This window comes from Vanellus vanellus, assembly GCF_965231255.1.
Source record: "Vanellus vanellus genome assembly, chromosome: 4".
NCBI lineage: Eukaryota > Metazoa > Chordata > Aves > Charadriiformes > Charadriidae > Vanellus > Vanellus vanellus.
The window spans coordinates 21,218,351-21,272,412 of NC_138909.1; the positions used below are offsets into that span (position 1 = coordinate 21,218,351).

The 54,062-nt window shown below is 48.0% G+C and overlaps 1 protein-coding gene across 1 annotated transcript; it reads left to right on the forward strand.

Annotated features, from left to right (window-relative positions):
* Window positions 1–924: 924 nt before the first annotated feature.
* Window positions 925–34,093, forward strand: SCD5 (stearoyl-CoA desaturase 5). Its single transcript, XM_082482228.1, has 5 exons — window positions 925–1,178; window positions 24,104–24,234; window positions 29,782–29,987; window positions 31,633–31,865; window positions 32,410–34,093. The coding sequence occupies exons 1-5, from the start codon at window positions 1,019–1,021 to the stop codon at window positions 32,598–32,600; spliced, it is 921 nt and encodes a 306-aa protein (XP_082338354.1). The 5' UTR covers window positions 925–1,018; the 3' UTR covers window positions 32,601–34,093.
* The last annotated feature ends 19,969 nt before the right edge of the window (window positions 34,094–54,062 follow it).

Genomic DNA, 54,062 nt, shown 5'->3' on the forward strand with positions numbered 1-54,062 from the left:
CCTACTTGTGCAAGGTGTTCCCTGCTCCGCAGCAGGTGAAGCGCCTCGCTAGTAACAGTGAACTACTTTCTGCCGCTGCTCCTCCACGTATCTGGGTCATCCTTCTGACACGGGTCAACCCACCATTAGCCCTGCCATCCCAAGCAGCGTGGGGTCCTTCCTGCAGCTTGCAGCGGGAGGCCACGGCAGCACCGGGGGCACAGCATCCCCAGGAAACTGCATCTGAACACTACAATACTCCATCCGGGGTGGGACAGAGTAAACAAAAAGTGTGCCACGCTCCTCATTTGAGTATGCACTGCTGATTAAAAGCTTGATGACTTCTTTTATTTTTTGGATGCCACTGGCCACCTTGTTTCTCCCCAGTCAGATAAACTTCATTAACTTGCTCTTGAATATCTGTTCCTCCCTTGCGCCAGTGGCATCTTTTACTCCGGTTTCACGGGCTTCCAGAATCAAACGTCTTTGAAATCCGCCTCCCTCGAGCAGCGTTTGCCCCCTCACACCCTCTCGGGCAGCCGGCAGGAGAGGTGCCTGCCATTCTTCGAGGGCAGCCGCTTAAGAAGGCGCAGGGAGGGCGGACGGAGGCCTGCACCTCTCCGCCATCCCGCGCGGAGCCTCGGCTGCGGCTCGCCAGCACCGCCGCTCTCCCTTCGGCGGGTCGGCACCGGTCCCGCGGGGGCCGGTTGGAGAGGGCCGCGCGCGCGCTGGAGGACGGGCAGCCGTTGGGTTACAGGGCCGCGAGCGACGGCGCGGGCCCTTCGGGCGGCCCCGCGGCTGTGCTGGTGCTGGTGCCGGGGGCGGGGGCGGGGCGGACCGCGGCCGCCATTGGCTGTCGCTATGCAGGGCCGGCGGCCGCCGCCCCCTTCCCCCCTCTCCCTGCCCGTCCCCCACCGGCGCGGGAGCTCCATGGAGGCGGCGGCAGCAACAGATGCGGCGGCGCGGCCCGGTCGTCCCTAGCTGCTGCCCGGCCGCGCTGCGCGGGGGCCGCTGCCGTCCCTAGCGCCCCGCCGGCGAGATGGCCGGGTCCCGGCGGGCGGCGAGCGGCGAGGCGGCCACGGCAGGCTGCGGGCAGGCCATCGTCTGGCGCAACGTGGTGCTGATGGGGCTGCTGCACCTAGGCGCCGTCTACGCGCTCAGCCTGGTGCCGCGGGCGCAGCTCCTCACTCTCCTCTGGGGTGAGTGTGGGGCCGGCGCGGGGCTGCGCCGACCCCCGCCACAGGTGGGGCGGGGGGACAAGGGACGGCTTGCCGGCGGCCGGGGCCCCGGCGCAGACCCCGCCCGGCGAGGGGCGGAAGGTTTCGCCGGCGGGTCCTGCGGGGCTGGCGGTGGGGGGAGCAAAGCCGCATCTTGCTTTCTACCTATTTATCCCCTGTTCATTTGTGCAGTCGCTTCGCCGCGTTTGGCGTCCGCGGGCTGGCGTGGGCCGGGCGCCCCGCTGAGCGCCGAGGAGGGGGCCGGACACCCCCGCGCTGCCCGGCAGCCTCCGCCGCTTTTGTTCCCGTGCTCCCCCGGCCGCTCCCGGGATGCCATTGCCGGCGCCGCGCCGGGCCCTCGGTTGCTGTAGAAACAGGAGGCGTTCTGCCTCCGGTTACAGTGGTCAGGCTGGCTTTCTAATTAAAAAAAAAAAAAAAGAAAAAAAAAAGGAATCAAGCAGCTGGTATTTCTGTTCAAAAGTCTGATAGAGAACGTGTTCGCCTTCCCTTTGCTGCTTCCCCTTGTTACTTTATGAACGCCCATGTCTTTCTGCTCTGGTTGGGAGTAGAAAATCACCCCGTCCTTTGTCTCTTGGGGAAGGCAAGAGACATCTTCTCATTAGGGAAGATTTAAAAGTCGAGGAAGAGCTGTAAGATGCTGGCAAGGAGAAAATAAGCCCAGCTGTGCTTTCTGTTGTGATGTGGCTTGCTATGTCTGTCTTCTTGCTGGCCGTGAAAAGCTAAGGATTTGGTTTGGGAAAGAGAACGTGAAATATAGCATTGTTACTTCCATCCTATGGTGAGATCCTCTTTTCTCTGCAAAAGAACGGTGGTGGGAGAAGAGCTACATAGAAGTACTGCAGTATCGTGCAAGGTTTCTCAGGGTTTGTGAGACCAGTAGATGGTGGGTGTCAGCATCATCCTTCACTGGGCAGAATTGTGCATCGAGTCATGTAAATGTGGGTGGCCAAGAGGATAAAAACTTGAATGCTGCTTTGCAGCTGGTGCAATTTCTTGGGTAAAAGACCTGCTTTGGGGAGCTTGTGAATGAATAGAGAATGTAATGGCCTGGGACTCCGTTACATAAATAGAAGAAAGAAGGGTCTCTGCTACAGGCAACTCAGGGAATTTGGGTTGTTAGGCTGCCACCAGTAGTGTTGAGGTGACTCTCAAAAAGCCCCAGTCAAATGCTTTAGAAATCAGGTTTATTTCTTATGTTTGAGGAATTCCTAAATCTGTTGTTCAGCTTTTGATATTCAGTCTGTCTTGAACTCTTAGAAATAGCCACCATTGCTGTTTGCAGTTGGGAAATGAACCCTTCTGTCAATTGGTAATTCTCCTGAGAAGTTCTTAATTGGGAAACTGTTTTTGGATCCCTGGTGGGGACCTGGCCTTTGACTGGCTGCCTGGTTTGCACAAACCATTACCTGGCTCACTCATGACCAGAAAAGGTTTAGGGGGTGGTTGTGTTTTGCTTAGTTTCCTTCTGTGAGTGTTGCTCTTCTCTCCTGGTTATGTTCAGGCTGATTTCATAGTTTACCTTGGCTGTAGCTTAATGGTTGGGGAGACCAGGAGAGCCTGCAGGACCTCTATGGCCAGAACACACAGCCTGTGGTCTGCTTTCAACCCTTTTAGGTCCTGTAGTGTGTGGGCAGGTGGGCTTTCTTTTTATCTCTTTTTGCCTTTCCAAGAAGACAAGTTGAAATCATCCTTGATTTCACTGTGTCTTAATTACAGAACTCCCTAAGGCTGGAGCTGAAGGATTGAATTACCAATTTCAGCCCCCCATCCTCCAAAGTATTTTTTCCTAGTTGAAATTAAACAGATGCTAAATAATAAACAGGTCTCAACAACTTTGCAACTTAATGCCTTTCTTTCTGAGAGCAAGAGCCTCCCATTTTCCAACATTGTTATTTTTAACAGCTGCCCTAAAGAAGACCACAAAATTTTTATGGGAGTTTGGCGGATGGTTTTTACAGGGGCTCAGCAGCAGGGAGTGAATGCATTGGCTCCAGCTGTCCTGGCCAGCTGGACACTCCATGCTGCTTTTGCAGCTGGCTGCGGGGTCTGCCCCCCTCAGAGGTGATGGGCAAGGTGAAAACACAGGATCTCCTGCAGAATATGTCAGACAAAAGTAGCTTGCTGTCACGCTGGAGACATGTGTCCAAGGTCTCTCTGAGAGACTTTCGTGGAGTAGATGAAAGCAGTGTTGCTGTTGCTTAAGGTAACAAACCCGCCTTGCTTCACTCTGGAAGGAGCCAACCAGTATAATTGCGTCAAAAGGAAGAAGAGTCGATCAGATATGTCCCTTGCCCTTACCAGTTTCCACATCTCCTTCTCTGTGCAGACCAGCTGTGAGCCTGCCTTTTTGTGGGTTTTGGCTGCCAGCCAGACTTTGGAGCAGTGCTGGCACAGCAGAGAAGTTGGGTGGTCAGTAAGGTTGTAGTGTCAGGTAAGGCAGAGATGTGTGTACACTGAAGGGTGCACATGGAGGAGCTGCAGCCCTCATTGCATTCATCTATGTTTTTTTTTTTTCTCCAAGCTTGCCTGGAACTTGGGAAGCTTCCCAGTGATCTTATGCAAGCCGTTGCATTGCTCTGTCCCATGCTCCCTGCTACTGCTCCCCTGTGGGTAAGCTGCAGGAGCAAGTGTGCGGAGAGTGGCTCACCAGTGCTGGCTGTGACCTCTGTGGTCCCTGGCAGGAAGCGGGCAGCTTCCCATGACTCACCACGGCTTGCTTGGCTTTTTACTTTCTCCTCCCCCAAGACATCCACCTCTTGGTGGGCTCTCAGCTGGGGTGGACCCAGATGCTTTCCTCCTTCCCACCTTTGAAGGCAGTTGGTAATCCCCGATTCACCACTGCTTGCTAAGCAGAGCTGAAATGCCACTGTGCTACCTAGAAAACAGCTGTTCAATCCAAACTGCCTGCTCAGCAGGGCTTATTTCCATTGGTAATTTATTGACATTTGTCCAGCTGTATGTAATAGACAATGGAAAAACACCGCCAAATGAAGGCTCAGCTGGTTGTTTACTCAGGATTATCTGTGCTTGCCTGTTCCCATCACCTCCTGCACTAACACCTTGAGGCCCATGTTACAGCTTCTGGCACCCCACATGGAGCCAGGGTTGCACAAGGGATCACAAACAGCGTTCTGGGTGGTGTGGCCACCTCGCCCAGGGCGCACCCAAAAATTGGGTTATCTTCCAAGGGATGTGTAGCTAAACTGGTTAAAACATAGGCTTTTGGGCATCCCACTGCCTCTATGGAATTTGGTTTCAGTCCAAGCTGAAGAAAACCAATAAAATTACTCACATCAAAATTTTCTATGAGCTGGGAACTGTCTTGACATGAGAGGCAGCAGATGATATGTGCGAGGCATTGAGCAGCCCTGGGCTGTGCCCATGGGACAACCGTGTAGCTATCCTGGCAGATCCTGCCGGGACTGTGCCTTTGAAATGACCCCCACTCTGCCAGCCCAGCTGTGCTCACTGGGAGCCCTTTTGCCTTGCTCTTCTCCAGCTTCACTTGTGGTTTGGTACAGAGGTGCCTGGAGAAGACCCTGTTGCCTTCCCCTTTTCCTCCTGATCCAGAGCCGGGCAGCTTGCGATACATGGTCCCTCCTTCCTCTTGGTGCTTTGCTGTCCCTGTCCGTGCTGTTTTGTACCTGACAGCTGCTGCTTTGGGGCATCCCTGCACTCTGGGTTCCCAGCCTTGGATAGGGGTGGGAACTGTTGAGAAAACGTGCCTCGAGTCTTGTCTGCCCCCAGTCCCACCAATATGTTTGCTGGGCATGGCCGGCAGGTTTGGCAGGGTTCACCAGCCATCCTGCAAAGCCCAAAGCATGGTGCAGCCCAGGCCCCAGGGAGCTGGCACATGGATGTTCTCCTTCAGGTTTCTCTTTGTCCACCTGCTTTTGCAGGTCTTTGGGCTCCTGGTGCTTAGCACCCCCAGTACAGAGGTCTGAAGGAGAGGGATCACCTTTCTCTGCAGACTTGCACGGGGAACCAAAGCAGGGTGGGAGCAGCTTGCTGTCAGTGGGGCCAGAAACCAGGGACTGGTGTGATGGGGTCTGTCAGCTGGACCAGGCATGCACATTCCCCAAGAATGAACTTAGGCAGAGGGATCCTTGTGGGCAGCTGGGGCTGTGGATGTGGCTGTGATTCGCCGATGGCCTCTTTTGAGCTGGATGTGCTACACCTCCTTCCACAGGCCACTTAGTAGGAAACTCCATGCGCAGCTCATCCCCTAAGTTTGTAATGTGCCATTAAATGATGCTTCTTAACCAGGAACCTCTTTGCTCAAGCCAGCTCTGTTGCAGTCCCAGTGAGGTTATCTGTTTGGGTTGGGAAAGCAAAGCAAAATAATTGAAGTCCCTGTACAGAGAAAACTATCAGCATGTTTCACTGCAGGACCCAATGTTTCCACTGCTAGCAGAGTTTTTTTTGATGGGCTCATGATAGCTTCTTTTTCTTAAAGACTCCATTCTGGGGAGTCATGTGATTTGTAAAGGTCTCATATTTTGTTTGGAAAAAGGTGCTTTTTAGCCTTCACAGGAGGCTTGTGAGGAAGCGCTTAAAGTAGCCAAATGCATTATAGGAAACAAAAACCCCACAAAAGATTAAGCTGTTTACCTGCTTTGAAGCCTTTTCTTTCAGGCTGCTGAGTAAAGTTGTGCTAACAACTTTAAAAACTGGCACGGGCATGGCCATCCAGAAACCTTGTGTCATCTGTATGTGTTTTGCAGAGCTGCCTGATAGCCAAGCGAATGTTGGTTCACACGCTGATATGCCTTGCCAGGGAGGATCAGGGAGGAGGATGGCCTTGCTCTAATGGTGCTCACGTGGGAGGGCAGTCTTGTTGGTGTTATTTTAGCAGTGTTTAGGAGATGTTTTAGTGCTCTTGAGAATGCCAGATTGATCGTGTTCTGCCATGGTGGGCCCCGTGCCATGCTTACCCACAGCTTTCCCCTGCGCTCGCTGTCTGAGAGCACAGACGGAGCGGTGGTGCTGCCCAGCTGCATCCCTGCCAAAACGCAAGCTGCTCCCAGGCATGAATCTAGATCCAAATCCTGCTGCTTGTCTCCCTTTGATAAGAGAGACTAAAGCAATTGTGGTCCTAGCTCTTTGGGATGCTGTGGTGCCTGAAGGGCACCACCAAAATCATCACTTCTTTCTCAGCCTTTCTGGTAGCATGTCTATGTAATGAGGCACATGTTGCTGTTGTGCACTGCAGATGCAAGTTTTATTGGTCTTGCACATTTCAGAAGTCTTGCATATTCTTGAGTGCCATCTACTGGCTTTTTGGTTATTAACTGGTTTTAGTTATTAACCATTTCTACACACGGTGTTAGAAACTCCTAGCTCCAAGGAAGTGCCACTCGATACCTCTGAGACCTCTGCAGATGAAGGAGAGTGGAAATATTGTCTCCATTTCACAATTATGAAATGAAGATGTTTGATTAAAAACTTCTCTTACTGACACTCCTGCTGTGGCTCTGGCAGGAGCACCCTCCTGCCAGGAAAGTCCTGAAAAGTGGTTATGCTCAGGTGATTTCTGTAGGCACCTTGGTGGGAGGGGATTAATGAACAGAAGGACCTTACCTCACCTTACTCCCAGGAGAGATCTTCTGTCTGCTGGCTCACAAAACGGTCCCAGCTGCAAGCAGTGAGCAGCTCTGGGAGGTTTCTGTGGCATACAGGAGAACAGCCTTGTTGTCCATCAGCCCCTAGCTCTGCCATGCTTTCAGCAGTTCAAGACAGCAGCTGGTCCACTAGTTGAGTCAAGAAGAGGTTGACCTGCGGAATCAGAATTGCAACTCTGGGGTGCACATCAACACAGGGGGATAGCCCTGCTTACCTCCAGAGTGGGTTTGGACTGTCTTTTCCTCCCCTGCCCCATTTGAAAGTGTTTTTTTACAGCTGCCTCTCCTAATAGTCAAGTTCTTGGTTTGTTCCTTCCTCACTAGCATCACAAGCTAAACTCCCATCATCTCTGACAGAAACAGAGTCTTTTCTCAAACAGTATTTCTGTCCTCAAAAATGACAAGTACCCTGGAGCTGGGAGTGGCTTTAACATGCTGTTCCCTAGCGTTTTGCATCTGGGAATGGTCTGAGTTCTGTGTCCACTGTAGAGCTGGGACACGCATCTTCCATCTAGCAATGCACAGACATGAAAGTGGGCCTGGACCTGTTCCAGATCCCATTCTGAGATGCTCTACTGTAGAGGACTCTCCTGCCCGTCAGATGTTTTCCCTTCCCCAGCATTCACTCATCTCTTATTTTAACTATTGCTGGAGATGATTCCTTAAGGTCTTGCCTGTGAACTTCATGGTGTTCAACTCTAAGTACGTATTTTTGTTTCCCATCCCTGGTGCATTGGTGGTGCTCTGTTTTGTGTGCTGCCTGTCCCATGATCACCATGAACGTGATAAAGGAACGGAGAAAAAAAATCTAGTGTCTGTGTGGGCACAAAGTGTATGCGTGCTGAGCCCTGTATGCATGTGACCACCCTCTGGTCTTGTTGTTCTCAGAAGGTGGTTTCAAGGCACTCCTAACGAGTGACTAGTGAAGCTGTTCTTGTTTAGAAACCAGGATGTTCACCTGGCATAAAGCACTGCTAGGCCCTTGGCTGCTCTGTTTGTCTTCGTTACATGTGGAGGTGGGGGTGGCAGTATACAGGCTCCGAGGAGTTTCCGTGGATGAGTTGGGATGGACTTTCATCCAAGCGGAGGGAATACATCAGTCAGAGTTGTGTTGACACTGGAGGAAGTCAAGGGGCTGCAAGCAGATCAAATGCCTCTTCTCCAGGAGATGCCACCAGGCAGAGCAATGGGAGCCACACAGACCTGCTTGTCTGGGGTTGCTGCCACTGCTGTCAAGGAGGCAAAAGCGTTGCTCTATCCCCTGGGAGGGCTGGACTGGAAAATGTCAGCTCACCCACCAGAACTTAGTATGCATCCTCATCACTGCCACTTCACCTTCCCTCCCTGCAATTACAGTTGCACTTGTAATTAACGCTGATGTTATAATTGAAGCCAAGCAATTTTTTGCAATCAGATTTTATTTTTACCATGTAGGCTAACAATAAAATGTGCTGCCCCACTGGAAAGCTGAAACATTTATTGTGCTAAGTAAAGCAAGGCTGATATGAAAGAGAGGGAGGGGAGGGCTGTTTCTCAGATGGTGGCATCAGGAATCCTGCGTGCCATCCCTCTTGTGCAGGGACCTCAGCACAAGGAGGATGGAGATTTCTGGAGGGAGACTGAAATGAGGGTCTTTCTCAACCTGTTTCTGGCCACTAGCTTCTCAGATGATGTTCTGAGCGGCTCAGAATAAAATAATCGCACATGGGCAAATGGGGGAGCTTTTCTTGACTGGACTTTGTCCTTGCCTGGCTTGTTGGCTCTGTGCTTTCGCTGACTTTGTATTTTTGAGTGTTTCATATCGTCCCCAGCCCAGCCTCACTGTAACACCTTCTGTGCCCATGCGATTCTGCTTTGTCAGTGGAAGGGATTGCAGTGCTTGACTACTCCTATGCTGCCCTCTGCATCTGGGGTAGTTCACAAGATGTCTTCTATCATGACCACACAGCTGGATCTGTGAAAGGACTTCTGCCCAGGCCCTTAGGTGGCATTTCAGAAGGCGGCACCTGGAAGGGGTTTGCACTGCTCTAACCAGCAGTTGCTGCTGTCCAGGGCGCTGGAGCAGACGTATAAGCTTGCTGTGCCCTCCTGGCCACCCAAAAGCTTGGAGAGAATCTGGAGGCCAGGATGAGATCAGGTGTTTCTGAGGCTTATTTCATGTTCTTCATAAATGGAGAGAGAGGAGTAGGGATGCAGAAGAGCTGCAGCTTATGTAGAGAAGTGCTTGGGCAGAGCAGCAAAAGCAGGTCCTGATTGGAAAGACTGGAAATAAGTTCTCTGAGCCCTTGCAGCACGTGGGGTGGAGGGAGAGCAGTCCTGGGCTCCTGCTTTGTGCCTGTTGCTCTCTTTGGGTGATCCTTCAGGTAGGGCCACTACCAGGACAATGGAGAAGGGAAATGTATGGGGGTTGGGTAACAGCACAAGTTGGAAATGGCAGCATGTCTTACAAAAATGTCAAAAGCTCCGTATTTTATAGGGGATTGAGAGTATAAAAAGGGGTGGGGTTTTTAAATTTTTTTTGGCCAGCACCATGACATTATAACTTCTTTCCAGAGTGCATTTGGCTGTAGGTGTGGAAAATAGGACCTTTATAATTAACTGAAGCAGTCAGTTGTAATGTTGGTCATAGATGATCATTTTCATCCTGAGCAGCTCCTTCCACTGCTGCAGTCAGCTGGACTTGGCTGCAGTGAGGCAGGCATGCAAATGTGGCCAGACCTCCTCGCAGGAGCCATAGCAAGGCTGCTCTTGTTTTCTGTTGGCTTTGGCTCCTAGTTTTCATATAGAGGGATAGAATTCTGTGCTTGAGCTGCCTGAAAACTGGCTGCTATTTAGCAGGTATGTGAAGGCTGGCTTCCTTATGCAGTGTATACACAAGTGGCCATGGGGAAGTGAAGGGGAAAAATATGAAAAACATTTTGCTGGGTGGGTGGAAGCAGAGACCTGATGTGTGGCCATTCTCCCTGTGCCAGAGCTCACTGTGAGAGCAGAGCTGGGCTGAGCTAGGGCTGTTTGGGCAGGAGGGAGGCTGTGAGTAGTCATTCATGGAGCATGGTGAGCGATCATCAGGTGAGTGCACCCAGAGAGTGGACAGCATCAGCCTGCTGCTGATGCCACAGCGCTGGAGACAAAGGTGTCCTCCTCTATCCTGGCACCACCCTCTAACCTGATGGTTCTGGGTAACTGACCTGCCTGCTGCACGTTTGGCTGGATGCAAGAGGCTTGTGCCTTCTAATTTTAATGAGGCGTAGCGCTTGCAGCCTAACTCTGAGGTTCAAACTGCCAGAAGGACAAAAAATGGCCTCTCCCAGTTTTCTCTAACAGGTTTTTCTCTGATGTTGGTTTTGGAAAGGGGAGGAAAAGGTATAGGAGCTGACAGCATACAAGTAAAGCAGACAGAAAGCATCTGGGCAAGATGCAGTGATACAGAGGGACGGTGACATTGTCCAGAGTCTGAAGTCCTTGAGAAGTCAAAACCACTGCTTCAGCAGCTGGTGACTGGCCTGGGAGGGCACTGGGTCAGAGCAGGGTCTGTCCTGTGCAACGGATCCTGTTCAGCAGTGAACTGGAACAAAGGTGTTGCTGCCTCCCCAGGGAATCATGTCTAGAAGCCCAGCAGTTCAGAAGGGGATCGTTCCCTGCTGAGCCCTGGTCCTTTCTTGTGCCCCGTGCCTGGAAATTGTAAAAGGCAGAAGCTTTCAGTCTGCCCAGATCACAAGTATGTAGCATGTCATGTCTTTGTTTTTAATAGCTAAGAAGCTGCTGTTTCCTGGCTCTGTGCTTTGGGTGGTCTTGCCAGCATTCACAGCATGAGTGGCTGGATAAAACTATTACCTGCCATGTACCCAGCTGCATACAGGGCAAGCTTTGGCTGGTGATGGGCAGGGGTGCTAAATAACTAATCCTTCTTCCTTGAGGCAGAGCTGCCTGCTGAATACAGGGCCCTGGGGTGCTGTGCTTAACCATGCTTTTTCTTTGCTCTGTCCTTGAAAAAAAAGAGACAAAATTGGCATTAATTCTTTCTTGGCATTTATAGAGCACTTAAAAACCACCGGAGCCCTAGCTGGCGTGTGGATTGAGGACAGCAGTGAGGTCACTGGCAGAGAAGTGAAATCTGCCCATGGTTTTGTGATGATGCAGGATTCAGCTGAGCTGAGAGAGGCTACACATAAGCATCAAAAATTTCAGTGAAACCAGAGCATTCTCTTTTGATCTAAAAATATATATAAACTGTTTGTCATCTTAAGGCAATCTTCAGTTGCTGGTGAGTTCAGGGAATCTGTATTTGCTTCCTAGGGGAATTTTAGCATTTGGTGGAATACTTGCTGTCAGCCGCGATTTCCATGGCTCTGTTGGCTTCATTTATGTCACATTGGCTGCAGTTGTCAATGTGAACATTTCTGCTATTCCAACCAGAATAAAGTCTTTCGTATACTCAGCCAAAAGGGCTGGCTCTGGGGAATGTTCTTGAAAATGCATGCACAGGCACGTGCATCCAGGCAGAGACAGCCTGGATTTCATGAGCTGGTGATGGCAAGGCCAAGAAGATGCGACAGATGGCTTCTCCTGGAGCCTCCTCCACTGCAGTACAAAGGGGCAGGAAAGGGGCCTCATCTGAACTCATCTTCTCTGCAGCTCTAAAACTCAGCTTCCCCTTTGCCTTTGATGTGCTTCCTCTTATCTCTTTCTCTCTTGGTTCAATTTAGAGTATCTCAGAGCATGTGTAGATTTCATTTTAGATGACCTCGCTTCTGGCCTGAGATTTCACGTTTCGTCTTCACAGGAATGCACAGCTCCCTGCGAGAGCTGGCATGCACTGTATGGGGGGTGGCTCAGGGAATTGGTGATGCTGCAAACTGCTTTTTAGTTCTCAGTTGCTAGTTTGAATCCAGCCCAAGGTGCTCTTGATGCCAGCCTTTGACAGTTAGCAGGGCTCAGCGTACAGTGGGTTGGCCAATTGACTCTGTCTACCAGCAGAGGAGTGTGTCCTTCCAAGAAAACCCAGGGCCAGAGCACTAATTCAACATTTCTTCTTGGCAACAGTTTAGGGACTAAGGTGGAAAATTTCTCCCTCCTTAGTAAATGTAGTTCCAGGTCAGGAAATCATGCTTTTTGGTAGGATGATATGGATAAAGTGCTGTGTTACTGCTCCTCATGTCTCTCTGCTGTGGAGGAAGAGATCTCCAAGGTTGCCTTGGAAGGTGACAGAAGTAGAGATGTGTACTGGAGACTTGATATCTAATCTAGACCTAATAATGCTGCATGTTGGCCCTGACCCTCCCACCAATGCAGTGTGTGACATCAACCAGTGTTTTTAAATGAGGTGTTGGATAGACCAAGTGTTGATCTAATTTGACATAGTGTTGATCTATTTTGGCTTTCCTTTCTGGGGGCAGACACCACATTTTAAGAAAATGTATCCCAAAACTTGGTGTTAATCTAATGAAATAACAAAAAAGTGTTGTGGTTCCAGGCACCATGAAATTATTTGGTGCATTTGTGGTCTGAGCCCTGACGTTGAATCAGGAGAGAATCTTCTACTCCTGTCTGTCTGCGTAGTAAAGTGGAGGATCTTTGAGATGTTCAGAAGAGGCTAAGCATGGTACAGCTACTGAAATAGATGGCAGTACTGCCCTGAATTTCAGTGGGAATGGAGTTAGGCACCACTCAACACTACTGGAAGTGCTTCCCCTGGTTTGGTCAGATTAGCTGATTATTCCTAAATCTGCCACTGAATAACAGCAGAAGCCCACAAGTGAGGAAGAGAAGGCAGGTGCAGGGTAGAAAGGAAAAAATCCTAATCGTAAGATACAGAAGTATTACATACTTATGGTGATCAGTTAGTTTTGTGATGCTCATTGTGTGCTTGAGAAACTCGCTGTTTGTATTTCTGATGCAGTTCTCGTAGCCTGATGGAAGACCTTGGATTTTATGCATTTGGTTATTAAAATTCTTTAGCAAACAATTTTGATTTGGCTGAATAAGCAGAGGTAAAATGCTGGTGTGGAAACGGACAGATGTTGCAAGTCCATCCCTGTTATTTTTAATCCTCAAATAATTATTTATACAAGCAAGTCGTCATATCCCTTTATATACAGGGATGAAAAATAAATGGCCTGTGCTGAGATGAAAATTTCTTGTCAGGCTTTCACACAGAGGTTTGCCTGAGACTTTGCTGGCTACTCCAGCCGTGGAGAGCGTTTCCACTGAACGATGTCATGCCACAAGATGCCTTCATCATGCAACAGCATTTTTAAGGTCAGTTGTTTTCAGCTGCCCTCCTGTTGAAGAGGTAACGGATGTCTACAGGTGAAGCACAGCCCTCGTGTTTGTTAATTTTTCTTCCCCAAGCAAAAGATGTGCTTTATTGGCCATTAGTGCCATTAGAATTCACATTGTGAGAAACGCGCTCACTGTATTGAATTTTAGTCCGGGGCAAATTCGGTGGAGCAAAGAATATTTATTGCAGCGCTGGGAGTTACACAGGGGATTTCTCCTCCTGTGTCTCATTTTTCCCTTTACAACCGCTTGTTTTTATTTCGTATTCCTTATAATTATTCATGTTTCTTCTTGGAACATAGTTTGCATAATCAATGAGTTTTTGGAACGTGACCCACCCCCAAATACATAATCAATGAGTTCTGGGAATGCAACATGCCCCCCTCCCAGGCAGTATGCTCCCTCAGGGGTCTTCCTGATAGTCCATGGAGGGAGGGCCAAAGTCTTTATCACCATGTCCTTCTTGTGGCTTCTTCATTCTTTACACTTCTGTGGCCATCCCAGCCAACTACACCACCCTTTGTTCTGCAAATTTTCGGTAGTTCTAACTGTTGCTTTCGTCTGATATCCTATTTAAAACTATCCCTTTTCCAAACACATAGCAAGCACACACCCATCTTAGCTGAAGCCATAGCGAGCACACATTCATTTTAGCTGAAGCAAAATTTTTGCCAAATTACTTATTACAACATCTTCTTAAGAAATTACTCCCTCCCGTATCCATGGGATCTTGCCTTCTGATCCTTGAAATACTAGAGACTGTGTGTGCAAAAATGTATAAGCCTTTGCTGAATGTAACTTCAAGCACTCCCCCCTGGGGCTGGGAACACATCAGATCTTGTAGGCTAAACAGTGTTGGTAGTGTCATTGGCCAGCAGTGAGACCTCTAGCAGAACCAAGGTGCTGTATGCTTCTGAAGCTGTCCTCAAAATGATGACAGTAGGAGAGCTAAGCGATATTTTCCACGATAGCAACTGAAAGTCAAGGACGCCGCTTGAGGAACAGCTTCCTGAGCACATATAAAACAACACTGCAGGTTGGTTGTGAGCGGGGCTTTGCATCAGGGGGCTGGAAGGAAGTGGCTGTGGGCAGACACAAAGCTTGGGAGAAAGACAAGCGCAAACCTCTTGTTCAAACAAGAGGTTCAAACAGGCTGTGGTTTTGTCGCTGGAGGATCCAGATTTCTTCTGCTCTGTTTCTCACCACATTGAGTACACTGGGTGTTTTTCTGGTCTGTGTTTCATTGTTGGTGCTCCTGGCTTTCTTTGCTGGCTTGTGATCTTTCCGTCTGCCAGACCCCTGCTGAGTGGGATGCCGTGGGGAGACAGAGGAAGTGCTCAGCAGTCTGAAGAGGGGTCTGGCAGCCCCAGCTTGGGGGGGTCCCCTATCTGCTGACTTGATACCATGGGAATAGCAGCTGCCAAAATCTGTGTTAGGGCTATAGCTGTCAGTGATAGTGGCCAGTCCTAGAAGAGAGTGATGCTCGTGCAGCTTGTTCTGAGCTCTCTACACTGGGCTTTGCACCAGCCCCATAGTAAATGGGGCTGACGTCCTCAGAACGAGACATAAAACTAAGGCCCTGACATTTAGTGGCTGTCTTGATCCAAGATCTGTCACCCTAGTGGTAAAGAGCAAGTGAGATAACAATCTGGGACAGCCTCCGGCCTTGGTAATTACTTTCCACATACACTGTGCAAAACACCACATCTTGAAGTCCACCAGTGTGCAGGCATTTCTAGTGCAACAGTAACTGGGCTGTGTTGTCTTTTTTTCCCCTTTTTATTTTTTTTCCTTTTTTTTTTTTTTTTTCTTTTGTCTCCTCTGAATTGCAAGTCCTCTTACCCCTGTTGAAAAAAAGTATTGGGCTAGGTGAGCCACTGTTCTGATCTCATAAGGCATGTCATCTGTCTTGTTTGGAGTGGCCAGCTCCTTCCCCCATGTGTTTTTCCCCATTGTTGGTACTGGCAAGACAGAGGTGATTTTGGAGTTCCTGCCCTGCTTCTGGCACTGGACGCAGTACATCCCCATGCTGGCTGACCTAAGATTTGTAATCAGTTGACTTAAAACTGAGTCAGTGATTTGCTGCATCAGACCAGAAAAATGTTTGTTGCATTTTGTAACATGCAGAAAAGCTCAAATGTCCACAAAACTTGTCAGCTCCCAAAGTCTGTTTGGAAAATGGGGCTGTAGTGGGATCTGTGTTTGGTACTACTTGCCTAGACCAAACTGAGGATGATGGCTCTCCAGGCTTGTGTCAGGTTCAGCTTAATCACCTTGCTATGGTTGAATGTCGTGTCTAAATCCCTTAATTCTGCAAGGGACTGTGAGATTTTTAGCCATGTATGAAAGAGATGCCAGCAGTGGGACTGGCAAGGACTGACTCCCTTCCCTGCTCCTGGCGCTGCTATCCCTCCTCTCCTCACCACCCCTGTGCAGGAAGGGATTGCAGGCACTGGGTGTGAGTTGGTGCCAGGTTGTGCGTGTCACCACCCCATAGGAACGGTCACGTGACATTATTCTGTATTTTAAAGATGTTTCATATACTGACAGTAGCACCATTGTTAATGTGCAATTGATTTTGTTTCTCCGCTACTATTTTTATGTCTGGCATTTTGTCCCTCAGAGATAATTGCAATTTGCTCCATGTAACTAGGTTATATTTGACAGTGGTAACATGCAGATAGTTGGTATCCGACACAGTGTCTTCTTGTAATCTATGCCTAGGAATGTCCAGTCATCTCATCGCTTTCAGGAGCCAGCATTGTCTGTTCAGATGTGCAGAGTGAATGCAGTGCTTGTTGAGCTTGTTTTGGTTGATTTGGTTTTTTTACGACCATATAAAAGTCAAAAGCAATCTGGAATCTGCTGGATTTACAAACAGTAAATACATACCATGTTTCTAATGTGGTCCCAGGTTTCAGAAACAGAAGAGGTTCTAATTTTGATATTCGGCATACAAAGAGTTGACATTTTTGGGGGGAGGGATCTGCTCTAATTTAAACAACCACTTAGAGCAGAGGAGGATTTCCTGATGCCTGTGAAGTAGCTACAGACTCTGGCAATACCTCCCTATATCTTTATCAAGAGGTCAGTCCCCTGGACATACAGGTTTTCAGAAGAGTTTGGCGCTGGGAGTAGTAAAGGTTTTCTGGAAATCCAGCCATGGGGATAATGAGCTGTTTTGAAAAAGATGGCTCAAATGTTTTATGCTGTTGATCTCCCATCCCATGCATTTTTAAACGATTTGCCTGGTATAGTTTTCATTGCTTCTCTCCAACAGTGAGATGATACCTCTGTGCCTGCTGTTCAAAATCACACTGATGTCTTGCTGCCTTATCATATTGCACACTGAGAATATTTTACGAGCTGTTGGTGATCCTCCTTGCAGGCTCCCGCTTCCCCAAGCATCTCATCCTCCTTGCAGATCCCTGTCTGCAGTTATCGCCCTCTGAACTACGTTACTTTGCTTTTTCTATCCAGACAGATCTTTATTTTGTGCCTTACTTTCCCTGTTTCTGCATGGATCCTTTTGTGTTTCTTAGCTCTCTCACTGCTGCTCCAAATTTAGCATCATCTGCTGTTGTAATTAATATGCTGTTTGCCTTTGTTTCAGGTCATTAATAAGGATGTTTAATAAAAATATTCTGCCTATTGATTCTGGCATGTTCCCATAAATAGCATCTGTGCACAGGCACAGTGTACTTGGAAGCCTAGCAACCCGCCAGCTCCCTCTTTGCATGGTAGTTTAACCTCATCTATCTTGTCTCTCTTGCATCCTCTCTCTGTCCCTGTGCACTGGTTCTCTCATTTGTCCTTTTGCAACAGACTTACTTATTGTTTTCTCTTCCCTCTCTTTGTCTTTGTTCCCTCTCTTAAAATGCCTCTCCCATTGTTCCAGTTCAGAAGCATTTTGCTTACCCTGTGCTCTATCAAGTGAACTCACAGTTGGAAATGCTCCTGTCAGACCCTTATGCTGCAGAAGGGCTCCAGAGGGGAAAGCATGCTACCTGTCCAGGGGAGTGATGTTTTAGGGCCCTGCTTGCCATGGAGGCATTTCACACCAGTTTACTCCATTAACACGTGGTTTGTGTATGGCAGAGCTTGCCAGAGACAATGGAAGAAGGAAGTAAAATTCCTATGTTTGAGAGTAACTCTGCCTTGAGGTCTTGAGAAAGCTTAGGGAGAAACAAGGAGGAACCCACTTTAAACCTCTAGTCTGCTGGAATAAATCATCCTTCTTTGAAACAGATCCTGATTTACTGTCCAGTCAGAGGCAGCTCTGGGCTTGGTGTTTGAGTTTTGTGGAGCCCGGAGCTCTTGGCACAAGTTCTAGTGTTTCAGGTACTTGCACCCAGGTCTCAGACTTCTCCCAGACCTGAAGCAAACCCTAAACCTCCCTGCTGAGTTGTGGGTCTTAATTGAGTTGGCAATTAGAGCTGTTGGCTGGGGACACTTGTTTTGTATGTGTTGGGGATAGAATTCTGGCCATGGCAGAGTGCTCTGGCCAGCGTTGCAGCCCAGCTGCCTGTGCTCAAGGATCCAGCTGGTGGGGTGATGAGATCAGAGCTACCTCCTGGGCCTTTCTGCATAGCTGTGGGCACCCTTCCAGCTGTGATAGGCACCTGGATGGGCATAGCTGAGGACAGCTGTGGGCACGTGTGACCATTACTGTGAAAGAAGATCCGGAGTCTACATTTCTATGGAATTGTCCTGAAGCTAGCATGTTCAGATAAGTAGGAGAAAAGTGGGCTTGACCAAAGGTAAAGCTCCTGTGGTCATTGCTTTGAGCAGACAGTGATTCAAAGCAAACCACAGGCAGCTGAAATCCTCTAAAAACTATGTAAACTTAGGGCTCTACCACCTGTCCAGGCCAAGCTAGCTATTGCTCAAGGGAGTAGTAGGTATGGCCCACAGCATTCCCACACCATCCTAGGCGCTAGGAAAGATAATTCAGCTCTTGTTCTGAGTAGGTTCTCTAAAGAAACAATTTTACTGTAGCAGAAGCAGAAGTAAAGGCCCTGCAGACCTGTGGAGCCAGTTGCCATGCAGTACCACAGTACCCAGGAGGCACAGAGGTATGTGAGGATGACACATGCCTAATAACATGGATATCTGCATTAACAGAGTAGATCTGAACTCTCATACTGAACATGGTAATTGGGAGGTGATACTGAGAAGGAGCTGCTTTTGGGTACGTGTGTGGCAGGAGAACCCTAGTGCAGGCATAAGGTGGACCACAGAGCTGTGGAGTCAGTGCTGGCATGCATTCCCAGCCCAGTGGCACATTTCAGCTTCATGCCAGGAAGATGGCTCCTTGCCAGCAGCTCAGTGAAGCAGACGCTCTGAGCTGCCTTCAGTCCATGAGTGAAGCAAACTGAATAAACGATCAGAAAATGGCTTGAAAGGATCTTCCTCCTCTCCCTCTGGCTTTAGTATGAAACTGTGAGCTGTGCAGGTCTAGCTTGCTTTTCACAACACCAGAAGTAACCAGGCTTAAACCCACTGTCTTTCACAGATCAGTTCATTGGCTGCTCTGTTTTTTCTCTCATTCCAGGTCTCTCCAGACAGCTTTTTCTGCTGTGTTAGCTTTTGCTTTTTCATTTTTTTTGCTCTTGAAGTCTTCATTCCACTATTTTATTTTTTCCCCCTTTTCTTTTACTTTGGTATTAGCATGACACAACCTTTTGTCAGGTAGCTTCAGAGCTCCCACTCAGGCTGCTGTACTGTTGGTGGAACTCCCATGCCCTGGCTCTCTTAGACACTATTCCTGTCTGCCTGGCAGCTCTGTGCGCTCCATCCCCAGGCCTGTAGCTAGCAAGTCCTCACCCAGCCCTTTTCTAGCTCCATCTTCCTTATCCCTCAAGCACATCTCATTTCACAAGCAGCCCTCTCTGTGCAGTCAATGCTGGGGCCAGCTTGGCCTCCCCAGGAGGACAACCCTGTGGAAATGTCTCTTGGCCTCAGAGCTGTGCATCTTATGGAGGTGGAGATGCTGCCAGCTTGTTGTTCCTCCTTCACATCCACCATCAATGGCTGCTGACAACCTCCTCCACCACGCTCCAGCACAGCCCTCTCCCAAGCTACGCTCCTGTCAGCCCTGCAGCACTGGTGGAGGGGAGGAAAAGCAGTATATTATTACTCCTCAGCAAGATGGTCATCTGTGCTCTGAATTCAAAGTCTCTGGTACTTGTGGTGGCCTGTGATCATGTGTGAAGCCAAGATAAATGGATAGCACAGCTCAGTCTTCAGTCTACAGGTTAAGTTTGAAATGCTGCAGTTTCCTTGTGAGTGTGATTTTTTTGCTTTCTTAAGTCAGCCCAGTTGCAGAGTTAGCTCCCTAAAACATGCAGAAGACTAACCTGGCTATTTTAGCAGCTGCTTCTTTGTACATTAAGTACCTCACTAAATTAAAAAGAACTCTATCATTAACTGTTTGGATTCCAGGTTGTTTATTGGTACTTCTCTTGTGTTTATCTTTTTTTTTTTGTCTGTTTTTCTTCAATCTGATATTTATTTTTTTTTTTTTACCCTTTATTACTTAGGATATTACTTAGGAGACCCGTTTAGTTACGGTCTAAGAGGGAGTTTTCAGTATAAGGGGAAATTGTGGTTAACTGAGCTGCTTTGCTCTACAGTGTAATCCTTTTGTTTCGTGGAGATGTTCACACACACACACACTCCCCATCCCCCCAAAAAAGAGCCAGGTAGGTAAGTAGTGGCTCTCTTCTCATGTAGTTACTGTAGCTGTGCATAATTAATGTAAAATCAAATGGTTTATAGTCTGATTTTTGGGTTGAGTTCATAATTTATTCTGCAAAGGAAAGCTCAAGACTTGTCTTTACGTGGCAAATGTTTGTCATCTTGGCTATTTATACATTGGTAATTAGTGGCTGAGTAATAATTTCAGGCAATCTAATTCCTGTAAGAACCAGAAAAATCTGATATCACTGTATAGTGCATTTGTCTGACAGGATTTGTTTCTGCTCTGGTCACCAAACTCCTGAGTAATTTTGTTTGTTTCTGGGGATGTTTCAGCCCTCAGGATTTATATTAAGAAAATTCCTGCTATTATGATTCCTCCTCTGCAAAGCCAAAAAATAGGCATATTGCGTGGGTATATGCCCCAGCTATTTTAGTTTGATCACCGCAGTAGTGGCTGAGGCTGCTTGGCCCTGGAGGGCTAGAGAGGGCGAGAGAATGGAGATTGTGGTTGTGACCCAGGGAAGTGCTTGGAAAGCCCCATCTGATCAGGGCAGCATGTTTCTGGGAGGCTCTGAGGGTATTTCCTCAATCTGGTGCTCATTCTTGGTTGGCCTTTCTGCCTTTCCACTTGCCAAGCCATGCAGGTGAGAGCTAGCTTGTTCCTGACCATGGCCATTGGGAGAGCCTGGTGTGTGGGCTGTCCCCTGTGAAACAGGTGTCCCCCTCCTTTTGCTGGGCACAACACTTGTCAGTCCCTAACCTGAAGTACAGCTGAGCTTGCCTGCTTGTGGTTGATGCATTCTGCCTGGATGCATTCCTGTTCAACATGCTGTAGGTGAACCTGCTTTGGCAAGGGAGTTGGACTAGATGATCTCCGAAGGTTGCTTCCAACCCTAACCATTCTGTGATGGGTGGAGACATGCTGCCTGTGAGGCTGCCTGTGCAGCAACAGGGCTCCTGCAGAAATGTTTTGGATAAATCCTTCTCCCGTTTGTAGCCCAGGGCTTCCCGGGAAATTTGAATCAGGAATAATGCCTGGAGGAGGCCTGGGCTGGGAGATGCTGTTCAAAGGTATGGACACAAGGTGGCACGTAGACCCTAGGGCAGTCCCCAGACTCTGAAAATACTGATCCATTCTGCTGCAATGCTGGAGGTGTGGAGTGGGCTGAATGAAAGGGTCTCTGTTAAGCTGAGCTCTCTAAGAGCTGAATCATTAAGTGGCATAGATCCCTTGTATTCAGTGCAGCTATTTCATGTGGTCTGTATGTTACCTACCACTCAGCCTCTTTCTTGCGCTGGCCAGAGAAGGAAAGTGAAATCAACCTTAATCATAGAATCATAGAATGATTTAGGTTGGAAGGGACCTTGAAGATCATTGAGTTCCAACCCCCCTGCCATGGGCAGGGACACCTACCACTAGACCAGGTTGCCCAAGGCCATGTCCAGCCTGGCCTTAAACACCTCCAGGGATGGGGCCCCAACAATTTCTCTGGGCAACCTGTTCCAGTGCCTCATCACCCTCATAGTGAAAAATTTCTTCCTAATGTTTAATCTAAACCTGCACTCTTCCAGTTTAAAGCCATTCCCTCTTGTCCTGTCACTACATGCCCGAGTAAAAAGTCCTTCCCCAGCTCTCCTGTAGGCCCCCTTAATGTTGCATATGTCTTGTTCTACCCGCTTATCTTTAATTCTGGTTTTAAGCAATCAATCATGATTAAGATGGATGAATGCCTTGAGAAGCACTTGGCCAACTAAATGATCTGTTTCTTTGAAGTGAAAAAAGAAAAGCTCCTCTTTGTGCTTTAAGGAAGCAAAGAGACTGCTGAAGAAGGGAGATTTCAGCCCCTGTGACTAGCATGAGGTTAACCAGTCATAAAGCCCACAGACAATATGTTCTTTGTAATGATTCAGGACTATAACCTTAATATTTTTATGTTAGCTGGTTAATGTCAGTATTCTGTGCATCACAGATCTGTTCCCACAATTACAGTAATTTGAGAAATTTGGAAGGCCTTATTTAGGGATGTTTCTCCACAGCTCAACATCACGTACAGAAAATGACAGGATAGGTTTTCCCTAATTTCATAGAAGTCTGAGTCCTTGCACTGACTAGGGATGCAAGACTGCAGCGGAGACTGGAGTGTGAGTTGTGGTGCTGGAATTTTTATTGATCTGAGAGTAATCTGTAAATTCAACAAAACCTGTAAATAATGTGCAGACAGAATGTATGATTCTGTGCCTTCGTTCAGGAAGCAGGCCGAAGTCTGAATTTAGCAATAGACTTCAGTGCACTGGACTTAACTGCACAGATGAGCCTTTTCTGGGAGTAGCCTGAACACTGCAGCCTGCTGAGGAGGAGAGTTGTCTCTTCAGTCATGGTGTCCAAAACAGGTTTTAGAGGTACATCATCTTTACTAGGCCCATTCTGACTCCATTTGTCTGTTGCATTTTGTGAGAAAGGCTTTGGTTTGCTGTGCAGGAGATGACAGGAATTTGGGCCATGTACATTATGTGAAACAGTTTGGGTAAATCTGTTTTTGATGGATCCAGCAGTGGAGTGGATAAGGTCCATTTACTTCTTCAGTCCGCAGGGGTGTGACAATCAATATGAAATATGGTTGCTGTTATTTTACCAAATATCTTTCTACTATATTTTCTCTTAGATGCTATAATTTCAAGCACTGTGAATTGGGAGTTGATAGAGGGACACAGTAGACACCCACCTACATACACATATTTTTGTTTTCTTTTTGCAAAGATAGATGCTTTACATTACATGCTGAGAAAAGCTGTTTGTGAATTCCTTTCTAGTCACTGCTGGACAGACTGTTGTGCAGACACAGACACAAGTAGAAAACCCCCTTTTGGAGATAGTGTTTTCCCTTTTTGTTCCAGTAACTCTAGGTATTTGAAATAGGCTGTATTAACCAACACATGCCTCTGTGTGTAAAGTAGCAGGGAGCCCTGGCTAAACAGCACATCACTGCAGACAGTGCAAACTCATTTGAGGTTGTCGTATAATATTCTTATTGTTTGAATCCACTCTTGCTTAAATTTTACACTTGTAAAATAAGCCTGTACTCTTTAGGCACAGTATGACGAATCAACACCTGTAGGAGGGAGACGCAAGAGTTTATATATCATGACAGCTTCAATGTGAGCAATTTTTAGTGGTCCAGTTTATTTGGGACATATAATACTTTCGTCTTAGCTGTTCCAATTTTTTTCTTCCGGTCTCTCTCCAAAGCGAGGAGCAGCTCTAATACACTGTTCTTCCAACCCTTTCCCATAGTCTCCTCTTTTGTTGCAAGTCAAAACAACTCAGGCTATGGATCATCCATCACACAGGAATTCAAAGACACTGGAGACAAAAACAGCAAGCACATCAAAGGAGAAGTAATCATTGCACAGATGCACGGCTCAAGCAGGCAGGCCCAGGTCCACTGTCTCAATCTGCTGCCCCAACCAGCTATTTCCCCTGCCCCTGGAAATGCCAGGTTAACTGGCTGGACCATGTGTGAGCATGGCCCCTGCTGAAAGGAGAACTAGAGACGGACTGATGCTGTAATGGTGGCTGGTGGGGGAATTATTTTAAGCATGGGGGGTACACTGCAGGATGCATGTGCTTGGGCTGTGTGTCTAGCCTGGAGCCAATGTGGTGAGTAAGGAACAGAAAAATGCTCAAAACAAATTTACTTGAACAATTTTTTAATGAGGGGAAGGAAAAGCAGTTCCTGAAGCTGAAGGAAATGGTGAATGTTCCACTTCCTGATGCATTTTTATTACCAAGTCATGAGCTCTCAATGATAAAAGAAGTTTTTATTGTGAAAACTCTGACACAGCTCGTATCTTTAGGGCTGGGACATGATGCTCTTAAAATAGCCAGCAGATTAGACTCGAGCAATGACCTCTCTGGAGGAGGCTGTCAGTGTCCCTATAGAAGAGTTGTTGCTACTTTTCTGACATGAGTGGTGAACTTTCACTCCACTGTACTTGATGAAGGCACACTGTGTAAACATGGCACAGCATGGTGCTTCAGTGCTGCCAAACTCTCCTGAACAACACACTGGCTAAATGGAGAGGGGTGGGAAGTGGAACGACGTGTCCCTAGGGCTGCAGGGCAGAGGTGGGCTGAGAACCTCACCTGTCTGCCCAGCTTCATCTTCTGAGTGATCTTGTGGGTATCGGCAGGGCAGGGCAAGGAGCATCTTTACTTCAAAGAAAGCAAAAATAATGGCAGTTGGCCCCTGGCACATCCTGTGTTTTTGTTTTTGTGTCTTTCAGCATATTTCTGTTTCCTGATGACAGCCCTGGGCGTGACAGCTGGGGCACATCGCCTGTGGAGCCACCGTTCCTACAAAGCCAAGCTGCCTTTGCGGATCTTTCTGGCTGCAGCTAACTCCATGGCTTTCCAGGTGGGGTTGTGGTTGCCCATCCAGATTCTTGGCCTCCAGGCAGCTTTCTCTCCTTTGCAGGGATCCCCTCAGCTTAGAGACAGCAAAAAGGGGGAAAAAAAAAAAAAGTATTGGCAGAAAGACATTTGCTAATAATACACTCTTCTGGCTCAGGGGACACAGAGCCCCACTCACCACCCACGTAACAGTAAGCATTAGAGAGTCCAGGAGCAATAATTACTTAAGAACCAATTTGAATGTGCCCAGACCAATGGCTCAGCACCCCATCAGCCTATCCATGGTACAGGTCAGGTCCCACACTTCACAGGACAATGTGGAAACTTTTGCAAGGACCAACTTGACTTGATTACACAGACATATTTGCATCACTTTGTCCTTCCAGGCAGTTGGAGATTTTGATGTGCCCAGAAAGAAGACTGGGCATCCTTTCAGTATCTTAATTTATCTCTCTTTTACGCAGCATTTTTTACCAGTTAAGTAAAGGACTGGTATCTGTACTGAAAAGGACCATTGGCAAATACTGGATTCGTGTATGCTAGGCTTTTCTGCCTTCTGCCTGGCTCTTTCTGCCATTCAAGAAGCAAAGACTGGTTGTATTCCCCTTCTTGAAGCGAAGGGCAGTATTTCCTTCACGCTGTGGAAAGCACTACTGCACACAGTGCTGATATAAAGAGATTTATAGATTTAGCCATGTCCAATACATTTTGGTTTCATCTGTTCTAGCCTCTGACTGTTTCTTGGAAAAGGGGCCACTAATGGCATCCCCAGCACTGGCTGGGACAGGGATTAAGCCTGGAGCTGCTCTGTGATTCTGAAGCCCTAAGTATTCATGCTTCCTCACCATGGCTGGAGTAGGCTCCAAAATCAGGGGCTTAGGGTACTATCTGCAACTCCTTTTTGTCAGGATAATTCCAGGCACCGCCATGAGCTCCTGGCACAAGAAAACCAAAACAGAGCCACAGAAATGATGGGGTCTGCAATCAAGAGGTTTGTCAGGAGGACAGAAGGCTTGAAGTTGCAATTGTTTCTCAGTGAGGCAAATGCAGAGAGGGAGCTGGATCCTGCATGGAAGAAGCACGTTACTAGCTCTGTACTTACTGATAGGCAATCTTAGACCTCAAAAATGTTTGTTTAACATCCAGCTGGTGGTAGGAGTTAGCCCAGAACCAGGATCTTCTCAGTGTGAATTCAGTTACTCCTTTGGCTGTTCAAAATAGAGATAGGAACCCGTACTAACATAAAACTTATCGAGCTTGGCTGCCGTAACGTCTTGTGGCACCAAGTGCTGCATGTGTGTTGTGTCTTGAGTTTTGAGCTATTTCCCTTCAGTCTGTTTGGTTGACTTCTTATGTACCTTTACAGAGGATGAAGAGTCCCTTTATCCACTTCCATACAGTTCATTTGTCATCTTTGATTTATACATATATATTTTTTTTTTAAGATGGAAAGAATTAATCTTTTTAATCCCTCTAGACATTACAAACAGCACAATGCTTTTGCTTGAGTATGGGAATATGTCCATTTTGGCTATAACCTTCCTTTATTCTGAGCCATATTCCAGCTGCTTTGTGCTGCTCGGTTCCTTGCAGAGCTTTGGAAGCCCTTTGCTCGCCATGTTAAACTGTTTTAAGTTTTGAGAACCCCTGGTACTCTCCTCCTGTTTTACAGCTGATCTTATGTTTCATAAATAATTTAAATGAATGTGTCGAGCTGGTTGCAGTGAGCCTGTGGGATTTCACTGCGTTCTGCTCCCCTGTTGCCATGGATTTTGCTCTCAGCTGTATTGGCTTCATCAGTGCTTTTGCTTGAGGATATGGTGTGATTCTGAGGCAGGGAAGTAATTCAAAGTAGCTTCAAGTCACCTTTGTGCCCTTCACATCAGAAAGAAAACAAAAGGCTGTTATCACCCATTCGAAGTTTTAAGTAGTCTGAAGGCTGCTCCTAATTACCTGCTACAGGCTGTTTTCACCACCGGAAGCAGACAGTGAATGAGTTTTCAGGTCCATCTCCTTCATGTTGGCTTTGGGAGGAAGAGGTAGGATTAGAGATACCTACAGCATTGCTGAATGCTGAATATTGAGGAAATATTCAGACTTCTTGAAGGGCAGGGGAAACTCTGCTGAAGAGTTTTAACTTGATGCTGCATGGGCTGTGACATGCTGTACTTCCTCGGAAATACCATCAGATGCAGCCTTTTTTTGCCTGTTGCCTGATGCGTTTTTTTATAATTGGAGCATGCTGAGCTGTGTTTCTTCTCTCCATCTAGAGTGAAGTGCTCAGGATTTTGAAAGACTATGCTTCTTGCTGTCAAATGTCTGTTTCAGAAATATGTCACGTGTCTTTCAGAAATAGGTAATACCTGGCTTATGTCTACTTGATCTCCTGCTGTTTAAGTTTCAGCTTCTCATTTGGGATGTGCTCTGCTAGCTGCGTTGTAGTGTTGCTCCTGTCCCTCTCTGTGAAACAAGCTGTTTTATTTGCCTGAGGTTGTGCTGCGAGCATTTGCACACAGCAACAGTAGTTGTATGGAAATTTGTGTCAGCACATTGAGGTTGTTGCATAGCCCAATTTGTTGCCATGTTTCGGTCTGCAGGTGTATTAGGGGACCTGCTAATGAAGCCTCATGTCTGCATCACTGTCACAGCATGATGCTATTGCTCTCTGCTTTGGAAGGGATTTCACTCCTGCGTTTACCTGAAATTTGATCGCGTGATGTCGTCCTGAAAAATGGTTGCTATTAATACGCTTGGAGCATATTTACATGTGCTATGCTCCAGTTCTCAGAGTATTTATTGCCAACAGTTCTAGCCTCTGGCATTTATTTCCTCTTAGCCTTTGTGGTTCTTACTTAGATGTAATTCAGTTGTTTCACAGCTTCTAAACCCTTTCATCTGGGCAATCATGTCTTTTTGCCAGCCCTACAGGTGTTTGGTGTGGTATGAAAAACCAAGTTAATTTCTCACAGTATCATTGCTTTGACCTGGTTATCTACTGTCCCACAAATAATTTTATCAAGCGCTAATGTGACAAAGTGATCAGTAGCCTCACTTGAAAAATTATTTCTGTTTAAGAAAGAGGACCTTTCCTAGGTGTGCTTCTTACATAACCCTGTTTTATTTTTAAATTACTTAACCTTGGCATTTTCCAGTCTTCTGGATATTCCCGCTGAAGCCACTTGAAGCAGTGTAAAGGCTTTCATTCCCTTTGATTTCTCTGCAGGAAAAAAATAAGATGGCAGCAAGGTAAAGATCTCCTTTTGTTCTCACTGAGGAGTTTGATGACTTCCTTTGCTTCACTCAGTTTACTTTGTTCTCTTGTGCAATGGGATAGTTAAGGTGCAACATACTGGAGCACTGGTAAGGGGCTGGTCTTTACAGCATCCTCTCAATGGCTTAGATGAGTCAGTGCTGCAGAAAAATGTTCCCCTCATCCCCAGCCCACTCCCAGCATCACTGCAGCCCCAGTGTTACAACAGTACAGGGCTGAGCATAACTGAGTGCAATGGAGGTGAGATCTTTCTGGGGCTTTTGTTCTTCACTTGTCCCTTGTGGGCTCTTGCAGACAGAAAGTATCTTTGCAAGGCTGAAGTTGGACACGGAGGCATTTGAGCTGGATTGTTTAGATGCTCTTTGCAGTTGTTCCTGGAGTTCCCTCAGCGGCATGGGTGGCCTCAGTGCTTTCTCTCAAATGTTGACGGCTGAGAGAAAGAGCAACGGTTTCAGCAATGAATCCAGGATAGGCCTTTTGTCTCACAAAACATAGATATACACAGTTGTCATTAGCTTGGGCTTACTGTGTCCTGAAGTATATTCAGCACCATGATAGCTGCTGCACTTTTGCTGGGATCAAAGCTGCTGTGGTTGGTGGTTATGGGTGCTACTGCTGTTCCTAAAAGTAACCCAAGCCCGCCCTTCCTTTGGGTATTACTGCTTGGGTACCTCCCTGGCTACGCAAAGACGGAAATAGCAGAGGAAAGCACACGTCCACTAAGCATTCTCTGATTAAAGTTCATACTGTTGTGGATCTGGGCTTTTGGTAACATTTCCATGTTTTGGTGCTGGTGCTAGGCAATTCAGTTCATAGATGAGTGTGTGGCCTGAGTTTTGCAAGTGTTGTATGTGCTTACAGTGGTCTGCACTAATAGCTTGGCACCACTGCAAAACCTACCAGTTTTAGTCCAATAGCCAGTGCATCTTGCAGACTGAACTGGGAGACTGAAATCCCTTTGGCTGAGCAAACTCCAAAAGTCTCACTTGATGGATCCTAGTCTGAAATTGCAGTCCATCCTTTCCTCCCTGCAATCCTCATATTCCCATTTACAGCCACAAGGCATTTCAATGACTCATATCTGCTGACAGCTTGAGCAGAAACAGGACTGAACTTGCTTTGTATCTGATCTGGATCCAATGCTGAGCTGATGTTATGGGTCTAAGACTCTCATTCCAGCCTGGCTGCAAACAATTTCCCATAAAATCAGCACATCTCCTTTGATATCTTAATCATAGAATGGTTTGGGTTGGAAGGGACCTTGAAGATCATCTAGGTCCAACTCCCGTACCCAGGGCAGGGACACCTACCACTAGACCAGGTTGCTTAAAGCCCCATCCAGCCTGGCCTTGAACACTTCCAGGGATGGGGCCTCCACAACTTCTCTGGGCAACCTGTTCCAGTGTCTCACCACCCTCACAGTAAGGAACTTCTTCCTAATACATAATTTAAATCTACCCTCTTTCAGTTTAAAACCACTACCCCTTGTCTTACCACTACACTCCCTGATAAAGAGTCCCTCCCAGACTTTCTTGTAGGCACCCTTTAGGTACTGGAAGGCTATTTTCTTGTACATATCCCTGTGGGCAGAGCAGTAATTTAAATGGAGGTGCTGGTTTTACTGTGGAAGACGCATTCTTCCGAAAGGCTAAAGTTCAGCTTCTCTTCAGGTCAGTAAAAGGCATGTGTAGTGTTCCACAAGCTCTGTCCCATTTTCAGTGATGCATTTGTGCCTGGAGGGCATCAATGTTAACCAGCCACAACTAGCTTAGAAAAAGGATCCCTGAACTGAGTGCTTCTGCACAGTAGTGCCCTGAAAAGAATTTTAATTAAATAAATAAATATACCTGCTCCCCTGTGGCAGGGATAATAACATAAATAATAATAATTTAAACATGTATGTACCTCATTCCTCCAGCCCAGTGTCCATCCTTGGACAGCAAACACCCAGGGAGGACACAGGACCAGGGCAGACTGACGATTGTAACTCCCAAGAGGCTGTTGGCTTCCAGCTCTCTCCAGCCCTGGGATGTGTTTAGTCTGTGTCACCAGTTCCCAGACCATGTCCTGTTCTGCATGGGCACTGACAGGAGTGGTGTGATGGGCGGGTTGGCTGGCTGCAAAGCTGGGGTCCCTCAGGATGTCTTTAGTCAATAACCTTTTTTGAGGAGCATCAGAGAGGGGCTTGTTGCTGTTACTGTGTGGGGAAGGAGCTGGAGGTGGTACTGCTGGAGCAGAGCTTGGCCTCTCTCCTCTCACCCCACCATGCTTTCTGTGCAGAATGACATCTACGAATGGAGCAGAGACCACCGTGTGCACCACAAGTACTCGGAGACAGATGCGGACCCGCACAATGCCCGCCGTGGCTTCTTCTTCTCCCACATTGGCTGGCTGTTCGTGCGCAAGCACCGGGACGTCATAGAGAAGGGGAGGAAGCTGGATTTCACTGACCTGCTGGATGACCCCGTTGTCAGGTTCCAAAGAAAGTAAGTGGGAGCACTGGATGGGGTGGAGAGGTCCCTCCACCTGGTTGTCTAGTTGTGACTCATTCTTTATTTTTAACTGTCCCTTTTCTCCCCCAAGATAACCCTGCCACCTTGATTGCAGGCACTAGGACTGCTGTCCCTCTGGCCCCTGCTATCGCCATGTGGTTCACGCTTGCTGATTGTCCTTGCAGGCTCTGCTGCGCAAGCAGTGAGCCCTGTCTTTGTCCCTCTGCTTTTCCAAAAAGCCAGGGCTGGCTGCAAAAACAGCCACAGCAGAAGTTGCCGGGATCTTGGCCTTCTCCTCTGATCATTGGAGTAAATGCTGTAATCACTAACTGCCTTAATGCAGAAATGCACATGTCACTCTGTAAACTCATCTTTGGCACCTGTGGGCAGCTCAGACCAAGTGCTTCCTCTCCCAAGGGGATCATACTTCACAGGATTAATTACCTACCTTGGTTCCCCTGAACTCCAGGTAAGGAGGTTTCTCATTCCAGTCAAAGGGAGACAGAGAAATTGTAGCCAGGTGCTTGTTCGGGTCCGAGATCTCATATCCTCATCAAAGACTTCAGCCTGGGCTTCTTGCATCTCACAGAAAGGTTTTAATTGGTGCCTGATAAGCTGTTTTCATATTTTATTTTATTTTCCTGGAACGGGAGAGGCTTTGAACTTTGAAGGAGTTTTCTGGACTGGAAAATATTTTTTTCCTCCAGTTCTACTTAAATCCTGGCCTTGAATTGATGAGGTTCGCAAACCTTATCCACAGCCAGGTTCAGAAGTCAGATGAGTGGAAAATTATCTGTTATCTTTGGTGGAGCAAAGAATGGAGTCTCTTTCCTTTGGAGAGCCTTGGTTCAGGTAAGTGAAGATAGAGATCTGTGGGAAACCTGAGGAGGTGCTCTCTTTTCACCACAGTTAGTGTTGCTGGAGAGCTGCAGGTCTCCTGGAGCCCAGCATGTGAGGCACAACCTCCAAACGACAACAAAAATTATCAAGTAAAGAACTTGCAAGGCAAGAGGTTAATTTATTTCATACACAAGATGATTAAAATTAGCTGGTGTGTTATAGGTGAGGACTATGTTAATGGAAGCTTTATTCCTTCCAAAAATACTGCTAATATTAACGTTTTCCCAATCCTCTGTGGGTTTTAATTGAAAATTGATTGTGTTTTTCTTGTCAAACCAAATTGACAGTTCTTCCTATCTGAAAAATTTTCAGCAAGTGCAAAGTTTTAATAACCATTTAATAAATTCAAACTCTGTTCTTTCTCATCCCTTCCAGAAAACTCAGCAAAAGCAGGGGTCTATTTTAAACCTGTCATATGGGCACAAATAAGATGGGTCTTACTTTGCGTTTCTTTTCTTTCTGCACCCTTCAAAATCGTGTCACCTCAGCTGATGGGTCTCTCAGCTATTCAGCTCCAGTGTTACCTGCTGCTTTGAGGTTTTGGGTTGTCCTGGCATTTTGAATTGCACTTGGAAAAATTATGTTGTGATTGTGAATGTCTGAAATGTTCCCTGCTGCCTTGGTTATGGCTGGTCCAGGTTATGCCAGGGCTTTCTGGCAGAGCTGTGTCTCCAGAGATCCAAACCCACTTCACTCCAGCTGTCATTCCCACCACAGTAATGGTGTTCTTTCCCCACAGGTATTACAAGAGTTCAGTTGTGCTGATGTGCTTTGTGATCCCAACTTTTGTGCCATGGTACCTCTGGGGCGAGAGTCTGTGGAATGCCTACTTCCTTGCCTCCATCCTCCGGTACACCATCTCCCTCAACGTCACCTGGCTGGTCAACAGTGCCGCTCACATGTATGGCAATCGCCCTTATGACAAGTACATCAACCCCAGGCAGAACACCTTTGTCACTCTGGGAGCCATTGGTAAGTGCTGTAGCCCTGGGTAGAGCTTTGCAAACTTGGAGCAACATCCCATCCTGTTTCATCTTGGTCAGGGCTTTGGGCACCTGTAACTGGACACCACTTGGTGCCATGGCTTGCAGGACACAGGAGCTTGTGCATCCTAGAGGAAGGCTCCCTTGTTCTGCTGATGGTGCCCACATTGAAATAATGCCATTTAGTCTCTGGGCAGAGAGAGAGTTCACACTAGCAATCCTTTCTTTATCAGCAGTCAGCTGGGCACAGCACAGCAGAAGTAAGTTACTCTGCTTCTTACTTGGTTTTGCATCTACCCTCTTAAGGTTTTCTTTCCTGAGAATGAGGGGTGGGACATGCCCCTTCCTACTGGGGAGGAAAGCCCAAAGAACTGAAATGGAGTCCATTGTGGGTCTGCTCCAGAGGTCTCCAGAGGTGTGGAGTATAACCTGCACTAGATTCAGGACTTGGGAAATGAGTGTCCCATCCAAGAGTGTTCCGAATTTCGTAAACGTGATGGCCATGTGGTCTTTAAACTCTCTCTGTTTTTCAGGTGAGGGTTTCCACAACTACCACCACACCTTCCCATTTGACTACTCAGCCAGCGAGCTGGGCCTGAAGTTCAACCCCACCACCTGGTTCATTGACTTCATGTTTTGGTTGGGGTTGGTCACTGACCGCAAGCAGGCTCCGAAGGAGATGATCCAGGCTCGCAAGGAAAGGACTGGAGATGGCAGTGCTTGAAAAGTAATGCTTTGCTCTGCCAGCGCTGTCATACACGTGGGTGGGAGTGTGCACACCCCCGTGCCTGTGGTGGATTTATTTTCCTCTTGGTAAAATTAGTTTTTTCAGATCAGTTGGGCCAAATTCATTCCCCAGGAACAGATTCGGCCCCAGCTTTTTTCCTTATTAGCTGTCTTATGTCCAAACTTCAGACTATTAAGTGTGAAAGTGAAATATTATTTAATATTATAGTTAAACGGGAGAGAGATTTGATTTTAGTCACTGTAGTTCATGTCTGAAATACATTGTAATTTGCTTGTTCATGGTAAACATTGGCAGGTTGGAGGAACTCACTATCCTGTCTAAGTGCAGTTAGGGGAGACTTTTGTTTCTACTATTAATCAAATGTGCTTTTGAGTCGCATCTCACGGAGGGGATGGGGCAGGGCCCAATGTGCTGTTTCAACGACAGACTAATGGAAAGGACAGTAATAACACTGATGAAAAACAGGATGTCCAAGGGGAAAAATTGGCCTAAATTTAGTTAGATGTTAGTTTGAAAACCTGCTTTCTTCTTTTTGTTAGCCCTGTTAGCCAGCCCAGTGTGCTGCTGTCTTTGTTAAATATGAAACCCGTTTATTGCTGAGCAGGCTTTTGTGTTGATTAGTCTCTATACAGGCTAAAATACCAACTGATGCTGTGTTGAGATGATTCCTTTATTGTTGCATATACATTGTCATTTGTAAAGGTATAGAGCTCAACCATGTCTTAAGCCAAATAAAGCTTTGGTTTCAATATTTGGAGACCTAAGTTATATTCTAATCAGTCATGGCCATTGATGCATGGATATTTTATCTCCTTTTGCACAAGAGGCCTCTTAATTTATTTTTCTGCCTTTGACTAGTGGGTCTTAGAAAACTGACCTTTATCTAAGTCAGAGTCTACTAATATTTCAGCTGCATGCAACATCCATTGGTTTCTGAGCAAAATATAAAGACAGTTATGTAGCTTCAGAATTTTAACAGTTGCCTTGTTTAAAAAAAAAAAATAAAAAAATAAAAAATATTAAAAAAAAAAAAGCATGTGGAATTAATGGGACATACAGCCCTTTGTGTTAGTTGTTAGCCAGTGCAGGAGAGAGGCTTTGTACTGTCAGCACTGGAGCACTTTTGAAGATAGGGGGCATGATTTTCATTTATGAAGGAGGTCACTGCCTTGCCCCTTGGAGAGGGAGTGCCCGTTTCCCAGCTGCACAGCCCCACGCCCTGGGTAAGGCAGGGATCTCGAGATAACTGAGGCTCAGGCCCAGATATTTTCAGGAAAGATGTAGAACTGGAAAAAAAAAATCAAAATGGTTTCTTTTTTTGTTCTCTTTCTTGTTTTTTAAATGATGCCATATAATACAAGAGAATTGTCTTTATTCTGTATTTCATCCAGCAGGTGTTTTAACAGTGTTACTTTGCCATTAATGATGTGTAAACTCTTGAGTGATTTACAATAAACAGTTATGAGTTAGACTGGCCGCTGTTTTTTATTTTGAAATATCTGCCAAAGCGAAGGGCTTTCTGCATCCCACGTCAGGATTACAGCAGTATTTTGCTTGGTGTTTCCAGCTGTTCATTTGGTGGAGCGTTTCCAAGCATTTCTGGTTTCCTTGTCAGTGGAAGAGGAGTGTTGTCAAACGGAAGGGCATCAAGAGATTTGATTACTTCAGGCTTACTGGCCAAGCTGATAGAGGGGGGGGGAAGAAAATTCAAGCTGACATAAGCTTGAAAGGAGACCATGGCAAGTTCTTGCATGTGAAAATCCACCTTTTAATAGCAAAATATCAGCCCAATGTGACTGCAGGACAACGCTTTGACCAAAAATATTAAGTATCTTGTTTAGATTTTGCTGTAAGTTCTCCTTGTTTTCTGTTGAGATGTGCCTGAAGACCTGAGTGTGTCAGAAGTCACATCTTGATGTTCATTCATTTGAAGTCAGGGCCTTTTGACAGACACGGCAATTGCACGCACATGAGTAGGAGACATCTCCCCACCACCCTTTACAGTGCCTGCAGGAGGGGGTGGAAGCAGGCTCCCAGAGCTGGGACATTTCCAACCTTATGGTTAGAAAGATAGTGCTGTTGCTTCCTTCTTTGCACAGTCAACAGCCAGTTGGAGAGCAACAAAAATCTTTGAGAACCAGCCTTCAAAATGATGCAGGCAATGGGTTTGGACTTGGTGTTCGAGTGCTGGAGTGAAGCTGGGAACATGCGCAAATGCCTAATCTTACTGGTGCTCCCATCATTTCGTTTGTGCAATTTGCTGGCTTGCAAACTGCAGTGAATGCACTTTACAGGCACTTAGAGGCACGTCTTCCTGTTGATCTTTATCATACTTTAGATATTTTTTTTCTTTTGTACTGCTATTACTTGGACTTCCTTAAGCTGATTCCTGTCAAGTACATGGTGTAAGAAGAATAACTGGCCCTGAAAAGAAGTACATGCTGTTCCGAACCTTTCTGACTCCCTGAAATTACAAAAAGGTAGTTACTCCCCCACCCACCCCCGAGAGTATGAGTTCAGCAGCAACAGCAGTGCCAGTGGGATTCAGTGATCTGAGATTTTGAAACCATTGGCAAGTTACCCATGTGTCCTGGTTTGAGATAGAACAAAATAAATTTTCAGTAATTTTACTTTTCATTTAAGTCTCTCCTAACTGACTGCACTCTCTGATAATAATCATATGTTTCTTAGCCAGTGTCTGCTTCTAACAGTGATAAGGTCTGATGTTTATAGTTAATACCAAGGAATGGTATGCAGAGAAGCTCTTGCTTATACTTACTGCTATAATAAACAAGATCCGCTAACTTTGTTTTGTACCGAGTTGGGGGGTCATAAGTGGAAGAGTGTAAAGGGAGGAACGTGCAGGACAGGTGACCTAAAACTGACCAAGGGGGCATTCCATCCCATCTGCATCATGCTCAGTATAAAGCTGAGGGATCAAGGGGTCAAGTTCCCTCTTTTTTTCAGTGGCTGGTGTCTGAGGAGGACTCTGTCCATTCTTCTTTCTGCCTTTGATCTTGATCTGTATGTTCCCAAATCCAGTTCCTGTCTGCTGCTGAGTCCAGTCTGGGATTTCCCCAGTACTGGCTAGTGGCATGATCATCATCCTGGGAGCTTAATAATGGGTTTGTGTATGTTTGTATATATTTCATTATTTTATTATTATTTTCTTTTAATTGTTAATATCTCATTAAAGTGGTTTGGGGTTTTTTTTCAACCCATAAGTCTCCCTTTCACTTGTTCTCTCTCCCCCTTCTGGGAAGGGAGAGGGGTCAATAGAAAACATCTGTCATTCATTTAGTGGCCAGCCCAGCCTGAATCATGACACCATGGTTTTGAAAAACTGAAAGTAAAGAAACATGATTTAGAAAAGGAAAAGCTCCTCCAGCACACGTCTTATCTTGGAGCTTGTACTACCTGAATTCCTGTTTCTGTAGATGAGCTTCTCCATGTGGTGGAGTTCCTTTGCAGGAAAACTAGATTTTTGAAGAGAATGCGTTGAATTTTGGTAAAATAAGGAATACTTCATTTCCTTTTTTGCTTATTTGTTTTGCTTTTTTTTTGCATGTTTTGAATTTTTTGCCAGTTTGGATTTTGTTTTGGTTTGGAAATCATTTTGGACATGTTGTCTAGTGTGATCTTCCCTTCCTCAAGAAGATGTGGGGTCTCTAGGAGGCAGGAAAGGGCCCTAGCCTCCTCCCAGGTCGCTGCTGGATTCACCCACCGCTGCATGCATGGGAAAGTCGTGGAGCTTAGGTAAGATGGGTACTGACACATGAGCTGCACTCGTTTCTGTGGACTTTGGCACCTATCCTGCTGATCTGGTAGTCAAGGACTCTGCTAGCACTTTCTGAGCAGCATGAAAGCATTGAGAGACTGCTGGTCAATAGGTGGCTGGCTGTAGGCTGGGCTAAACAGTGGGATCGAGTGCACTCTCAGCAAGTTTGCCAATGACACCGAGCTGTGTGAAGCAATGTGCTGAAGACAAGGGATGCCATCCAGAGGGACCTGGATGGGCTGGAGAGGTGGGCCCGTACAAACCTTACGAAATTCAACAAGCCCAGGTGCAATGTCCTGCACATGGGTTGGGGCAATCCCAAGCACAAATACAGACTGGGTGGAGAATGGATTGAGAGCAGCCTTGAAGAGAAGGACTCAGGGGTGCTGGTGGATGAGAAGCTCAACATGAGCCGGTAATGTGCACTCACAGCCCAGAAAGCCAGCTGCATCAAAAGAAGTGTGTTCAGTAGGTCAAGGGAGGTGATTCTGCCCCTCTATCTACAATGCTCTTGTGAGACCCCCACCTGGAGTACTGCACTCAGGTCTGGAGCCCCCAACATAAGAAAGACATGGACCTGTTGGAGTGAGTCCAGATGAGGGTCACGAAGCTGATCAGAGGGTTGGAGCTCCTCTCCTATGAAGACAGGCTGAGAGAGTTGGGGTTGTTCATCCTGGAGAAGAGAAGGCTCCGGGGACACTTTATAGCGGCCTTCCAATATCTGAAGGGTGCCTACAAGAAAGCTGGGGAGGGACTTTTTACAAGGGCATGTAGCGATAGGATGAGGGGGAATGGCTTCAAACTGGAAGAGGAGAGATTTAGATTAGATATCAGGAAGAAGTTTTTCACTGTGAGGGTGGTGAGGCACTGGACCAGGCTGCAAAGAGAAAATGTGGATGCCCCATCCCTGGAAGTGTTCAAGGCCAGGTTGGATGGGACTTTGAGCAACCTGGTCTAGTGGTAGATGTCTCTGCCCATGGCATGGGGTTTGGAACTAAATGATGTTTAAGGTCCCTTCCAACCTAAACGATTCTATGATAAACCAAGGATACAGTGACTGTCAAATTCTAAGATATGATGGTCTGACAGTCCCTGATCTTCTGTTGTCTCTATGTTCTTGCCATGTTGAATCATCTGGAGTGACGCCATGTAGGACTGAGAACAAGAGGTATTTGTATACTGTCCTATGCATTGTTATGCTGAGTGTTTCCAGGCTCTCAGCTTTTGCACACAGCAGGGATTTTTTTTACCTTTTTTCCCAGAACTGGTGGGGCCCTTAGGAAATGCAGCGTTGGCTCAGGAGTAGTGTGCTCCATCCACAGCAGAAACACCCCAGCAGGTCACCTGCTTTCTGTTGTGGTGTGGCTTGAGGAAATGCTATGCCTGCCCTGGGACTTGGCACAATCACTAAAGGAGGATTTCAGCTGTAACTTACAGTGTGTACTCAGCTATGCAAATATTGATGAAACCCCATCAAGGCTGTGTACAAATATGACCATCAGGGTGTGGTGTGAGGCCAAGGTTGTGATAACTACTCCTCTAAATACAGAGGAGCTTCCAAGCTCCATCTAACCCCATCTCTGCCACAGTCGGATGCATGGGCTGAGCTGCGTCCATGTAATTCCCTGGAGCGCGAGGCAAGCACGAGCAAAACCTGCCGGCACTGGAGTTACACCTTGAGAGAGGAGCTGCAGTGAGAGGATGAGTGCTGGCACTAAAGGAATGCATCAGGGTTTGCAGTGCCTGAAACGCAGCCAAGTGGAGCAGACATCTCTTGTGCCATCTCCTGCCCAGCAGCCCTACTGCCGCACTCAGGAGAGGTAGTGGCATTCCTGCTCTGTGCTATTGGGCCAGATGCTGCACCGGGGTCCTGCACGTCAGCACCAAAACATCACTTAGCCCTTTGTCACTTGGATGCAGAGCTTTAGTATGGGGGCCTGGGGTGGGAAAAGGTTGTGTGGTCAGCCCTGTGCTGGTCACCTTATCCCTGAGCCAGTTTAAGAATAGCTGGTGAAAGGGGAGGATTGCTGGGGCGGTGTGCAGGGATGCAGAGGAGGCTGCCTGGGGCATCAGGTGTGGATTTCTGCCCACTCCTTCCAGTGGCTCTGTTGTTCCATTGTAACCCTGGGTGATGTTTGCATCCCTATCTCCCTCTGCAGCTTACAAGTGTTAAGGTAACTGCTGGTCCTCTGGCTGGCGTTGATAAATTTTCAGGCCAGAAATCAGCAGCCAGAACACGGCTTTCTGGAAATAAGCCCAACAGATGGGAAATGCAGTCTGACTTCAGGTATCACATCAAGCTGTTGGGGTGGGAAGCTCCCAGAAAAAAAAAAGTTCTTTGGAAAGATATCCTGTGTCCACGTGAGCCTGGGAATCCTTGCCAGGCTGGAAACGTGGTGAGACCTATGGGCTCTGGTCAGCTGATGTCTAGGGTATTTGTAGCTGGGAGGGCTCTCAATTTGGAGGGACTTTTGATTGTTGACAGTGTATCAGCTCCCAGACTGTGTCCCCAAAGGCATGGCCAGGCTGGACTTGTATTACCTTGATATTTTTGCTCCTGGACTCTTTTGTACCTGTACCCTGTGAGTGTCTCACAGGGAATTGTGGGACTCCTTTTCACCGCCTTCTGGGGCACTTCTGGGAATCAAGGTACAATTTCCCTTAAGAAAGGGGAAGAATGAAAAGAAAAACTGAAAGCAGAGCCCAGTGGGAAAGGAGGCATTTGCTCACATGTCCCAGCTCCTGCAATGGCTTTGGCTTGGTGGTGCCCATCCTGGGAGCTGAAACCTCTGTCATTCAGGGGCACACACCCAGCAATGCCAGACCCACTAGACAGGGGGGAGTGACAGCAGGTGGGAACCCCTGAAACCTAGCAAAGCGCTGAGTTTGTGGAGGAGCCAGGGGTGACCCTGCATGGGCAGAGATGCCCACTGGATGGTTTGAAAGCTTTTGCTGTTTTAATCACCCCCCGCATGTGGGGTGCATTGTGTTTGCTGAGTTCATATCCTGCTATCCTGCTTCATGGAGAGTTAAACCCTGACTTAGGCTTTTTCTGAGAAAATTACAGCAGAATTCCCTCCCTTGTTTTGTGAATCTGCAGCCAGCTGACCCTGGCAGGCTTGGCCAACTGCTGCCACCATACTCATCCCATCCTGCTGGCTTTGGTACAGCCATAGCGAGTCCCAGGGAGGTGAACTGCAAGGAGCTGTGCCACTGCCTCCCCCACTTCCTGCACCAGTCATGGCCAAGCCAGGTTTAAAGCGAAAAGGTTAGGGAACAAAGGTACGGCCCCAGAGCAGGTAAAAGTGGGGCCCTGCCCCACACCAGCTGCATCTGTGCAGATAAATCCACTGCCCAAGAGCAGCAGGTGAGCAGCAAAGCCTGCAAGCAGGACCAGAAAACCAAAAAATATCCCCTTTTGTGGGCCTTGAAAGATGCCCAGGAGAAAAGCCCCAGTGAGCAGCAGAGGTAAAAACTGTAGGTGAAATGGTGCCTACCATTTCTGCACAGTAATGCCTAACCTCAGTATTAACTGGGGGTACTAAATTTTCCTGGATGACATACTTCTGTTAGCATTTATAGCATAATAATAGGAAATCATTATTTTACTAAATCTCAGTATTCTTAAAAAAATAATTTGTTTCTTTTTGAGCATTTTCTCTGCTTCATATAGGACTGTCCTGCCAGGCCAGAACATGCTCCCACTGGGGCCAGGGCAGGTCAGCCTGCAGCTCTCTTCTGCACACACTGGCACTTCAAGGTTTCCTCCCCAGAGTTCAGACCCTGACCAGCAAGTCCTGTTTATCCCATGTGTTTGCCATCACAACGATTTTTTTTTAATTCTCTTTTTATGGTAAAAACTTTGTATCCATTTTCTCCATTTCCCTTCCGACCATTTAAGCGGTGTCACTTTCTTGCAGCAAGATGGGGTGCAATTTGCTGCTCCAGTCCCGAATCCAGGTGATTTTTTCTCAGTTGGGATGATGTGGGCAAGCCGGGAAGAGGGAACGCTTCATTATGGAGGGCTGGAATCTGGGGTTATATCTTAGTGTGAGAGAGAGCACTTTGCAGGTGACTGCCTCTCCAGCAAATCCTGAGCACACTTGTCAATGCCAAGCCAAGGGTGTGCACGCTCAGATGGTGTCTGTTTAGCAGCAGGGCATTTGGAGAAATGAAGTCTATCACAATATTTAAAAAGCTGGATAGAGGAACAGATGGCTTCGATGAGAGATGATCTGGCTAATGAAATGAAAGTTAACACTTAAACTGAGAAACAGTTGCTTAGGCACTGTATTTAGCCCATGCATCAGGGTACACCGTAGCTCCAATGGCTGCTGCTGAGGGGTCCCTGGCCCCTTTCCCCTGCTGCTCCTCTTTCTGGGTGGGCAATGTTTCTTGCCAGGCCATGCTCCTGCTTTGGAGTAGAAAGGAGCAGGACAGGAAAACCAGGTGGTAAATCTGTTTTCAGAAGACATATATTTCCCAGGAATGAAAGCAAACTCAAAGCAATTCCCTTTTCCATTTGCCTTGCCTCTGTGCACCTTTTTGCCCCCCAAAAAACAGCCCAGTAAAACCATAGCCAGTCTTCAGCAGCAGTATCACCCTGAGGAGGACTGCAATCAGAGGGGAACGAGGTTGCTTTGTTTCTTCCTGACCAGTGAATGAGGGCTGCAAGGCCAGGGTTAGCTCTGTGGTAGTCCTCTCTTTTACATGAAAAATAAAATACCTCTGAGGCCTGATCCTACTACTTGATGTCAGGACACGGGGGCTCAGCCTTCCCACTTCTCTGTTGCTGGAAGAAGGCGGATGTGGAGATGATGTGCAGTTCGGTCCCCATGAAGAGAACTGATGTGGTAAAATTTGGACAGAGAACATGCACGTGCTGTAAGGCATCAGGGAGAGGAAATAATTAACAGACAGCAAAGCAAAGCCATAATTTTGAACATTTGCAGGTCCCCCTTCTGGGCCAGGCAAATTGCCAGCCAGATCCTCAGTGGGTCTCAGTGGCCCAGCAGGAGAACCTAGTGAGGACTGGGGTAAGAAAAGTCACGTGCTGCTCATGGTGTCAGAGAAGCATTGTCACATCTGTGCACCAGCATCATTGCAGTTGTTGCTTCGAAGACATGGGTTGAGCAGGGAGGGGCACCAGTGTCAGCCTTTGGCACACCCACCCCTGGGAAAGCCAGGGATAATCCAAAAGAAGATGGGGGAACATACTTGTGGCTACTCATCTTCGCCAAAGTCATGTTGGTGTAGACATGGGAGGAAAGACTCTTTCCACAGGTCGAGGTGAGCTTGCAGCAGGTTTTGGGATGTGCAGCGTTACTGCAAGGGAGGCGGGTGTTGTGTTATTGCGGGATGCCGTTCCAAAGCAACACACCCATGTGCCCTACCTCCCTTTGCACCTGCACATCCCTTGGCAGGGGCATGCTGCAGGACAAGGTTCACAGGAAAGGGGCTGCTTCTCCTGTGGGACTAGTGTCCCATGAAGAAGGGATTGTAGAAAATATCTCCATGAGCCCTCGTAACACCACCCCTTGATGGATGGTGCCTCCTGGCACCTCTGTTGTATCCTGCACCAGGTGGGCTCCAGCACACGCTTGCTGTCCTCAGGTTGTGCTCTTTTTTCAAGCTGTGATTCTTTGTGAGAGGTCTTTGGTGGGCCTGTCAGCGTCATGCATTTTCCAGCGCTTGAAGGGACACCATCTGCTCAAAAAAGAGCTGTGAACAAAATGTCTCAGACACTCAGAGTTTACCAAAAATGAAATTGCTTTAAAATGCCATTTGCTGCATTGTTTTCCTTCCAGCTTTGGCTGACGGCAGAGATGAAATGACTAAGGCGGTTTCTGATTAATTGCCGTGTTTTCCTTTCTGGCCAAAATTGCTGAGGCTGAGCCCTGTCACTTCTCACCTGTTTGGCAGAAGGTTTTCTTCAGCCTCAGCTGCTGAAAGCCAGAGGCTACTGAACTGAAAGACCTCCCCCCTGCTACTTTTAAAATGAGCTTACTGCTTACTTGTCTTTTGCTATCACAGGAAGCCTTGCAGTCAGCGACGTGGTTAACACTGATACTTCACACATACCTTTTTCCAGGCACCTGATTTTGGGGCCTGTCTTGGCGACATGGGGAGAATAGCACCTCCTTGCCCAAGGAAAGCCATGCCTAGTAGTCACTTGTCGTGGTCTGCAGCTCCTTAGTGTGGCAGTACCACATGGCAGTACCATGGGGCAGTGTCAGGTGAACGTGGAGGGAAAACCTGACCAAGATCTTTGGATTTTGTGGGGTTGCAAAATGCAAATGCTGCGAGGAGCCATTTATTAATCCAGGATAACACAAGATTTGAAATACCAGAGCAGGAAGAATGTTATTTCAGCTCTAAAAATAGCTCCCTCAGCCTTTAAAACACTGAGAAGCATACACATTAGTTGCCTTTCTGTGAGAGCAGCTGTCTTCTCCCTTGGCTGTGCTGGTGCCCCAGAGATGCAGCCACTTCAGTAAGGGCTCAGGGGACCTGCTGGTGCTGCGCTTGCTCTGAAGACCTGTGCTTTGAGGGGTTTGTAAACCCTGGGGATCAAAGAGATGAATCTCTTCATGGTGAGCCATGAAGGCCAAAGCTGCAGAGCAAAAGAGCGCTCCTTGGCTGCTAGAAAGACAGCATATAAAATACTGATAAACTGCTGAGGTGTAACTCCGCTCAATTCTGGGAGTTGGTGTGGATTTAGGCAGGTGCCTGTGATCATTCATAAGTAATAGCACCAGGTCGAAACTTTGGATAAATGCCACCTTATTTGGGTTTTATGAGAGGAAACAAGATAGTCAATAGATAACTTCAGTCATACTGCATCCTGGCAGAGAGAGAGAGGGGAGGGAGAGAAGAAAAAAGAGGTAGTGTTCACATTGTCTTAATCCCACAAAGGTCAGACAGTGAAGGGATCCTTCCATCCCAGGAAACATTCCCAAATGGTTATCACCAAGCTGTTTGGCTGGGAATGTTTCCTCTCAAAGTTCCAACCACAGAGGTTCTTTACGGAGACCATAAACCCCACCATCCAGTATGAAAGGGAAAGTGGGTGGAAGAGGACAGCCTGGCCCAGGCTGTTTGTTCCTGGGGTCTCTTGCTACTGGGTGGCTGCTTCTTTCAGGTCTTCCAAAATACTTAGTATATGGGCACCACTTCCCGGGAGGACTGCAAAGATGCCACTGCCAGTTTTGGGTGGTAAGCCCTCTTCAGCGCCTCTGAAGGCTTTGGAGCAGGAGTAGTCAGAGCCGCACGTTGGGTAGGTGCTGCTGGGGGTGGGGAGGGAGGGCAGGGAAGGGGACAGAGAAGGAACCAATGTACAGCCCATCTCACGGCTATACCTGGGACAGCGTGCAGACAGAGGGCCTATTCACGGTGCTGGAGCGGACCACGGGGCTTGTTTTTGGTGGAGATTGGGCCGAGGGGTGCTCTGAGGTTCCAAGAAGCCCTGCGGTCGCGCCTCACTACCCCAAAACCGGTGGGCGGGGCGGGGCGGGGCGGGTTTTACTGCCAACCGGCTCCGTGCAGCCCCGGGGCTGCCACCGACCGCCCCGGCGGCGGCTGCTGCTGCTGCTGCTGCTGCTGCTGCTGCTGCTGCTATCCCCGCCCGTCCGGGGCGGGGTGGAGCCCGGCCGGGCCGCCTCCCCGTCCCCAGCCCGGCCCCCTCGGCCCAGCCCGTCCCCCGCTGGCCGCCGCCGGGGCCAGGTCCACTGTCGGAGCCGCCCGCAGGTAGGAGCCGCCCCTGCAGCGGCCGGGAACCACCGTTGGGAGCGCGAGACCCTCCGCCCCCTCCTATCGCGCTATCGCCGCCCTGTCGCACCACCCCGCGGATCGGCACTCCCTCTGCCCCCCGTCGTCCCTCTCCCTGGTGGTGGTCCGGGTGCCCCCGGCGGGAGGTGGCTGTTGGGGACCCCCGCCGTGGGGAGGAGGCGAGCTGCCTGCCGCGGCGTGCCGAGGGGCTGCGGGTGGGGAGCGCTCCCCTCCCCGGGCGGCTGGCAGCAGGGACTGGCCCGGCGCGGGGCACCGTAGGTGCTGCGGCGCTCGGGAGGAGCTGAAATCTCCGTGCTGTCTGTCCTGGAGCTTGCTGATTTACGGCAGGTAGATACAGGGTAGATGAGGCGACTAGAGCCGCTTGGCCCAGGGCCCGAAGGACCCAGCTATGGAAGAGATCTCCGCGGTCGTGATTTCGGCATCCCTCTTGCCTGTGAGCCCCTCTGTGGCATCCTTTCGGGGTCTGATGATGATAGAGCTCTGCTGGGCCATCTGCCAGCCTGCCGCCAGCACGTCTTCACGCAGGGCTCTGTGGAGAAACTCTCCTGGGTTGTGGCTGTGGAGTGGGACAGGTCCTGCCTTCCACAGATACTATTGGGATGCCTGACATGCAGGCTGTATCCCGTTAAATTCCCGGGAGTGGAAGAGGTTTTGAGAAAGGCAGTTTGGCTCTGCTGTGGTCCTTCAGGGAAGAAAGGTCAAGATTCCACTTCTGTAATGTCCCAGGGTGATGATGGGGTCGCTTGGTATCTCAATCTTAGCTTTTTCGTACAGCAGCATGCTTGTGCCAGACCTTTGATTCAGAGCCCTCAGGCTCTAAAGGTTGGAGAAATTCTGCTATAATCTTCCTTTTGTTTTGTTTGTTTGTTTGTTTTGGTTGGTTGGTTGGTTTGGTTTGTTGTTTGTTTTTTCTTTTTTTTCTTAAACAAAGCTACCCAGGAAAGTGATCTTAAGGATTGTCTGGTAAAATTTTGTTAAGTCCTTACGCCATAGCAACATGCACATGTACAGTTAATTATGAATAGCAGCTCAATATGGAGGAGGGAAGCGTGTGAAAGGTATATCTCCCAAGACACTGCCTGTTGAGTCTTGCTCAAACGGATGAAACTGCCTAAAAGAAGGGGACTTGATTCTTGCTGTATTTCTGCCTTTGGGTAACAGGGTAAAGAATGGGGACTCATATTTCTTAACAAATATCTGGCTCCTGTTTTCACTGTCGTACTTTTAAAAGTAAAATTATTTTCTTGTGTTGTTCTTTGTGCCCAGCTGTCAGCATTTTCTGAGCCTGAGTGGTGGAAGCTGGTGCATTTGTTTTATTTTCCCTTTTAAGATTCTTTGTGCTGCAGTGTTGCTTTTCAGATGCAGAGCAGGGATGTATGCTTGTATGCACACAGATGTTTTCAATTGTTTTTTCTTGGAAGAAATGTCATGTCCACAGTTTCCTCTCCTCCCCCAGCCATTTCCGGGCAGCCTGAGATTGCGAGATTGCAGTTTGGCCCAGCAGAGGTCCTGATCCTGCTGTCCAAGCTGAAACAATGAGCTCTGATTGCAGGATAAGTGGGAGCGAAGAAGCAGAGAAAGGTTTGTGGGAAACAAGAGACATGATCCTAAGCAATATATTGGGAGGAATAAAATGGTGAGAGGGAATGACTGACAGGTGAGGATGCTGCTGCTGTGGTAGCAAGCTTGGACCAGGACTCCGAATGCACACTCCTCTGTGCCACCAATTTTCCATGTGACCTCTCAGAGAGTAACTCACTGGCCCTGTTGTCTAAAAAGGGAATAATGATACCTTTTTCTGTCTCAAGAAAACTTGCAAAGGTGTCTAGGTTCCTGGCTTCCCTCTCCTTGGGTCCTTGCAGGTTGCAGCAGCTGTCACCCGGGGTGCGGGGATGAAGGCAGGGTGAAAGGGAAGCAAAGCACATTGGGAACAGGTGGAGAGAGAGAAGGGTGAAGTGAATGGGAGGATGGAGGAGAGGAAAAGAAGACTGATGGAGTTTCAAAAGCCATGAAAGGAACTGTTGAAATAGCTATAGATTACCTTGCATGGGGTTTCATGCAAATTTTTATTGCTGAGATTTCCTTTGAATGGTCATGCCTGCAAGGGAGAGGTGCCTACTGGAGCAGTGCCTGCCAGTATGACCAGCACTCTTACTCTCTGTAAGAGTGCTCGGTCAAGAAGTGTTTACCTTTGGCAGGCGTGCAGACCTGTCCCCCTCGGGAAGGGCTGGTCCCCTGTGCAGGCCAGGAGGGAAGCCCGCCCTCCACCCTACCGGCCACACAGAAAAGCAGAGGCCTCCTCCCCAGCACCCAGGAGCTGCTGAGCTGTGCTCCCCTGTGGAACAGGTGGCACGTTCAGCAAATCTGGTGGGGGGGAAGACCAGGTGCTCCCTGGTACCATTAAGAGAGGTCCGGGCAGCCTCTCCCATGGGGAGCAGCAGGAAGGGAGGAAAAGCCTTGGTGACTTGGGCTGGTCTGCTGCAATGGTGGGGGCAGTGCCCAGCGTTCTCCTCTTGATTCCCTGAGCTGGGGCAGGTCCAGGTAGTTGGGGAGAGAAATTCTGCCCTCCCTGTCTTACTTCCTGTTCCCCGTCAGGAACCGCTGGGATTAGTAGTGGTGGCTGCCTGAGCCAGAAGAGTCAGCGGCCTGTCGGTTTTGGTATCACAGGACTGCAGGAGTGGACTTTGCCTGGCCAAGCTACTGGACGTGGCCATGGCTTTGTCAGGGAGCCTCCCTGGTGTGGTTGTGGCCCAGGTTGAATGCTCTCAGAGGTGGTTTAATGTGGTCTCTTGTGTTACAGGAAAGTCTGTCTCTGAAAAGATTTCAAAAGACAGCGGAAGTTTTAAGCCCTCTGGATGTGATGGAGAGGCTGGTCACAGCAGGCTTGCAGGCTTGGCCCCTATTTAACAGGTGGAGGCTGTTCCCTGGTCCCCTCTGTCCATTGTGTTTGCAGCAGGTTTGCAAGAAGTGAAATGCTCTATGACACCTGCCTCCTGTAGCTCAAACGAGCATCCTGTAAACAGCAATTTATGTCTGCAGCAGCCTGGGATACTGGTAAATAAGCGTAACTAATTCCTACAAATAAGGAATGCTGGCTAGGCAGTGATGAACACCACAGAAATGACTACATATGATTGTTTACCTTGTACTTGTCTCAGGGCAAATGATTTCCACAGGTCTAAATGGAGCCAAAATATTGACGTGGTAGTTTGTACCCTTGACAATCTCTATGCCAGAGAGGGCTACCTTAGAGTAATGACTCTAGAGTAAAGGACTGCACGTCCATTCCTTGTAGCTCACTCTCTGGTGCATCATCTCATTGCTGCTTCTCTGGGGCTTTGGCGCTTAATACAAGGGGCAGAGGACCTCAGTTTGCCATGTGAGTAGTGGAGGAGGCACAAGTCGCCAGGCTGAAGAGGCTGGTGAGGGAAAACTGTCCTGAGAAAGGTCAGTGAGCTATGCCATACTCCCTAAAAGCTCACAGGCCTTGAGTGTTTTCCCCGTGGCTGACAAGTGCAGACTGCTTGGTATGTATGCTTCTGCTGGTGGTGCCCAAATGCTGTTTGGGGGACAGAGCACATCTCTTCAAAAGCAGAGAGCTGCAAAGTGCAGTGAATAAAGGAGCTTGTGCTTCAAAATAGTGGGCAAAAGAGGGGTAGAAGGAACAAGACAGGTGAAAGACAAAGTGTACAGGTGGGAAAAGCCCTGCTTACACTGCATGGGAAAATCTGTAGCTTGAGTGCATGTTTTGTGTTTATTAGGGGGAAAAACCAGTGGCAGGGTAGCAAAGGGAGGGAAGTCTGGAGCTGTTCTGGCCTTCCAGAGCATACGCTCTCTCATCCATAAACAACAAGAGAAGATGACAATATAACCAGGAATAACTGCTCTGCAAAGTCTCCTCTTCTGGGCTTAGTCTGTCTTCCCTTACCTTCAAAGCTATCTGTAAGTCGACATGACTTATCTGTCTCTTTCTGTGCCAGGTTTCACCTCCCTGTTGCTTATTCTTTGTCACTCCCAACATTTACATTGTTTTCCTGATAATGGGACAAACTTTTTGGGCAGACTTCCTACCCCCTTCTGTAGTAATGTGTGTCTTGGCTTTGTGCTCATGCACATTGAAAATGCTTGAAGGCATTTGTGCTTTTGGAACTGAGGAGCGAATAAAACACTTCCGCAGACCTCTGGCAATCTATTAATACACCATCAAGATCACTGTACCTTATGGGAGGAGAATCACTTGTTCTGCTTGTTGCTGATTCAGGCAGCAGTCATTAGATTAGGGTGGTTAAGGATGATCACTGGACACCATTGTGCATGGTGCCTCAGACTTTCTGGGCTTTGCCACAACATCAGCCTGCATTTGTGTATTACGTGCAGAGCAAGGAGATAGTTTCAAAGACTCTTTCCTCACAGAATAGCTGAAGCAGGGAGAGCTTTGCTGCCTTTTGTTTCATAAGGAGATAAATAGCCATCCTCATTTTCCAGCAACTCTTCACTTTGGGGTTTGGCTGGGACATTGGGCTAAGTGGTGTTCTCACAAGCATCCCAGACCAAAGGGTTAGCTAATTGTGCATATGCCCTTGTGGTGATGGTGTGGGACTGTGGGGTTGGGTCTGTGTTGAGACTCTCCGCTAGACACTTTCCTCAGGAGAGGTCTGGCTAAAGTGGCCGCAGTCTTGAGTACCTCCGCTATCGGAGAGGCGGTGAGGCATCTGCCCTGGGATGTGGGCAGTCCAACACACTTTTATTGTGAGGACTCGCTGGGGGCTGGTTGCTGCCTGGATCGTACAGCTTCTGAGGTCATGAGGAGCTGGGAGGGCTGAATCTTGCAGTGGGCGCTCCCAAGGAGAATGGGGTTCTTGGGGCAAGCAAACACACAGCACCTGCAAAATGCAGTGTTCCTCAGCTTGCTATGAATCTCCCTCTAAGCCCTGACTGCTCCCAGCTGGTTTCACCTCCCGCTGACCCAGCTCTTTCTGTCTGAACTGAATGTGTACTTTCTGCCTTCCCCAGCTCTTGCCTCTGCTTCCTTTTCCTATTGCAGGCTGAGCACCACGACTACCCAAGCCCTGCTCATGGTATGAGTGGGACCTCATGGAATTCAGTGTGGGCCAATGTGGGTGCACGGGTCAGAGCACAGCGCTGCCAAAGCCTGCAAAACACCCCTTTGATCCTAAGGTGGCAAATTATATTAAGTCTTTCTTTTATACCATCCAGGAGCCCGGTCTTGAAGCAGGACGTGCCTGGTTTGTACAACGCCAAATGCGAGAAAGGCAGACTCAGCCCAGAGGAGTTTACAGTCGACGTCTCTGGCTGTAACACAGCAGCTCAACACCAGTTCCTAAATGGCCTGTAAGTACTCATGTGTGACTGAGGGCACAAAGCAGCATACCAAGGGCACGCTTTAAAGGACAGTACAGTGCAGAGGGGTGACACTTGCCTCAGGACCCAGCATTGCTGCAGGAGTACCTCTGGGTAGAACATGCTGTTGGTCGCATGGCCTTCTTACCAAGGCACTCAGGAAAGGCTGAATATAGGTATTTACAGAACTGATAACAAATTAATTTTACACAACAGTAGGAGACAACTTCCCCGGGAAACTGGGAGGGACAGTGTGGGCAAGCAGATGCTAATCCAGTCTTTTCTGTCCCTGTTTTTTGGTGACTAGAAGATTTCATTCCTTTGATGCGCTTTGCCTATCTCTGTTAGGTTTGTATTGGCCAGAGCATTTCGTTAGCACGCTGAATACATTTACAGTGTGATGAGACAAGAAATACGTGAGGATGTTTCTGTGAGTGAAAGCATTGCCTCTCAACATCGTTGCAGGATTACTGAAACATCTCCTGCTTCCCCCATGTGCAACCTGGAGATGTCTTTGCCTTTTCCCTTTCCTCTCATATAAAAAAATAAAAATAGCATTTCTGTACACCCTTGAGATGGTATTCAGAGCAAGCAGATCATCATACTCTGCTGACCGAGGGGATCACTTCTTTTCCTGTTACCCCACTATTTTATTATGTATTTACAAGTCTCTGGCATGCCTTATCTCTTTCATTGTGCGCTCAGGCTGGGAACCTTGAGATAAACCAGAAAACTCTCTGCTTTGTTATGTTGGCATTTGTGGCTTGTGGGTGGTAGGTTACATAATGTGCTGGTTTGTATCCACTCAGTTACAGTGATTAGGTATCAAGTGACTGTGGTTATTTTTGCTTTTAAAAGCAACAGAGAGCTATAGTGGGCTCCCCCAAAAGACAAATTGTGTTTGTTCCGCTTTGATTGCTGCTGACTGACAGCAACTCTTTATGACTTGCTGTATGTTTTGAACAGCGTCCTCCTTCTCCCAGTGCTTCTGGCTCTGTACCTGTTCTCTGAAATGATTCAATGGCCTAGCACTGTGAAATGCAGGAGTGTTGCTCTGGCTTATTATGCAGCTTGTGTATGGGCCCTTGAAACGCATCTGCATCCTCTAGTCTTAAAAAAGACTCTGTTAATGTGGTAATTTTGTCATTCCTTACATTTATGTTCCATGGCGAAAGCGACTTCAGGAAGAGCCTGTAACTTTGCTTGGCAGATGTGGGCATCTTAATTTCATTAAATGAACCTTGAGCAAGCAGCAGTGTGTGTTTGGTGAGCTGCCTGCTGTAATTGAAGTGTGTACATTAGAGGAATGGGAGCTTAATTGATTGAGGGGGTGTAGTGGGGCAATGATAATAAAAGCAGAGCAAACAGCTGACAGTCTGAGTAGATTTAGACATAAAAATGGGAATGGAGATAGGGGAGTAAGCCTGCATTGAGAAAAATTCTCAAGACACACCTTGTGGCAATGCTAATGTGAAACTCTTTGCAGTCTGCACCCTGACTTATGATAGCTGGCAGCAAGAGCACACCTCAACGGGGTTTTTGCAGTGCTGGTGTGAGACCACGAGTCAAGAGGGACTGGAAAACTACAGTGTGTGCTTTTGGGAAGGTGGGCTGACTCTGGCTGGGGTCAGCTGCAAAGCTGAAAACACATTTTTATTAGTCTTTTGAATCCATTGCACCACGAAGGCTTTCTGTTGCTGAAGGCCTTCCTGTGCAAGCCTTAAAAATGGAAGATAAACAGGTGTTTGTGTTTACCAACTGCCTCCTGGATGCAGTGTGTTTATTTGGGAAAACATGAGCCAGTGGAGAAAGGCTGTTGTCAGCTGGAGTTGACAGCTCAGATTTGGCACTACTGGTCATAGCAGCAATGCAGAACAGAGCTGTGGAGAGGAGTACTAGCTTTATGTTATCCCTGTGGAGCAATTAGCTGTCAAATGTTTCTACATTTCCTGTGGAGAATTTAGGTTATTTTTCCTATCATTCTCAGCATTTTATTTTGGCTAAGCTGCTGTGGTGCTGCAGGGGAGGTTGTCATTTGGTTTCCTTGTTCTCTTGTTCCTGGCTGCTGTTAGAGGTGCTGGCTTTAGCATGCACAGAGGTCTCCTGGCTTGAAGACACGAACATCGGGGCCATCCCTGAAAAGGACAGATTAACCTAAAGGCAACTGCCGAGAATGATATCTACTGAACACTGGTGCAGAGCTAGGCAGGTTTGGCACATGCTTGGGGTTTCTCCTTTGGAAGGAAGTGAGGTTATATGTAATTTTGTTTCTGGCACCCAAATAACACAGCTGACTGTAAATGAGAAATGTGCAGGAGCTGAGTCCTGGTTTTAAACCACCCTCTGCCCACACGGGGGTGTTGAAACATCTTCAAGCATGTGTGGGATGTGCCAATAGACAGCATTAAAAGGTGTTTCCATTTGGGGACATGGGGGAAAGGGACCCTTCTTTCCTGCTTTTGGTATTTCATCTGTCAGACACAGGTGGCTTGCTCCTCCTGTGTGGGCTGGCAGGGGCCAACAATGCCACTGGTCCAGCCATTGCCCCTCTGCTCTCCTTCCAAGGGTGTGGAGAGAGTACTTGCTTGTGTTGTCCTACACCATGCCTTAGCATGGAGCCTATCAGCGGAGGGTGCATAGTGGCAACATCCTTTCCTGGTCAATTCTTGTTGCCTGCCATGAGAGGCAAACTTGCACAGAGCTTGGCACCCTGTGAGGCCAGCTAGCCTGATTGGGGTGCTTATTTTCCAAAAGGTCCAGCCCTGGCTGCACTGAGCTTTGGTGAAGACCTGGCCCCATGCAGGCTGTTGTTGCACTCCCTGGGAGTGCTGTCCTTCCTTCACAGCTGGTTGGGTTCACACCGAGATGAGAGGTGTGCAGGGGGTATGTTCTCTAGGTGTTTCTTTTCAAGGGGCTGCAATGAGCATGTTCTCTGAACTATGGACCGGGCTTCCCATCGGGATGCTGTGCTCTGTGCTAGTCATTCATTTAGTATGCAATGATTTTGGATGTCATGTTCTGTTAGTAGTCGATAGAAAGAGACTCTGTATGGCACAGTGAATGTTACACACAGGGCTGTTTTCCAAGGGAGTGAATCTGTAGCCGTGTTGCACTGACTTTGGTGAGGTTGGACACCAGTCCTGGCACCAGTCCTGCCCCCACTCCATCGCAGAGCTCAGCACAGAGTAATGGTTATCTGGACAGCATTCTTGCATTTCCTCACCCCGTCCTGGCGTGGAGTCCCAGTCCCTGTGCGCTGCCTCACTGCTGTGCTTGGGGGGAAAAGTCCCTGCCTCCTTCCTTTCTGCAGATGATACTGAAATAGCTGGTGAAGGCTGCTATTTCTTGGCTGGGAGACATGCTGGAAGGCGGAGGAGCTGTGGCAATCCGTTAATGAAGACGAGTGTTATTGCTACTATTTGCTTTTATTGCATAAATGAATCCTTCGTACCTTTCCAAAGAGGAAGGGTAAATAATAAGATCTACCATCCTCTGACCTGAAAGAATTTTGTTACCTTGGCTTAGTCCAGCCACCACCAGAGAAAAGAGGAGAGTTGAGCACTGCGATAGCAGTAATTACCTTGCAGAGGAAACACAGGCTGGAAGAGGAGGTGTGATATTACCTGCCTGCTCCCCTTCAGCCAAGACAGGAGCGGGGAACTTGGCTACAGCTATGGCTGCTTTGTGTGAGGTGCTGGCACTTGGGCATTGGGATGCCAGGGTCTGGCAGGTGCCTTGCTGACCTGTGGGGACCTTGGTGACCCCAGGAAATGCCTGCCCTGCAGCAGGTGATAGGAGGGAGGAGGAGGAGGCAGAGCGTGGGGGTGCAAGTGCTGCCACCCTGGTGAAAGTAAAGCAGGCACTGGAGCTGTGAGCCTCGCACTGTTCAATCTCTGTGTCTCTTGGCTGTGCTGGTGCCTGGAGGAACATATATGAAGGAGGACAGAGCACGAGGAAATATTTGATCCACTGTCAAAGGACTCACAGGGAACATAGGACTCTCTGTGTCCGCAGCACAGCAACATAGCAGTGTTTCTGAATCGCACCTATTGCAAGAACAACCCCAGCATCTCAGATGCTCATGCAGCATGATCTTTGCCTAGAGGACAAATGCTTCCTCAGGAGGTGGTGTACACAGCATCCTTATGCCCTGTGCAGGATTTCACAGTGCCTACCTGTCAAGAGCTGATCCTGTTTTTGTAATGCCTTGTCCTGACAGTGCTCTAGGTGCTGGCACTCAAATTTGGCTCTGCTCTGGGTGTGGCCCAATGCTATTTTTAGCTGATTGCTGTGGCCAGGATGTGAGCTGGTCATGTGCTTTGTGGAGATGAGGAGACAGCACACGCATCCTTCTCCTTTCGTGCTGCAGGCTTTGCTGAGGTAGCGTGTGTGGAATTGGTAATGATCCTGGGAAGGAGGCTGCCTTGCCTTGTGCCTGTGGGAAGCAGCAGGTAATTAGGACTGTGGTTCTTGCGATGTCACCTTGTGTAAAATGCTGAAGAAAAATGCTT

Excerpts from the sequence above, each read along its gene's own strand:
- SCD5 (XM_082482228.1), top strand. The coding sequence starts at position 1,019 with ATGGCCGGGTCCCGGCGGGCGGCGAGCGGCGAGGCGGCCACGGCAGGC. Across the intron at positions 24,235-29,781 it reads CTAACTCCATGGCTTTCCAG|AATGACATCTACGAATGGAG; the intron begins GTGGGGTTGTGG and ends CTTTCTGTGCAG. Across the intron at positions 29,988-31,632 it reads GTTGTCAGGTTCCAAAGAAA|GTATTACAAGAGTTCAGTTG; the intron begins GTAAGTGGGAGC and ends CTTTCCCCACAG.